The sequence below is a fragment of the Triturus cristatus genome, chromosome 4_1, assembly GCF_964204655.1.
Source record: "Triturus cristatus chromosome 4_1, aTriCri1.1, whole genome shotgun sequence".
In the NCBI taxonomy this organism is placed as follows: domain Eukaryota; kingdom Metazoa; phylum Chordata; class Amphibia; order Caudata; family Salamandridae; genus Triturus; species Triturus cristatus.
The window spans coordinates 258,527,468-258,599,556 of NC_140585.1; the positions used below are offsets into that span (position 1 = coordinate 258,527,468).

A 72,089-nucleotide genomic window follows, 5' to 3' on the forward strand; every position below is an offset into this window, starting at 1 on the left:
CAGGGATAGAAGCCAGCTGAAGAGGAGCTGGCGGCTGCGGGAAGGCTTGCGGCATATTTACTGGAGGCTGTACATTTACAAGCTGTGGAGGTGCTGTGGCATTTTGCGCATATGGGGGTGGCGAACTTAACAAATGGGACATTAGGGAATCTTTCTCTTTCTCTTTTGTGTCATCTTGCACAAGGGGTGACAAAACAGGGTAACATTTATCAACCCCTAGTTTGCGCTGTCTGTGCAACTGTTCCCTCATTTGTTCCTCCTCATTATCTTTAAATTGCACAGCTGCTTGCATCACTGACATACCTCTCTCTCTCTTATTTCTTTTCGCTAGCTTAATTTCCTTCTGTTTGGCTTCCTTTCGCCATAGGCGGAAAGAATCAAACCTCGCCGGCCGGGCTTTCTTTTTAAACAATTTTACTTCCAAATTCTCTAAGATATCTGTATCGAAACTACCATTTTGGGGCCATTTTAAAACACCGTCCTTTTTGGTGTATCGGATCCATATTTCATTATATGCAATGGGGCCCACGCCATGTTTTACATAAAGCTCATACGTTGGAGTTCCAATTGGAGGAACCGGACATGAATCCTCTAACTGGAAATCCCTTCCACAACCCAAACAAAATAATCTTCCAAATACACTAGCACCAGGCATCTTTGCTCACTAGTCTAGTTCCCAACTTCAAAGGATTATCGATTACGATAGTCTCGTGAATACACGAGTCCTCTGGCTTTGGGGTTTGCAAACTCCAAATAAACCAAAATTATCCCGAAGGATACCAAACAAATTGGGAGACGCTCCACTTATACTTAACTGAATATCGATGATCAATGGCGTCACCAGAAGACTCTCTCGATTGTTTCGCTCTAACAAAATCGTCAAGGGTCCAAAACAGGGCGATTAATCAGGGCAGCAGTCCTTCGTAGCCGTCGGGACGTGGAGAACCTCGCAGAAAAGACCTTCGGACCACGTCGACATGCAGGGGTCGATGAAGTGGCGGCCTTCCTCCAGAATTTCCACACGAAGCTCCTCACGAACCTCTGGCTTGGACCGGTACCGCTAAAATCGCGCCGAGTTGGGCGCCAACTGAAGTACTGGGTATTTTAAGCCCAGCGGTGCAGGGGAACACACCCTATGACTTCGGGGTTCTTCCTGTTTCAGACCTACAGAAACACAGAGTCTTCTGGGTGAAGTCAAAGATCAGTTTATTGGCTGCAGACCAATTACAGGTATCCTAGAAGTACAACAGCGTGTATGTTCTCAGGAGACTGCTGAAAATCACAGAAACTGGCTTCTCCTTAAATACAAAATATCCTGCCTCAGGCATACATTCTTTAGTTTACGATATGGCCATTACATGTATACATTTCAAACGAAAAGGCAGAGTCATGATGACCATCCCACATTCCAGTTAAGCCAGCCCGTAATTATTTACACAGCAAAGCTCAGATCCCACATCAGATATCGATAGGCCCCAATAAACATGAGCATCTCCTGTTTTGGGAAACAAGCCATAAAGCAGGAACAGTCAGGTGTGAAAGAGATTAGCTGGAGGCTTGTGTAGGATGAAAAGACTTTATGGTGTGTCAAGCCCTGATGCTAATCACAGGTGGCCAGAGGACGGGGAACTCGTGAGACCAGTTTGACCTGGGGCGGCGGAGCCAAGCTGCCCAGGTCACAGAAAAGTCAAGGAAAGGCACATGTGCTCTGAAAGGCCCGTTTTCGCTTCATGCTATATAGCCTATGTGAGGGCAACCATAAGATGGCCACCGCTACAAAATGGAACCCACGTAGTGATGTGAAATAGCGTATGCACAGTGCATTCATAGCTAAAACGTTACAAAAAGCACTTGTACATACCGCATTAACCATTCGCGGTTCACTAATACCGGGATAGACAGGGGTAGGGCCCTGCCTCCTACGCGGTCCCAAATTCTAAAGTACGACAAAAGTGTATGAAGTTCAGGGCCGGACTGGGAAGCACAACCGGCCCTGGCAAAGTGCTCGGCCGCCCCCTCCCCCTCAAGGGGGGGCCGCCGAGCTCTTTGCCAGGGCCGGTTTTCGGCAGATTTGGTTACACGGCCGATTTTGCAGCTATGCTGCAAAAACGGCCCTGTAACAAAAACGGCCCCCAGGGCCCCAAAACTGGCCCCCACCCGTGCGGCGCACCGGGGGATTGCCCGGTGCCCGCTACGGCCAGTCCAGCCCTGATGAAGTTGCTGGTGTCAATGGACCATATCTTCCACCCAAGTGTGTAGTGAGGATGGATGGTGTGGCAGTATATATGTGAGCTGATTCATGTTCGCCGCATACCCTGATTGATAAGGAAACTTGGTATTGTGTGGGTCAAAAATATTTGCTGGCCATGTTATCTCAGCAAACTCTAAAATAATTTGTAATGAAAAAAAAGAATTGCTAGGTACGAGAGTGGAGTTGGTGGGGTATGGTGAAGCAAAACTACCTGTATTGCAACCCTTCTGAGTGTCAAAGGAAGGAAGGTTCTGAGTAGGGTATTCGTAGTGGAGAAAGGAAAGATTTTGTTGGGTTGACGAGAGAAACATGTGTTGGGAATAGTGTTGGGAGGAACATTATATGTTACTAAAAAAAAGAGAAACATGATATGTTATTAAAAAGGTATGAAGCATCCCCACTGTTGAGGTGGATAAATGAAAGTTTGCACCTCCTGAGGTCAAATATTTAGGTCATGTTATCTCATATGAAGGTATTAGACCAAAGGTTGAAATAATGAAAGAAATAGAAAAAGTTCTTCACCTGGAGGATAAAGATCAGTTGAGATCCTTCTTGGGACTGGCCAAATATTACGCCAAATTTATTAATCAAAATTTTCAGGTAAGGCGCAACCTTTAAGGATTTTGATGAAATGTTTGTGTGGACACAGGAATGTTTACAGGCTTTCCTAGACATAAAAAAAATGTATAATAGAGGCAGTGAAATTTAAATATTTTGATAGAAAGGATCACACTACTGTGGCTATGGATGTGAGTATGCACGGTTTGGGTGCTGTTTTGATGCAGTCCTGTGGTGGATGTGAAAGAGTGGTAGCATTTGCATTAAGAACATTGAAGAGAGATGAAATGAGCTACTCTACCATTGAGAAGTAGACATTAACTTGTTTGTGGGGCATACAACATTTTAGGAACTATGTGCTAGGGAATGAATTTAAGTAAATAATGGATCACAAGCTGTTGTTGGATGTATTTACTTCCAAAAGGAGCTAGAAAGGCATCACCATTATTGCAAAATGGCTATAACGACTGCAAAAGTTCTATTTTATGGTTCAAATCTTTTTATTACAGGTTTAGGAAATCAAACAAACAGAAAAGCTCTGTTTTGAAGTCAAGCATGTACCGGGGCATGCATTGTAAATGCAGATTGCTTATCAAAGTTACCCAGGCAGGGGGTAAAAGAAGATGAGGAGGATGAGTGGGTTATTGCTGATGTCTTGAGAAATGGTTTAAATGCAGTGCTGGAAAATGAATGGAAGAAAGCGGTGAGTAAGGAAATGGAGATGCAGAGGATAAAAGAGTGTTTGTCGAAGAAATAATACATCTAGCTTTAGAGTTCATAGCACAGCATCTCACCGACATGTTTAATCTTATTTTTGAGACCTGAGTGTTCCCTAAACTATGGAAAAAAGGCTTCCATTCTTCCTCTCCTAAAAAAAACCCAGGGGCAGATTTATGACGACTGGCGCATCCCTGCAAATCAGCAGGGATGCGCCAGGTAAGATGTGTCATGCAAGTTTACCCTTGCACCACCACAGATGCGCTGCATTTACTATGCGGCTCATCATGGCGCAAGGATAAACAGATGCGTGATGCATCTCCCATCGGAAGGGTGGCGCACTGCTGGATTCGTGTCGCAAGCGCGACGCAACTCCAGCAATGCTCGTGGCCTGCCCATAGATAACGTGGTGCGTCACACCTTAAGCCTGCTTCAAGCAGGCGCAAGGTTTTGACGCAGCGGCGTTGGAAAAGTGACTGAGTGGAATCTTGTAGATTTCACTCAGGCACTTTACCGAGGCTTTACTGCGCCGGAACGCCCACCCTGCGCCGGAACGCCTACATGAAACGTGACGCAGGTTTCATGTGGCGCAGGGCTTTACAACATGACGCATTTCCCTAGATGCGTCACATTGTAAATAGGGCGCAACGTGGCACGTGGTTTACGCCGCCGCTGAGTCACAGAAGTAATGCAACAGCGGCGCAAAAGTGGCGCAAGGGGCTCGTAAATCTGCCCCCCAGTATTGATACTCTGGATCCCAGTAATTATCGCCCGATTTCCCGCCTTCCCTTGCCGACAAAAATCCTCAAAAAACTGATTAATCAAAAACTGTCCATCTTTATTAATAATAACCATCTCCTTGATTCGCCTCAGTATGGCTTCAAAAGCAAGCACAGTACTAGGCCTGGGTGTTAAATTCCACTTTTCCCACTCCGTGTTCCACGTAGCATGCGAAGTTCTGAAAAACACCGCCCCGCATAGCGGAGAAGAGTATTTTCCTTGCTCGCGCTAGCCAATATTAGGTTGGCAAGTGAGGAAAATCTTACTCCAGACCACCTCCCGGTGAGATTTCTTAACGAGTGTGGTCGCGGATGGCTGCTACCGCTCGCATTGAGAAACCTTCCATTCCCCTTGAGGAAGCTGCCGCTTGAGTAGAACATCTACTTGTGTGCCAGAAAGAAGCAGCACCCTCTTGTACTGCGCATGGTGCCGTTGATGCGGGAGAAACGCCCGGCGCTAAAAATCAGAGTGAATGGTGCGACTTAATTCACTCCACTGCTTGCGGTATTCCGCATAGCATGGCAGAGCTTTTTGGTCACTTCGCGGAGTTCCGCTATGCGGATCTCCGGGAACTCTGCCGAGGCATACAGAGTACTGAGCTGGCCTTGATCACCACTACTGAAGAGGTCAGATGCACTGCGGACCAAGGAGGGAATGCTGCGTTAATTCTTTTAGACTTCTCTGCAGCATTTGACACTGTGGATCACAGTTTATTGACATTTAGGCATAGGTGGTCCAGCTCTTTTCCTTCTGAAATCTTTCTTAACTGAGCAAGACCAATTTATGTAACTGGGCAACTATAAGTCTCACTCCTTCCAACTATCTTGAAGTGTTCCACAGGGCTCCTTCCTCAGCCCCTCTCTTTTCAATCTATATGTCACTCCCTTGGCATGTCTTATTAAATCCTATGGCTTTGGCATAGTGTCCTATGCTGATGACACTTAGATCATTGTCTCTGTGATCAACAATATTCAAAACACAGCTGCCCGGTTTCAAAACTGTATGCAACAGATTAGTAAGAGGATGATAGAGAATTGCCTGAAACTCAGGCAAGACTTAGGTATTGCTTTTCGGATCTAACATCTTCTTTTGGTCACCTGATTGGTGGCCTCAGATACTTGGCCTGCTTCCAAATCCTGTAACAAAAGCAAAGAACTTGGGAGTAATCTTCGATGCAGCTTTATCCATTAAATATCAGGTGAATGCTATTACCTCATCCACTTTCTATACATTACAAATCCTCAGGAAAATCTTTCCATTTATATCTCGCGATCTAAAAAAAAACGTTGTCTCTGCTCTTTTCCTTTCTAAACTAGACTATTGTAATGCCCCCTCTGTGAGTCTACAGAAAGGATTGCTTGGCAAGCTACAGGTTCTTCAGAACGCAGTAACCGACTTCTGCTGGGGATTCCCAGGCAACATTCTGCCAAACAAGCTCTTATTTCCCTTCATTTGCTCCCATTAAGAAAAGGATTGACTTTAAAGCCTTCTGTATTGCCTTTAGGGGCCTTAAACAAATCTGGCCTCGAATATGTAATGCACCGGTTCCACTAGTGTTCCACCAAGAAATCTCCTGTGCTGGAGGGATGTGTAGAAAAGAAATGAAGAAAAGTTGATGAAGAGAGATTGATGAAGAGGGTGCAGGAGAAACAAATGACGTATGCAGAGATGGAGTACAACAATTTCAAAAAGAAAAAATGTGAGTTTGCAAGAGGGGATTTTGTATGCACGTGATTGTTTGTTGGTGTGAAAAAGGAATGTCAAAATGATCAGAGCCAAGACGACTATGGAAGGTAAGAGAGCATATTGACATAGGAGGGTGGCAAGAGATGAAACACGAGGAATGTAGTCAAATACGGAGAGGTGGAATTAAAAAAGGTGGAGGAGTGAGGATGAGAGTTCAACTACCTTGAGGAGTTCTGCCTTGGCACATGGAAATGGGGAGGTAGTACACAGAAGTGAACATTGTAAAAGAAATCCTAGGAAGTTTTAGGACTATGTGTTGTAAATGAATATTGATACATATAATGATAATTTAACACAGCTATGTAACAATGTGTAGTTTTTCTTCAGCATGTTTATATTTGTATTAGTGTACCTTTGTTTGGTTATATAGTGTATTGTAGTTATGTAAAAAAAGAGAAAGAAAAATGTACAAGGGGTAGATGTGTTGTATTGTGCAAGTCATGGAGAAGGGGAGGGCTAGCATAGACCGTGCCGCCATTATGGCGGTCACACTAGTCCCTGGCCAGGAGAAGGGGGGGGGAGGCCGCGTCAGCAAATGACGCGGCGCTCCCTCCCCCGCATCGACCAATGGGAGAGGCTGCCTCTTTGAACCGGAAGCACTTCGGTGCTTCCAGCTCGAAAACGTCCAGCCACGTCCAGTTGAGGGAAGCGGAGTCCAAGAGGCGGAATTTCGTCGCGACCGGGGAGCATCTCTCTCTTTTGTTTTTTCGTCCCCTTGCAGGTCCAGAGTCATCGCGTCGCGTTGCCGGAACGGGAGTGAGCACTTTGGCACCGTAACTCCCTGCACCCTGCCGGCATTCAACGCGGGAGCGGGGGACGCGTTTTTCAAGCCTCCACAACCTCGGAAGATTTTGGCGAGGAGAACCGATGAGTTCTGCGGTCCACCCGGAGTCAGCGAGGTCTGGAAAGCATTGCTCAGGATCGCTATCTGCCCTGCTCTGAGTGCGGTAAGCCAACAGTGAAGGCGGGGGAGCTGACAACCTTAGCGGGCGCAGCGAGGCACTGTAGATCGGGCCAGTACTTTCAATGCACTGTTTTCTCAGTCTAAAGTGTAGGCAGTGGTATTTCCTTCAGTAAGATTGGGAAATCATTTTTTGCGGTTTCCATTTTGGACTCTTACTCTGAAGATTAGGTATTCAATCCTTGGTCTTTCAATGTCAATGTTTGCTCAGTCTAAAGTGTAGGCAAATGGTATTTCCTTCAGTACGGTTGGGGAATATTTAGGAGTGCTGTGCCCAGGGTGAGTGTTGCTGGGGGTCTGCAGCCCAGTAATTGGGAGAGCGCTACGAGCTAAAGCGCAAGCACTTCCCCTGCAGCACGTGAGCGATTTATCAGACTGAAGCGTGAGTACCTCAAGGCCGGGGCGCAGGGGCTAACAGAGATTAGAAGTTGTTGGGTAACAAACAGGTAGGACTTTGTGCAGCGAAACCAGCTTTATTTGTTGTTTCCACAGCCACAGCACGCATTCCGGGGAGGACAAGGCTGTGCCTGGCTAAAAAGGTCGCTGGTGGTCACTGGAGGAAATTGCTTGGGCAGCACCGGCTAGCCAGCATCTTATCGCTTCTGGGAGCCACAGAGGGTTTGAGCGAGCGGTTCACCTAAGCCTACTGGGTTAGCCAGTAGGTCGTGGCTCTGGTTGCGTGGGTTGGCTGGGGGCTGATGCTTCTTGAAGGTAAGCAGTGACACGTTTATCTATCTGGGGCTACGGTTTACGCGTGCAGGCAGGTCCCATATAATTTCGCCATGGCCCCTCCGGTTCAGCGGAACGAGAAGCGGTCACGCACAGATGTTTTGCTGGAGGCTTTAATGCAGCAAGTCCAGGTTATGGGGCAGACCCTCAACAGGTTACAGGATAAGGTGGAGGCTCCAGAGGTGCCAGAAGGGAGGGATAGGCATCCTATTGTCCCACCAAGAACCTACTCCCCGCCACCGCCAAAGAGGAACAGGCGCAAGCCTTGTGGGAGAGGGGCAGGGGTGGCACCGAGAAGTGCGCCTGCACCTACGCCAAGCCCTCAGGACGAGGGGGGCTCAGGTGATGCAGTTCCACCTGCAAACACGCCGGGCACCCCGGGCAAAGGGAGCCCAAGTGGTGCAGTGCCAGTGGGGCCCACTGAGGGACGGGCTGTTGTCCCTGCCCTCTCCCTCGGGGATGGGACAGGGGGAGCCACACCGGCTCAGCCTGACATAGCCGCCAACCTGGCGGTAGTACTCCTTTGGCTGGAGATGGTGGGGAACTGGTCTCACGCCGCAGGGGCGGCATCCGGGGGGGGGGGCGATGCCATTGAAAGGGCGAAGAAATTGATGGCTGAGCTAGGAAAGGGGAGGCCAAGTGAGGTACCAGCAATACCGGCAGGGGGTGCAACACCAGTTGCCACAGCATCGGTCCCCGGTGGAGAAGGTGTCCTGGTATCAGTCAGCGACGCGAAAAACACAGAGACGGGCAAGACGGCTGATGCAGCAGCACCAGCAGGTAAAAGGGCGACACTGCCTCCACTAGGCTTGGGAGAGAACAGTTGGGGCGGCATTTGTCCAAAGAGACTAAGGAAAAGATTTGAAAGGGGGAATATGTTAGCATGTTTTCCCTCTTGATAGACAAGGCAGAAAGGGAAGAGGCTAAGAAGAACAAGGAATGGACACATCACAAAGAATGGTCAAACATAATCCTGAAATACAGAGTAGAGGAGAACCTGGCCAATTGGATACAGGGCTTCACTATATTCATGGCCGTCATGTTAGAGCGCTTCCCAGAGGTTGGATCTGAGATGGCATGTTATCAGAATAGGATCACCGTCGCCCATGCTACACAGGGAGGTGATGGGTGGAAAGAATATGATAAAGAGTTTAGGAGGGCAAAAGCACAGGATCCAACTCTAAGATGGAACCAGACCGACATGTTTATTCATTTAAGACATTTGGTACAGGGATCAGCGGATAACGTTCGGTTCCAGCCCTTTAAAGCAGGCCCCACCGGTAACACGGGGGGAGTCACGGGGAAGACAGGTAACACTGGTAAAAAAGGAGTCTGTTTTGATTTTACCAAAAGAACTTGCAGTAGAGCACCAGGCACATGTAGGTTCAAGCATTCCTGTGGTTACTGTGGTAACGCATCCCACCCCGAGTCCAGGTGTCATAAAAAATCCAGGGTCAAAGGGGGCAAGAAGCAAGAATAGCGATGTACTTTTAGGAAAGGCTAGATCCCCAGTTAACGTTAGCGCCATGATACCTTGGTTAGAATCATAAAATTGCCCTGAAGCTGCCAGGACGATCAGGGAGGGGTTTGTTGAAGGTTTCAGGATACCAGCCCAGGGCTACAATGGGGTGGCACACTACCAGAACCAGCTTTCAGTTAGGTCCAATGTAGACATAGCAACAGCAAAAATCCTCAAGGAAGTAAGCCTGGGTAGGGTGGCGGGGCCTTTTGATGACTTCCCAATGAAGGATTTTGTTTGTTCACCTCTAGCGGAAGTACCTAAGAAAGCGGCAGGCGAATTCAGACTGATACACAATCTTTCTGCACCAAGGGCAGTTCAGTGAATGATGCCATCTCTGACACACTTTGTAGTGTGAAATATGCATCATTTGACCAAGCGGTTGACATGCTCAGGTCGCTAGGTCAGGGAGCTTTTCCAGCAAAAGCCGATATTGGGTCCGGGTTTAGATTGCTACCGGTCCACCCTGCAGATTTTCACTTGCTAGGTTTCCAATTTAAGGGAAAGTACTACGTAGACAAATGTATGCCAATGGGTTGCTCAGTGTCCTGTGCCTACTTTGAGAAGTTTTACAACAAACAATTGATGGACGGAATGCTGACAATGCAGACATTCTCCCCCAGTCAAGAGATCTGGGTTAAATCCATCGTTCTTTTGCCCACTACTTTGAGAAGTTTAGCTCCTTTTTAGAGTGGGCATTCAGGAGGGAGTCGGGCATCACTGGGTGCTACATTACCTGGATGATTTTCTTTTTCTGGGGCACCAGACTCTGGGGAATACGGGGCAGCATTGTCAAAGTTCTGCACCTTGATGCAAGAGTCCGGTGTGCCCCTGGCACCCAGTAAGACAGTGGGACCAAGCACAGCGATTGAATTCCTGGGGATTGAACTAGACTCTGTCCAAGGGGTCTAGAGATTGCCAGCTGAAAAAGTCGAAGATTTCGGGGTGGCATTGCAACACTGCCTCAACAAAGATAAGGTTACGCTGCCCCAGTTCTAGCAGGTGGTAGGGCAATTGAATTTCGCACTACGCATAATCCCAATGGCGCGGCCATTTTCCCACACCATCGCACATGCCATGTCAGGCCTCAGGGAGAAGCATCATCACACCAGGCTGTCCGGCGAAGTCAGGCAAGACATGTTGATTTGGAAAGCATTCTTGCGTGATTTTAATGGGAGAGTGGTGTGGCCCAGCCCACCTAGGTCCAGCCCGGAGCTGGGCCTAATGACTGACGCTGCAGGTAGCGAGGAATTCGGGGCCATCCTGGGGTGCGAGTGGGTAGCTCAGCGATGGCCAGATTGGTGGAGGAAATCTGGGCTCACCACTAACATAAGCTTCTTAGAGCCTTTTCCAATTCTAGTGGCGCTGACTGTATGGGTGGAGGGACTAAAAAAACAGTCCGTAATATTCTGGTCCGACAACATGGCAGTAGTAGAATGCATAAATAGCCAAACGGCTAAATGCGGCATGATGCTGCGTTTGTTGAAGGAGATTGCGTTGCAATGCATGAAATTGAATGTCCTTTGTAAAGCTAAACACGTGCCAGGTATTCTGAATCACACGGCTGATGCATTGTCTCGTTTAAAATGCAGGCATTCAGGTCACACATCCCAGAGGCAGCAGTGCACCCAATACCTTTCCCAGAACAGCTTTTGCAGCTTGGTGCCCCGAGTATCGAACCTCGTGGCAGCGAGCCTAGCGCCCAGAACCAGAAGTGCTTACAAAGGGGCATTTGGGTCTTTTTGTTTGTTCTTGGGGAAACAGTGGGAGCACAAGAGGCATGACCATGAGTCAGTAGTTGAATATATTGCTTTCAAGAGGGAACAAGGGCGCACGGTATCAGGGGCAAGAAGACATATCTCAGCCATATCATTTTTTGCAAAGATAAATGGAAGAGGGGATCCCACAAGGAACTTCGTGGTACGCCAGGCACTGAAAGGATGGCAACGCTTGCAGGGAGGGCAGCCTGATGTCAGGAGACCCATAGGATTAAAAACACTAGGGAAAATAGTGGGGGCACTGCCGCAGGTGTGCACTTCCCCAGGCGAAATGGTCCTGTTTCAAGCAGCATTCTGCCTTGCATTTTACAGCGCATTTAGGGTAGGCGAGCTAGTCGCAAAGAATAAGAAAGATTGGCTGGGGGGCCTGCAGATAGGACACGTTAACATAAAGAAGGATTCAGTGCTGATTTCCATCCTATGGTCAAAAACTGATCAAGATGGTAGGGGAGAGAGCATAGTGTTACACAGGGCAGGGGACACTTCATGCTGCCCTGTCTACAGGCTTGAGGCCTTTATGGCCCAACGGGCACAAACCACGTGAGGGCCTCTCTTGATACATGGGGACATGTTACCACTCACGGTGTTCCCGTTCAGGAGAGTCATGCTTCTGGCATTGAAAAATGCAGGGCTAGACACTGCCGACTTCGGGAATCATTCTTTCAGGATAGGGGCAGCCACTGAAGCAGCAGCAAGAGAGCTGGGGGACGAGCGTCTCAAGAGGATCGGTAGGTGGTCCTCTAACTGTTACAAGAGATATGTGCAGCTGCACATGCTCTAGCACGGTGTGACTGTCCGTTTTTAAGTGCACAATGGGGTTTTTCCCTTCTTCCTGTGACTCAGAGAGAGGGGTACATTTTCACTATCAGACAGTGCTAGGTGCCAGCGTGGCAAGGCATTTACATTGGTTATCTTCTTTCCACGTCATTCGCAGATTCTTCATTCTGTGATTCAGGGGGGAAGCCTGCACTCGTTCGCACTCACAAACCATAGGAGCAAACAGAAGAGTGTCGGACGACGAGCTTCGGGCAAGCAACAGAAAGGGTGGCGCAAGTTCACTCTTCGCACCAGGAAGATCAACATGTTTGGGTGATAGGGCACTCATATGTTCGCCGTTTGAAGAATTTCTTTTCAGGGCATGTCAGGACTAGGGCCCATCAACTAGGGATAAGGTTATCATTTATCGGACAGGGTGGCTTGTGCGTAGGTCAATTCAGGGAGTTGGTGAACCGCGCTTTGAAAGCAAGTACGGGACCACCGGCGATCTGGATAATGCACCTGGGGGGTAATGACTTGGTCCGATTAGGCAGGAGAGTACTAGTGGAAGATCTGCTCACAGAAGTGGGGTGGCTAGCGAAGCAGTGTCCTCAGTTTATAATAGCATGGTCGCACATGATCCCCAGGTTCCAGTGGAGGGGGGGGCGCGTCAGTTAGAGCGTTGAATTATGCGGTAAAGCGGATCAACAACAAATTTGATAAGTTATTCAGGACCCCTAGATTAAGGTCCATAGGACTCAGATACATCAGGGGGAACAGTTTTTGCTGCAGGACGGGGTGCACCTCTCACATAAAGGGAATCAGGCTTTCATGGAGGACATCCTAGCTTGGGTGGAGAGTACGAGGCGCAGTACATGACCTTCCTAGGGAGTGAGGGGGAGGCCAGGTAGGCGGGCAACTATGCTGGCCTGTGGCGGTAAGGTCATGATTAGTAAGCATAGTCTTCGGTCCTTAGCGGTCAGCACCATGTAACTCCAGGGGTAGTGACAGCTGGTAAGGAGGCTGTCGGGGTGCGGGGGCTGGGGGAATCATCCTTCTCAGTGGGCCTGGGGCCACCCCCGCACGCGCATGCGCATCAAGGCGCCATTATGCAGAAGTCTGCAGCCCCCCGTACTGGAGTTTAAGGCACAGGGCGTAGGGGGGCACGGGGGAAAGTATCCATCCGATAAGCTGTACCCCCTGCGCAACCTTATTCCAGGGGTTGTATTTGGTAGTACACTATGACCGGGGGAGCTGCCAGTCATTGACTTTGCCGTAGGCTCTAGATGGGACACGCAGAAAGTAAATACATGCATTGATAGAATTAGGGTAGGAGTGTCTTGTGTATTAGACTGTGTTAAGGTTAGCCCTGGAATAACTGTCCTTCAAATGTATCTGTACTTTCTGCGTAAAGTTCTGTATATAATGTTTTACGAATTGTTTGTTAATTATTAATAAATACGGCCGGGGGGTTGCACCCCCTAATCCAAAAATATATCATTTTGTTGTGCTTTCCAATACTGTTATGCTGGGGAGAGGGAGGTGCCACCTATAACCCCAGAGTCTGTAGTTGGAGTAGGGGACATAGGTAAGTACCAGACCATATGGAGAAGACGAGGGCTAGCATAGACCGTGCCGTCATTATGGCGGTCACACTAGTCCCCGACCAGGAGAAGGGGGGGTGGGGGGGTGGGGAGGCCGCGTCAGCAAATGATGCTGCGCTCCCTCCCCCGCATCGACCAATGGGAGTGGCGGCCTCTTTGAACCGGACGCACTTCGGTGCTTCCGGCTCGAAATCGTCCAGCCTGCGCCCAGGTAGACCGGTCTGATCTGGTCAGCCTGGGCGCCTTCCTTAAAAGGGGGCTGTGGGGAGCAGAACAGTCTCTTGTTCTTGCTCCCCACAGGAACATTCACCGGGCTGGCTGCGGGCCTGTAATATATTTTTCTTTCCCACCCACCATCCCCTAAGGCAGTGTTATTGGAAGGTTTGTTTCTTTGGTTTGTGTGTTATGGATAACTATCTTTTGTTTCCCTTTTTCCAATTTATTTGCAGGGAACAAAGTGATTGTTTGTAATTAATTCTGAATTAACGTATAAATAAAAGCATGAGGTTGAATTTCTCTTTCAGTTAGATATTGTTGTATTTAGTGGTGTCTCTGGTCAGGCGGTAAGGTCATGATTGGTAGCATAATCTTTGGTCCTTAACGGTCAGCACCATGTAACTCCAGGGGTAGTGACAGCTGGTAAGTAGGCTGATGGGGTGCGGGGGCCGGGGGAGTCATCCTTCCCAGTGGGACTGGGGCCACCCCGCATGCGCATCAAGGCACCATTATGCAGAAGTCTGCAGCCCCCCGTAATGGAGTATAAGGCACAGGGCGTAGGGGAGGCCCGGGGGAAAGTATCCATCCGATAAGCTGTACCCCCTGCACAACCTTATTCCAGGGGTTGTATTTGGTAGTACACTGCGACCGGGGGAGCTGCCAGTCATTGACTTTGCCGTAGGCTCTAGATGGGACACGCAGAAAGTAAATACATGCATTGATAGAATTAGGGTAGGAGTGTCTTGTGTATTAGACTGTGTCAAGGTTAGCCCTGGAATAACTGTCTATCAAATGTATCTGTACTTTCTGCGTAAAGTTCTGTATATAATGTTTTACAAATTGTTTGTTAATTTTTAATAAATACGGCTAGGGGGTTACCCCCCTAATCCAAAAATATATCATTTTGGTGTGGTTTCCAATACTGTTATGCTGGGGGGAGGGAGGTGCCATCCATAACCCCAGAGTCTGTAGTTGGAGTAGGGGACATAGGTAAGTACCAAATCATATGAGCACTTTCATGACAGAATGTAGGCTGTAGGAGCATGTAGAAGGTTAGGAAGATCTCCTCTGGGAGTGTGGATGTGGAGCTTGCAGGGTTGGTCATGTTGCAGTGTACTAATAAACTAGCAGTTTCACAAACTTCATGGCGGGAAGTGCTTTTTATTAGTAACATGCCATTCAGAGTTCCCTGAGACTCTGTAACATGCAAAAATACCAAAAGGAAATGACGTCCAGTCATAGTGATCATCGTCATGCCTGTACTAGAAGGCCGTTCCCTCTTCAGGGCAGCCAGCATTTCGCCCCGGTGACCCATAAAAAGTCCCAGGGGCCCAAATGGCCAGGTTCTGTGCAGGTGCATGCAGAGGACTGGGCACTACATCAGAAGAGGAGGAGTCTTGATCTCACCCTACCCTGGGAATATCTAAGGTGAGTGGTGGGGTCTGAGTTAGGATAGGTAGGTAATGGGGCAGACTGGGTGGGTGAAGTGTGTTTTTTCTGCAATTTCAGGTGGAGTCGGACAACATGCAAATTCCAAGTTACTTTTTATGCGAGTGGAACTCAAACTTTAATCTAGAAGGTAACACAGTTCCCAAGTCAGTATTCATTAGTATTCCTGCACATGAAATGGAATTCACACCGGAGCCCAGAAGGCGGGTTGGCGATGCTCCCTCCGGCCATTCACGCTGCCTGACTTGCTGTTATATGGTGAGGCTCCTCGAAAGAACGTGCAATAAGCAGAATTCCAAGAAATGGAACATTATTCTCTGAACTACATTTAAATGCACATGGATAATTCTATCCGAACACTGTAGCTAATCTATTAATAAATTGGTGGAAAGAATATTTGTGCGCACATTGCTGCTTTTCATTATTGTTTGCCCATTATTGTCTGAAATGATTAATTTATGCAGATAATACCAACCACATTGACTACTTTCAGCAAAAAGAATGCTTGTTTCATTTATTACCACAAAAACAAGAAACAGAGGAAATGAAAGAGCAAATGAGGGGTAGAGAGGCTGCGGTACCAAAATACAAATAAGGCTTTCTAGCTAAAAAGACAAGGAAGTATAGAGCAAGAGAGGAATAAATAGAAAGAATGAAGGGGGAAGAAAGAGAGAAAGAGGAAAATTTGAGAGAGAAAAAAGATAATTTGAAAGAGAAGCATATAGAGTGCAAGGGATAGAAAAATGGTGGAGTGATAGCGAAGGAAATATTACAGAACAATAATATAAAACGAGAGTTATAAAGAAAGGCTGATAAAGTGTGAGAAAGGAAGAGAGAATATAGATACACTGTGTACTTATAGTTAGGACCTAGTTAACATAGGAAGAACATTTTTTGATTTGCTAATACCTTTGGCGCTGTTTCACGAATCCTCACGAAACTTTCCCCAAAATGTTTTCATCTCAGCTCCTTCCTTGAAAGTTTCAGGGTGATTCATCAAGTGGGGACTAAAAAAACAGGGAGGTCCCAAAATGCAATTTCCCCATGCGATTTCCATAGAGATGTTTCAACAACACTACCACACAAACAGCTGAACGGGATTAAACCAAATTTGGCAGAATGCTAGATCTTTACCTAGAAAGCATGCTTTTGGTGGTTTGGTGTAAATCTGATTAGTAGTTTCTGAGAAATTAAGGATCAAAATGTATGTATATCTGGACAGTTAGGTTTGTGAGACTCTTGCTGGAGTTCCAACGCATGCAACATCAAATAATCAAGCACTCTGATTGGCCAAGAGGGCCTCTTTCTTCGTTGGGTAATCTCTCTGCAACAGGAGTGAGAAGCTCCTGTGAGTCCTGCAGACGTTCGCGCTCTGATTTGCTGGACGCAACAGGAGGAGAAATATTGCTGCCGCCATTTTAGGAAACCGGGACTCAAAACTTATGTCCTAAACATTAAATAAAATTAAGGCATATGAGGACAGAACAAGGGTACCCTTACTCCCTGGACCTTGTGTGGGGTCTCAAAGGGACCACTTTTCAAGCCAAAGTTGAAAAACAAATGTTGGGATTGCAGCAACCCGTCTGGCCTCTTGTGGGAGCCAGCAGGACTCCGGCATGGCTGTGAGAGTCCCACAGGAGTGCAGAGAATGCATGGACTCCTATGAAAGCTCCAGAGGATATGAAATATTTTTGTTTTTTAAGAAGGCGTGAGTGTCTGTTGTTAGTTAACTTATATGGGTGGTTGGCCTTGCTGCTTGGTTCCACGCCAGGGAGGACCTGGATTGGCAGTTCGGGCTGGATTGTTCCCATGAGGCAAAGGGTCAAGACTGATTTGCAAATGGCTGGGTTCAAACTGGAATGGCATGGTGAGCAAAAAAACGATGAATTTAGGCCCAGATCTCTGTACTGGGGTGAATGTATGACATTGTTCTGCATTCTGTCCATCAACTGTTGTTTTTGCATTTAACACCCCGAGTGGGTCGGGTATGCTCAGACGTGAGTCCCGTGCTCTCCATGCCACTGGAGTCAAGCTATCCTGGCTGAAGAGGGGTGAAACCCTGAAACCGGTTCCAGTCCAGGGAGGACCTGGCTTGGCAGTTCGGGCTGAACTGTTCCCATGAGGCACAGGGTCAAGACTGATTTGCATATGGCTGGGTTCAAACTGGAATGGCATGGTGAGCAAAAAAATGATGGATTTAGGCCCAGGTCTCTGTACTGGGGTGAATGTATGACCTTGTTCTGCATTCTGTCCATCAACTGTTGTTTTTGCACTTGTGGGCCTGCAGCACTGGTTGTGCCACCCACATGAGTAGCCCTGAAAAAGGTGTCTTAGGCCTGCCACCGCAGTGCCTGCAGGCAGTTTGTTAACTGTCATGTCGACTTGGCAAGTGCACCCACTTGCCAGGCCCTAACCTTCCATTTTCTTCCATATTAGACACCCCTATAGAAGGCCCTGGGTACATCTCCCTGGGCAGGGTGCACTGTATGTGAAAGGTAGGACAGGTACTGAGGTGTGTAAGATGTCCTGATAGTGAATTACAGCCAATTTTGTTTTTCACTGTTGCAAGGCTACCTGTTCACATAGGCCAGAATGAGGAGTTTGTTTATAATATCTTATAAACATAACCGCCCCTGGAAACAAGGTCGGAAAACAAAATTTAGTATGCCTGAGCTCAGAATGTTAAGATGCATCTTTTAGTAAGGGTGAGTGTAACATTCTGTGTTTGAAAATACCACTTTTAGAAAGTATGTATTTTCTTGTTCAACCTTCCAATGTGCCTCTGCTGAGATGTGGATTGTCTGTCTGGGTTTTGGAGTGTCAGGGGCTGTGGGGGGAGCAGTGGCTTCAGAGAGCCTGATGAGGCTGGGCTGAATAGACCTGGGCTGCATTTATAGTAGGGGGAGGAGATTTCCTTTCACCTGAATGGGCCTGGTCTGCCTTCCACAATGCTGTCTCCACCTCCTGCCAGGAAGCTGCACCAGAGAGGACAGAACTGGTTTTGGCTGGGTACAGGGCTTCTCTGCCACCAGAGAACATAGGATTTTGTAACATAAATATTGGCGCCCCAGAATTTTAGATCATTCCTGGAATTCAAGAGGACCCTTTGCCAAGGAGAAGAGCTGGAGAAACTGAGGAGAAGTTTGTGTGTCTGGGGTTGGCCTGCAGTTGTTGTTTCTGCCAAGGAATGGAGAACGACTTTGCTGAGTGCTGTGTCCCCTGCTTGAAGAAGATCTCCAAGGGCCTGTGTGTGCTGGCATCCTGTTCTGAAGTCTCAGGGACACAAAGACTTCACCCCTAGCTCCCCTGAACTCTGCTGTTGTGAGTTCTGACCTACATGGAGCTGCCTGTGCCAGTTTTGAGCCTCTAGAGGTCGTTGCTGCTGTTTGGGAGCTGGAAGAAATTAGAAATGTGAAGAACTGCAAAAATTAAAGCATTGCTCTTCTTGCGGCTGTTTTCTCGCCGCATCTCCACAGGGCGAGAAGAAATTCCACGCATCGCCGTGCCACTGTAAAAATCGGCGCATCGAGGGATCACGGCTGAAGAGGACTGATGCAGCGCTGCTCAACGCCGCCACATCGATCGCCGACACATCCCGAGGATCCACGCATCGTACCGGTGCGGCACGGTTTCTGAACGCATCACCTGTGAACCGGAACTGGCACGAAGAATCGACGCATCACTCCCCATACAGACCGGAACCGACGCAACTCGTCCTCTGCAGACCTCAGAACTGTTGCATCGCCTTCCTCAGGTCTCAGGAGTGTCGCATCTCTTTGTTTTCCGAATTTGTGGCTGTTTGGCTTGGGAACATTTGACGCATTTACAGGTACTTTGGTGAAAAGTAACACATCCATAGTTTTCTATGGTACAAGTTCTTGGAACAATTTTGAAAGTCATATTTTTAACTGTGTTTGTTGGATTTTTGTCGTTTTAGTCTTGTTAAGTTTAGATAAAGAAACTTTATTTATCTAAACTGGTGTGGTGTCCTTTTGTGGTGTTTTCACTGTGGTACTTTGAGTGTTGATACTAATACTTTTACACATTGCCTTTGGGATAAGCATGTCTGCCCGTGCCAAGCTACCAAGGGGGTGAGCAGGGGTTATCTAAAGTGTGTATCCCCCATACCCTGACTAGAAGCAAGGGTCCCTATTTGGACAAGGGTACCTTCCTCTGCCAACTAGAGACCCCCATTTCTAACAATGGTGATAAAATATTACCTTAAATTTTTTTTTTTAAACGAGAAATTCACAGCAAACAAAACAAAAGTCAACGTGACGTTATAGTTACGTGTAAATGTCACTATAAACATAACATTTTAACCTGAAAATAACACTGAAATTCAATAGTTATAGTTGTATTGTACTGTATTGCAGAATCTTTATAGCACTTACTAACCCTATGTGAGGCACTAAAGTTAGTTGAAGTTACTATAACTTTTGCCCTTGCCATGCACTGCTTATGACCTCACATATTATATCACCCATTACATGTTCTATGACATCATCGATAACAACATTGATGACCCTGTTAATACTTTCTGGACGTCGTGATAGCTTCATCATTGATCTTTCATTTTCAATAATTCTTTGTCTCTAAATAAGATTAAACTGGTTCCAGGGGCATAATGCAGGTCTCTGCAGCCCCTGTGGAGCAAGGGTGGGCCAAACCTTTATGGGGTCCAAACTCCTAAGGGGGGGGGGGGGCAGTCATCTCAACTCCTAAGGAGTGGGGGTAGTCATCTCAAGGCCAATGAATATCTGTGCGATATCTTAGACTCAGGGGCCCTTCATCACATTCTGCAGGGGGAGCATCATTTTGCATCACTCCACTGGACAGTGATTACCGATGCTCCTCTTTTGAGGGATTGAGCGTCCCCTGTCTCCTGGACCTGGCAGCCACTCAACTCGTTCAGCCTTCCTTCTTCCTTATTCTGCTGACAGTCTTGCAGAGGAACTTCACAACTTCCTCCTTCAGCAGCTGTTAGAGTTGAACGGTTTGCAAAGTTCGGCAGAGCCTTGGGTAGAACTGCACCCTGCAGGCTTGGAGGCAGTGGGCCCTCTGGTGTTTGCAGTCACACGTCCATCTTCTCTCATCATGTCTATACTCCATTAAGGGAAGTAGCTCTGAAATGCTTTGCATATTTTACGGGAATTGGAGTCAACTATATGGGTGTTTTATTTATTTTTCTTCGTACCCCAGGGTATTGGAAATGACGATTATAAGCCATGGTTTAGAGCGTCGGGTGCGCCCTGGTCTGGCCAGCAACACTGGGACAGCTTTAAGGGCACCAATATAAATATTTCGAATTCTGCACCATGTATACATTAAGTTATGTTAATATCTGTAAATGGTATGAAAGTCAAATCCTATGGGAATGCTTAAAGATAAAGAATCATCTGCTTTGTAGTCTACGGAATTATACAAAATATTTATAGACATAAATGTAGCCTCAAAGGAAGTTATGTGTACACAAAAGAAGCGCCCAATATGCATAAACACACATTCTTCATTCCATAGGCAGAAACCTGCAAGTTGCCACACAATCTAAATATGTTTATCATAGCGCAAGGAGAAGAAAATGTTTGAATGCAGCATGGCAGGAATGCAAGGAGCGTATATTTCTTTCTAAAACGTGAATGCATGTGTAGTCCAGTTTGTTACACAGGCGCAAAAATATATAAATAGTCACGGGAACACTGTCCCTGAAGATTCCAATGGGTGGGTATCAGGAGGAACTTCCTTGTATGTAATGATTTGAACTTGTTAGAATGAGAATTTGCTACTTTTATGATAATTGTTCTCTCTGTATTTGGGGTAATTTCTTTTATGTATTTAGCTTCTTAGCTCTTTTAACCACATCATTTGCAATGCCTATTTTTATCTTGTCTCTTGTATTATCTGTATTTATTTGGCTGTTCATACTTTTTAAGGTATTTGATTGCCGAAATAAATTTTATTTACATACTATAATGCAATAATGCATAACCAAGCAATATATATATGATGTAAGACAAAATAACGCACCTGAACACCCCATTGTAATTCAACCTTCATTAAGGTAACTACATCACATTTTATTTCATAGTGATTACAGACTCTAAACATCAGTGAAATACTCCATTTAAAGGATATTGAAGTATGTTTCTTGTTGAGTTTGTTTAAGAGAGAGTATGGCCTTATAAAATTAAAATAAATAACTTGTGAATGTTGAAAATGACATGCCATTCACCTGCTTGGCAGATGGCTGTGAATGGTGGTAGTCTACTCCCAAAACGGATCCTTGGCAGCTAACACTGCTTAAAGGTGAGCACCAGCCTCCTCAACATTGATCACCAGGGGGTTACAGAAGGACTCCAGTGTTGGGCCTTCTCTTCCAGACCCAGCCTGGTGGAATGATCTACAGAGAAGCGGGAGGCACGGGAGATGGTAGATTGTGCATTGTGGCACCCAACCACATGCCCTGCTTTGGATGAGTCTATGATTTCCTGTACAACTTCCTCCAGAGGCACTGGGACTGGCTGCTTGGTAACCGATGGTCCTTTCTGAGGCAAGACATGGGTCTTTCTTGGCACAGAGCCAGTTTGCCCAGTCCACTTGTGCACAGAAGTACTTGACATGAAGTAGATGAGTTCCCATTGCCAGATCCCAGTGATGCAATCTGTATAATCTGCTGCCGTAGATTTAGCAGTAAGAGAGTGAGGATCCATCATTCCTCAGGTGAATTGAATGAGTGCCAAAACTTGGTCCAGGAGAGCGGTGCTGGTTGAGAAACCATGGTCTGTGGATGTGGACGGGTGCCACTTTTGGTGCAGAGCTGGCAGCAGGCACAGAGAACCTCTGGATTGAATTTGGGCTTACACAGCAATCCCTGTCCCGAGCTTCTCAGCATTCAGTTTATTTTAAAGCAGCAGCTATTGACAGACTGGGGAACTGTTTGCACCAGGTGGGGCCGGAAATGAATGAGGGTGCGGTGAGGAGAGGTTCGTTGGATCTCAAGTGGTGGCATATGTCTTGTATGCCATTGTCCAAAGGATGAATCAATAATAGTTTTGCTCAGACGCAGACACAGGCTTCGCTGGATGAGGTAGAAGGGACTGGTACAGCAACTACCAATGTTGACATCAGTATCAATAATGACAGTTTAGATGTCCTTGATTAGGAAAAAGCCGATCTGCCCTGATGTACACAACCCAGCTCCTAGTGAAGTTTTAGTGAGGTACATTATGGGGTCGATACCGATCCTGTAAAAAGGCTGTACGAATCGGAGCGTTTACCCCGTACGACTCATACCCGGTAAACTTTCCGTACAACCTAGGAAGTACGATTCGTACAGAAAGCCTATTTCCGTACGTTTTGTAAAAAAGCCCGTACGGGTCAAAAAAACCTACGATTCTGATCCGGAACAGCTTGTACGCGACGTCCGGACGTATTCAGGCAGCGGTTTCTGGCCCAGCAAGTACGATTCGTCCCTACATCACTCCGTACGGGTCTTTTTTTACGGGAGTCAAACACAGCCGGAAAAGCAGAGTCCGACGCGAACCGCTACGCAACGGAGCCCCGGTATGCGACGTACATGCCATGAACCCCGTTGTACGTGTCATCCCGGTCCACTTGGTCTACGACCTGGTGCACCGCTCCTGACGCACACGCCGCAGAAGGTGAGAACAACACCCAGGGGCCGGGGTGGGGGTGAGGGGCAGGAAACAAACCCCATACTCAAAGCCAAACCTATAATATGGAGGCCATACATTACCACCAGGGTCTGGTCACTTGGGTGGGCGTGGCCAGCAACCCCTGCGTACCGCAACAACGGAAGTGGACGTGTACGGTGCGTTTCACACGTACCCCTACGACACCATTAGAACAGTGATACGGACCGTACACACTCAATGAATGTGTGGGTACGGTGCGTATCACACGTACCCCTACGGCACAGTAGAACTGTGATACGGACCGTACACACGCAATGAATGCGTGGGTACGGTGCGTGTCACACGTACCCCTACGGCACCATTAGAACAGTGATATGGACCGTACACACGCAATGAATGCGTGGGTAAGGTGCGTACCACATGTACCCCTACGGCACAGTAGAACTGGGATATGGACCGTACACACGCAATGAATGCGTGGGTACGGTGAGTGTCACACGTACCCCTACGGCACCATTAGAACAGTGATACAGATCGTACAAACGCAATGAATTCGTGGGTACGGTGCGTACCACACGTACCCCTAGGGCACAGTAGAACTGTGATACAGACCGTACACATTCAATGAATGCGTGGGTACGGTGCGTGTCACACGTACCCCTACGGCACCATTAGAACAGTGATACGGACCGGACACACACAATGAATACGTGGGTACGGGGCATACCACACGTACCCCTACGGTACAGTAGAACTGTGATATGGACTGTACACATGCAATGAATGCGTGGGTACGGTGCGTGTCACACGTACCCCTATGGCACCATTAGAATAGTGATACGGACCGTACACACGCAATGAATGCGTGGGTACGGTGCGTACCACACGTACCCCTACGGCACAGTAGAACTGTGATACGGACCGTACACACACAATGAATGCGTGGGTACGGTGCGTGTCACACGTACCCCGTTACGGCAACAGTACATTTGGGATACGAGGCGTACACACGCCAGGAATGTGGGCTTAGAGGACTGGCCCAGCATGTTACCTCCATATTGGTGTGTGTGTAGGTCCAGGCCTGCAGTGTACTGCTCCAAGGGGCTGCGTGGGTGGGTGCAGAGGACTCCCAGCAGTGTCCAGACCTATGAGGGGTGGGTGCATATGACTACCAGCAGTGGCCTGCAATATGAGGGGTGGCTGCATATGACTACCAGCAGTGTCCAGACATATGAGGGGTGGGTGCATATGATTACCAGCAGTGTCCAGACATATGAGGGGTGGCTGCATATGACTACCAGCAGTGTCCAGACATATGAGGGGTGGGTGCATATGACTCCCAGCAGTGGCCTGCAATATGAGGGGTGGGTGCAAAAGACTCCCAGCAGTGTCCAGAGATATGAGGGGTGGGTGCATATGACTCCCAGCAGTGTCCAGACATATGAGGGGTGGGTGCATATGACTACCAGCAGTGGCCTGCAATATGAGGGGTGGGTGCAGAGGACTCCCAGCAGTGTCCAGACATATGAGGGGTCGGTGCATATGACTACCAGCAGTGGCCTCCATTATGAGGGGTGGGTGCATATGACTCCCAGCAGTGTCCAGACATATGAGGGGTGGCTGCATATGACTCCCAGCAGTGTCCAGACATTTGAGGGGTGGGTGCATATGACTACCAGCAGTGGCCTGCAATATGAGGGGTGGGTGCATATGACTCCCAGCAGTGGACTGAGATATGGGGGTGGGTGCATATGACTCCCAGCAGTGGACAGAGATATGGGGGTGGGTGCATATGACTCCCAGCAGTGGACAGAGATATGAGGGGTGGGTGCATATGACTACCAGCAGTGGCCTGTAATATGAGGGGTGGGTGCAGAGGACTCCCAGCAGTGTCCAGACATATGAGGGGTGGGTGCATATGACTACCAGCAGTGGCCTGCAATATGAGGGGTGGGTGCATATGACTCCCAGCAGTGTCCAGACATATGCGGGGTGGGTGCATATGACTACCAGCAGTGGCCTGCAATATGAGGGGTGGCTGCATATGACTAACAGCAGTGTCCAGACATATGAGGGGTGGGTGCATATGACTACCAGCAGTGGACTGAGATATGAGGGGTGGGTGCATATGACTACCAGCAGTGGCCTGCAATATGAGGGGTGGGTGCATATGACTCTCAGCAGTGTCCAGACATATGAGGGGTGGGTGCATATGACTACCAGCAGTGGACTGAGATATGAGGGTGTGGGTGCATATGACTCCCAGCAGTGGACAGAGATATGAGGGGTGGGTGCATATGACTACCAGCAGTGGCCTAACATATGAGGGGGTGGGTGCAGAGAACTCCCAGCAGTGGACAGAGATATGGGGGGGTGTACATCATCTTCAGATGACCACACCTACATAGTGGTATGGATGCATCCCTAACTTTGGACTATGATGATAGTGCAATGACAACACATCACTGACAGCAGTGTCCCACTCCCAGGAGGATGGATGTCTTTCACGCACTGCATGACACACCACATGTGGGTGTGAGGACATATAACACATGCATACCCACCCATGGCGGATGCAGCACAATACACACCCTGATTTCATGCCAACAGACTGTATAGTCATGTAACTGCATACAAAACTAAGATAGCCAAAGGGAACACACACTGTCACACACATCCCAGGACGATAGGAATGTTCAGGTGCTGGTCCAGCCACCAAGATGTTGTCTCTCATGGAAGGAATAGGGTTCAATTCCACCAGATACAATGCCCACAATTGTCAGTCAGTTGCCCAAATACCCTGCATAACAAGTACCTTTTGTGTGGTAGACCGTGATTACACACATGCATAGTGCTGAAAAGGGCCAATTTGTCCCTGAAGGCATTCCTACATACCCAAAACACAAGTACAGTGACTAGCAAGGATGGCACAGACTATTCAGCAGGAGACATCGGTGAGCAGGCATGGCCATTGTTGAAGGGATCCGTCACCCACAAAGGAAATGTGGACACAGGTCAGCACAACAATTGTGCAACTGTTTGCAGGGAAGATGCCAGGTGCTACAGAGGAAGGAACACTCCTTGGGACAATGTCTCCAAACTAAATGAACACACACTACCAATGATTCTTTGCAGAGACATTGTGATGGCACACAGATACCATGGTCCACCTCATGACCATCATACAAAAACATTTCTCAGAACCCTAACACATTACCAGAACACCAACTCCAGGAGCCTCATCAACAATATCAAGTACCTGAAATGCAATAGTGTTGAAAGTAAAAGAAAAGGCTTTATTCAGCACCAAAAAAAAAAAAAAAAAAAATTAAAAAGAGACTATGTACAAAGACCAATGGCCAGTCCATTTCTCAAGTCCAAGGGTGGACGTAGGGGACCGCGTCCACCCCTACCTTGCCTTCACAAAGGAACCTCAAGTTTTGTCGACTGGGGGGGCATCATCTGTGGCAGGACCAGGCACCGCAGGGACATGAGGGGGATGGGTAGGTGTGGTGGATGCAGGGGTGGATGTCTCCACCACAGGGGGTGGGGCAGCGCCAAAGGTGGAGGTGAGCTCGGTGCTGCACACTGCTGCTAGGGCCTCCATCCTAACCCCTGCTCCTGAAGATACCCCAGGGCCATCGGAGGGTGTGGTGGGCAAGGGATGGGGTGCAGCGCTCTTGGGGGAGGGGGTGGACAAGGTGGGGGACCCAGCTCACCCATATAGGTCTCCTTGGGTGAGAGTTTGGCAGGGGAGCTAATGGGAGTGGTTTTGGAGGAACAGGGTTGTGAGGACTGCGGACTGCGACTGTGGCTGCGTGTATGTCGTCTACCCCCATCCCCCTGAGTGTGCATGCCAGGAGGTGTGTGCTGTGCCTTACTTGGGGGTGTGCTGGATGTGTCTGGTGGGGTGCGCGCCCGTGACTGTCTGGGTGTGCGTTGGGCAGGCATGGGAGATGGCTGTGTGGATGGGTCCAGGGTAGGGGGGGACGGAGCGCTGCAGGAGAGAAACTGCTGCCGTCAGGGAAGAGTCCATGGACCGCAGAAACCTGCGTTGGTCAGACATCGTTGCTGACATGCCCTCCATGAACGACAACATCTGTGTGAGCAGTTTAGTGTGTCCATGGAGGACATTCAGCACCGATGCCTGCCCAACCTGCAACTGCCGCAGTATGTCCACAGACTCTTCACTGAGGGCAGCAGGGGTGACAGGGGCAGGGGGTGCGGTGCCTGGGCCGAAGGAGACATGGTGGGACTCTGCACGGACAGAAGGGACGGGAGCAACTGGGAGGGCGGAGATGGTAATGGAGGAGGCGGGGACAGATTGGGGATGCTGCTAGTTGGTGTTGCAGCCTCCATCTCCTCAGGGAGGTCAGCCTCGGACCCGTCGGCGTCATAGCTGCTCTCGCCTCCAGACAGGTCCTCCGACTGACTCCCCTCGCCCTCCGTGCCACTGGCTCCTTCTGACTCCCCAGCACTGGTGGCACTGTCGCTGGGTCCCTCCTCCAGGTCCATGTAGGTGTCTCCCTCGGTTGCGGATGATGATGCTGTGGGCAAGGAGAAGAAACCGAAATGCATCAGTCACCTGTATACATCTGACACATGAGCACAAGAACAATTGGTCACAGTGCATATCAGGCAATGCATCATGAGTAACAGCTAGATAACTCCGCACATATGTAAGCCCTGTACTGCCCAGTTGGTAGACCCACTATGCCACTTGGACACCAGGAAAAAAAGAACACAAAAGGCCACAACTTGAATGAGAAATACACTAAGAAGCTAGTGTCTATGAACCGGTGAGCACAGCAATACAATGAAGTCATGCCACCTCTTGTTTACCCTGAAAGAAACAGTAGTGGTGCACCCAACGTAAACTGACACACCTCAATCCTCAAGGTGTCACCACACTCAGAGACCTATAAGTACTTTGGGACACAAAACGGAAAAATGTTGCTACCTTGGGACTCACAATACTTTACACAATCTACATGTTTTTAATGTGCCAATTCGCCATTTCGTGAAAACAACACTCATGTGCCTGCATGAAATATGTCGCACAAGGCAGTGCACACAAAAGTACATTTACACTGTCATTGAAGAAGCTGGCACCTTTTCTAAGAAGCCACTGTTAGAAATTAATGGTGTTGCAGGAAGTACATATACATGGGCCCACGGAGGTCTTGATGTCTTGAGACTCGTCAGTTTGTATCACCAACAATAAAGGAGTCTCACAAAATCAAGAGCACTGTGGGAACATGTATATGGAGAATCTGCAACACCATTTAATTCTAACAGTGGCTTCTTAGAAAATGTGCCAGTGTGTTCCATGAAAGTGGAAATGTTGTTTGGTGTGCACTTCCTTGCAAGACTTTTTTCATGCAGGCACATCAGTGTTCTCAACACAAATCATCAAATTTCCACATTTAAAACATGAAGAACTGTTGACAAGTGCTGTGAGTGCCAAGGTACAATTTTTTATGAGTAACAACTTGAATTATGTCAGTTGTCACATGGCCATCCGTCACTTGATTACACAGTTGGCTACACATATGACCTACTGCCTGTCATCTTGAGTGGCACACATGTCCACACCCAGGACAATGCATAAGCGAATGGGCCTGCAATTGGGTTGAAAAAAAGCCTAGCTGTACTGTGGGGACACCCTCATGGCAAGCCAGAATGTACACACAGATGTCAGCACACAAAGTCCACACAGCGTTGCATCTGAACCACACAGAGTGGCAAAAAATGTATGAGCAGGAATCATGTTTTTAAAAAACTGACACACGAACATTAAGCACTGGCCAGCATCACAGGAGCACTGCACGGTGATTCTTTGTACAGCCAAGTCTCACACACAAGTCAGACCTGGCAATGAAAAATCAGGGTTACACATGTATGCCTCTCCCGCACACCCCACCCCATGCCTGAGTCAATGTGATTGATACAGATCAAGCAGTGACACCTCTTATTCAGGGTTACAATAACTGTGCTGGAAAAATAGCTTCATTTACACAACATCACCTCGTGGGGCTGGCAACAAATATTTGTGACAAACAACCATCAACAGATTGTTGTGAATAGCCACACAAGCACTGCCCAGTGTGAGTATGCACAAGCAAAATGGTGTATCCCTGTCCAGTGGACACATGTAGCACACATTTGCAAAATACTAACTAGGCCAGGGAACAATGCCACAGAGGCAGACCTATGCTGAACCCACAGAGAATGTGCACAGTGTTGGATGACACACATGATTAGGAGGCCAGGGTGTCTCAGGGGACTGTAGTGGGCACACTGCTCCGTGGTCCAGGAATGAGCTGACTGTACCATGTTCAACCGTCATGGCAATATGCATATCTCCCACTCATGCACATCATGTCTGAGGCCACAACATTGGTCATGCATGCTGCAAGGGTGTTCAGTTGAAAGCTCACACTCCTATGTTGAGAATCATCATCAGTGACAACAAATATGGACCCCAACATAGTGAACAGGTCATGGCACAGGCAAGGTACCAACACAAGTCACAGACCACCCTCCCACATGATGCAGAAAGCAATGTGCACTTAGATTTACTGGCACCCTATATTAGGGGTGGGCGGAATTTGCGAAATCCACTCTCGCAAATTATCGTGAAAATGTTTAAAATTATCGCAAACAAGCGGAAATATCGCGAAGATGCAGAAGTTTTTTTCCCGCATGTTCGCGAGATCTTCTGCATGGTTGCGGGTCGCCAACTTACCCATCTGGTTGCTCGCGGGCGCGGCCATCTTGTTTTGAGTTGTCTCGCGGTGCATGATCGCGAGAAGAAAGACGTGATCACGCGACGCATGACGTCACTGCAGGTGCGAACTGTCGCGAGACAGCGCAAATGGCTAAAAACAATACATCTCATGGAGAACGTGACCGGATCAAGAAAACTTGTCGGCGAACATAGAGATTCAGGTAAGGCGATCGCGCGCGCGCGAGAATGTATTATTTTACAGCGCGAGCAAGAAACAAATTATCGCCAAGCTGCGGAAAGCGGAAATTTTGACATTTTCGCGCTCTCCGCGGAACGCGAAAATGTCAAATTATCGCAATTTCCGCGAACGGAACGAAATTTTAGCCCAGGCCTACCCTAGATGACCATGTGCAAATGTGATTATACACAGACCAGGGGACACATGTCAAGGAGGGGAAGGGATGAAAAAGAGCACCAAGTGACATTGGGGAACCGAAAAGGCACTGCACATATTAACTCTGGGAGTGTATCCAGGCTACAGAGCACTTCCAAAAGCTGGCGACACATAACACGACAAACAGCCATGTACCTACCCCCTCCTTGCTGCAGTCTCTCCTGTCACTGCCTATCGAGCTCAGGGAATACCACCGCCAGGACACGTCTCATGTGGGGGGGGGTCAGGCGTCGGCGGCGGCCGTGGTGGCGAGGACTGTTGAGCCCCAGCTGGACCTGGGCGATCTGCCGGGTCAAGCACCGGATGTCCTGCCACCTCTTGCGGACCTGTGGCAGCTGCCGACTACACTCCCCCTCAGATCTCACTGCCTGACGATGTTTTTCCAGATCACCACCTTCTCGTAGGCAGTTACCTGTCAGGATGACAAAGTGACACAACATCAATACACCTGCTCCATGTCCCAGAGACACACATTTGAACATCATTGAAATGTTTAACAGGGCATAGGATGCAGACAGGAATTACATCATACACAATATGAAATTGGCCTGTGTGCAAGCCCCAATGCACTACATGGCATTGAAAGTCAACAGGTTGGCATGAGGGTGCGACACACTCACTGATCATGCCACACACTGTGCAGCACATGCAACAGCAGGCTGAAGGCTAGCACGTGCCAAGCAGTCACATGTCCCACTCCACTGACGCACCATCAGCATACTAGACAGACACACCCAAGCACAGATCACTCACCTGTCATTGACAACAGCGGATACAACCCTCACTCTGCACATGTGCCACTTGCCAGTGGGGTGTCACAGGTGTCATGCTAGCTCTGCAAGTCAGACACACAGCACGGCTTACTTGTCACATCAGATGGGTTTATCTGTTGCCTCCTCCATGCAGCTGTGGTGCAACACTTCACATAGACACTCACCCACATGACAAGGAACATTCACACACATCAATGTCCGTGAGGTCGTACACATCATTTGGACACTCTCACCACAGGTCCACTCAACTCATACACATCTGTAGGTACAGTCACCTGTCACACCGGGGGGACCACTGAATCACCTCAGGACAATAGGAAAAAAAGCCACCGAGGATTTGCCAGGCTGAAAGTGTCATGCACTATGCAGTGAAAGTCACAGTAAGCACAATGCAAGTGAGGAGTGCACACAGGAACTACATCATGCTCTGCATGAGAGACTTCAACATGTCCCCCCCTGGGACCCACTCTAAACAACATTGTCCACCTGGATACAATATTGACAGTCACACAACAGGTGCATAGGCAAAGGTAGTGGACTCAGTACTCACCTGCTCCCCTGGTCTCCCATACAGCTTGGTGTACTGTGGGAGGAGGACGTCCAGCAAGGCCTCATTCTCCTCCTGGGTGAATGGCTGGGCCCTCTCCACAGTACGTGACATGGTCCAGAGGAAACAGAGACAGCAGCAGTGTGGTCGACTGGAAAGTTGTGCAGGCAAGTGCCCTCTCATGGGTTCTGGCTGCCTTATATCTGTCTTGCTGAGGGGCATTCAATTAGAGGAGTACATAGTGATTGGTCAGACTCATTCGCATCCTACGTTTACTCCAATACCTTTAAACATACACCAATGACAGCATTCGCATCGTTCAAATTTTGATCATCATGTCAAGTCGACAACCACTTTGCAACATTGTATTTTGTGGCCAACTGACTCTTCCAGGACACATGATAGACACTTTTCAACTGAAAACTCTGTCTCCATGACAACCATCATGCATTTAGGGCCTAATACTGGTCCCTTATGTGTCCCCTATGTAATTTTGAAATCCACACACAGGTACGGTGCGTTTCACACGTACCCCTACGGCACAAGTACAATGGTGAAACGAAGCGTACACACGCGATGATAGCTGGTGTATGGTGCGTTTCACACGTACCCCTACGGCACAAGTACAATGGTGAAACGAAGCATACACACGCGATGATAGCGGGTGTACGGTGCGTTTCACACGTACCCCTACGGCACAAGTACAATGGTGAAACGAAGCGTACACACGCAATGATAGCGGGTGTACGGTGCGTTTCACACATACCCCTACGGCACAAGTACAATGGTGAAACGAAGCGTACACACGCGATGATAGCGGGTGTACGGTGCGTTTCACATGTACGGGTACGCACTAGTTCACACGTACGGGTACGGAATAGTAGTACAGTGCGTTTGACACCTACGGGTATGCACTAGTTCACACGTACGGGTATGCACTAGTAGTACAGTGCGTTTGACACCTATTGGTACGCACTAGTTCACACGTACGGGTATGCACTAGTAGTACAGTGTGTTTGACACCTACGGGTACACACTAGTTCACACGTACGGGTACGCACTAGCAGTACAGTGCGTTTGACACCTACGGGTACGCATTTCACACGCTTACAATGGTAATACAGGTGCACACATGCCAGGAATGGAGGGCTACGAGTCGCACAAGGATGTCCATCAAGTACTTGTCATTGCATACTGTCATGTGCAGGCCCTAGGTGTGGCAGCCAGTGATATTGCACAGCTCATCTCATCTAGTTGCACAATTGATGTGTGATGACCTGTGGACACATGTCATGTGTGATGGGGCACTATGTGGCACACATCACCTTGCCACTTGCCACATGTGTGTCTGTAGTCCAACTGTGTCATGCACAGCAGCAGTGGGATGGCACAGTCATCACCACCCGCACCTGTCTGCTGATGCCAGGGACAGGGACACTCTATCAACTGACATGTCACGATCTGCGTGCCCCTTTGTGACTATGTCAGGTGTGTGTCATGTGTTCCCATAAGCTTGATGTCAGTGTTCCGTCAACTGCATCTGCTGTTGGTGCATCCAACATGGGTCTGTGTGGAGATGGGCATGGAACACATCTACGCACACCATGCCACATGTGGATTCCCACCGCTGTAGGGTCTGTGTGCATCGGACATCATATTTTCCCAGTCATACATGTCTGCGTTGTCTCAATGGCTGTGTCTTTCTCTTGTCACGTGTACCCCTTCATCGCAATGTGTTTGATATGTACATTTGACATTCCATGTGACCTGTGCGTGTGCCTTGCAGTCAGCTGTGTGGATGAGATGACATCCTTCCAATGCAGCTATATTAGTGTGTGTCACTCTGGTGATATCTGTGGCTCTTCACTCAGACTGGCCACCAACTCATTTCAGGGCATGTCATGTAGACTTGACAATCAACAGGTGTATCTGGCTTTTTGTAGGAATGCCAGCAAACTGGCATATGTTTCCTGTATGTAATGCACACACCCGACTCCATAGTTACCTGATGTGTATTAGCAGTGTAGCATGTGCTATGTTCATTGACATTGATATAGGCAGACTTTCAATCTTCATTCTTACAAACAATGTCTTGCAGGGCACAGCCTGTCCCAAGAACAATGCCAGACTTGGTTGCCATGAGGGAACGTGCCTGCATCCGCCGTTACAGATTCACTCGCAAGTTGATTGAGGACTTGACAGACAAGCTGGCACCACACCTGCAACCGCGACACAGGTATCCTACTGCACTGACCCCCAAGATGAAGGTGATGGTAGCCCTACTTTTTTTTGCCACAGGTACGTTTCAATTCACCATAGCTGATGTTGGTGGCATGTCACAGACAATGTTCAGCCCTGTCCTGCGTGATGTTTTAGCAGCCATGTTGGAGCACCTTGATGAATTCATCCAATTTCCTACTCCTGAGTAGTTGACAGATGTCAAGGGTGATTTCTATGCTCTGGGAGGGATGCCCCATGTCATTGGGTCCATTTATGGTACACATGTGGCTTTGGTACCAACACAGGCACAGGAACAAGCCTATCGCAATAGAAAACATTACCACTCGATAAATGCCCTTGTGGTGTGTCTTGCTAACATGCTGATTTGCCATGTCTGTGCACGCTTTCCAGGATCAGCACACAATGCCTACATCATGAGGCGTAGCAGGGTGCCACAAATGATGCTGTGGCTGCACAACGAACGAGCATGGCTTGTTGGTGGGTATACTCTGTTTGTCCTGTGTGTTGCAGTATCTTTGGCTCTTACGGCATCTCCTGACCCACTTTTTGACATGATGTTTCCATGTAGGGAACTCTGGCTATCCCAACGTGCTATGGCTGCTGACACCTCTCCGCAGCCCAAGAACTGCTGCAGATCACCGGTACAACAATGCACACGGGCAGACCAGGCGAGTGATTGAGAGGACGTTTGGACTCCTGAAGAGCCAATTCCGGTGCCTGGACAAGACAGGTAGGTCCCTCCCTTATGCCCCGGAGAGGGTCTGCCGAATCTTCCTTGTGTGCTGCATGCTGCACAACATGGCAGTTGAGAAGGCAGTGCAACTCATCCTGGATCCGGATGAGCAGGAACATCCACCCGTGGAGAATCAAGGGCTTGCTCACGAGGCTAGTGATGAGGAGGAGGAAGATGATGATATCCGGAGTCAGCTCATTCACAACTTCTTCTCATAATGGTGAGTCACTGGGTATGAGTGTTGAAGCTTGTAGCATTGAGTGGCATGTGTTGCAATGTGTGTGTCCAGCTGACTGAATGCAAAGTGACTTTGATGTGTATTCTGATGTGTCACTCTAGTGATGATGTCATGCCACACAGTTTTGCGGAGAGACTTCCTTTGAAATTTACATGTGTCCAACATTGTTCATGTTTTGTAAATGTCCATGTGTGCGGCGAGATTTGTTTTAGGTGACTTCTTGTGTGTCTGTCATTCCCAGGTTTTTGTGCATGTTGTCTGCTCGTGTCATCGTTCTCCTTCTGCCATTCCTCATGAGGATTGCAACGTGTGCTGAATCAGCGTTACATGCATGGACATGTGAAAATGTCAGTTTGGGTAAGGATTGCAGCAAGGCTTTTTGGTGGTGGTACAGGTTGGGAATGTGTGGGCCTGCTTCTGTGCATGTTGTGGTACCATGCATACATGTCTTCTCATCATGGAGCATATAACATGTAGCATCACTCCCATGACATGATAGTCACCCTTCTTGACAGTCATCTGTAGTGGAGTGTGGCGTCTGATGAAGGCATCAATGTGTGTAAACCTTGCCTCTGAAACATTGCGGATGCTACGGGTGGACATAGTGTGGGACATCACAACCACAGGCTCTATGGGGAATTGCAGCCTCTCCGGGTGCAGCAGGATGTGTTTGGCTCAACCCCTTAACTTGTGTGCCAGTTCATTGGGATTGACATCATCCGTGTCGTGAAGGGGGGGTCCAGCGTATGTCCCACATGTTCTGTCAACTGACCTGTGAGTCTGTTCACATGGATGCATTTCCCTTTGTTTGTGTATGTGGAATAAAGGTGTTCACCACAATCCAAAGTGCCTCATCTCTGTCACTGCAGCTCTCTTGCCAGTTTGCATGCGTCATCTATGGGATACTTGTCAAATATTGAGCATATGTGTATGTGTACTTCGGCAACATGCATGCAGTTCTTCATGCTAATAATATCTATTGTGCATGAAATCCCTGGTTGTGTATGTATTTGTGCGGGACGTGAACACATGCTGATGGTGTGTCTCCTGTGCGCAGCTCTGCATTTTGTTGCCTGACCCTGTGGCCGTCATTTTTGGTGATTGGTCATACATTTTCTCTTAGTGACCCATGAGTAACCTGACACTCCTTCCTTTACATACACCTGTTGCCCTGTGCCTTTCTGACCTCCTTGTCTTTGTGTGCTTTTTTTTGCCTAGTTTCTCACCCCTTCTGCCTGCTGCTGCCTCACCTGCGGCACCACCCCGACGAGTGCCCTGATTCTGCAACCCACATGCCTCAAAAATGCTCCTCCCTTCCCCCTACACCCATTCTTAATGCAGCCAGCAGCTTGTCTGTGCCACTGTTGTGCCAACGCCGTGCCAAAGGCAGGACCATCTGCGCCTGCAATGTGCACAGTGCACGAGCCTCTGGTCTTTGCATGACCCACATCACACAACAGGCTCATGCTGCAGCCAACTTCCAAGCAATGTCCTCCAGACAATCATCCGCCTGCTATCAGGCAACCCCTAAGCGCACACACGACACCTTCGCATGCTGAGTGTGCAACTCCAACTGCCTACACAGCGCTGCCCAGCCTACCAGACCCTGTCAGAACAACCAGGTCATATGCCTCCTACTCCACACCCGCTCTGTCCACCAGCACGCCATTGGACTCTGTTACCTCCTCAACACAACAGCCCCACACATCACCTTTATGACAGTAACCTGGACATAAGCATCCTCAGTACACAACTTCTTCATTGCCATCTCAGACGGATAAAAGATCACCCGCAGGGACGACACCAACAATCACGGAGGATGAATTGCAATTTATTCACAAGTACACCCTCAGAGTCACAAATCAGAGTTTGCAGCAACTCCTTGGCAACCCTCAGAGTAACACTCATCTACAGATCTCCAGGCCTACATCCACAATTGCGCTAAGCCATAAACACGTACATCTGCACGCAAGCCCTCACCTCCACAGGCTACATGTGGCTGGGGTAACTTCTGGATGGAGGAGAACCACACCACCATCCATCATTGGTCCATCAACATTTTAATCGACGTCTCCGACAAGCAACACACTGCCCCATACCCCGCTAACGATCCCCCAAAGATGCTTGATGTAAGTCACCACAGACAAGCTGTGTGGGACACTCAAAACAACACCAACACAACACCCTGAAACCTCACGCACTGGATCAGCAACTGATCCAACAATCTTGCCACATTGACGGACTTTCCTGTGAAGCACAACAACAGTTAAGGCACCTGGGACAAGGCAGACCTACTGGACTCCTACAGACCTAGCCGGACTCTTGTGCAAACCTTGCAACACAAAGAGCCATCATTTACCTTACATGCCTGGAAAAGACCACACTCAGACATCACCATATCATCAGCAAGGACAAGTGGAGATCCTTCAGATAGTGCCGAGACACCAAAACACACGACATCAAGGAGCTCATCAGCATTGTGAGTGAACTGACAGCAGATCTCCATCCAAGACACCCCACCCTTGCAAGGCAGATCACATCCCTTGCAACTTTGTACCACTGCTAGCTCATCGCCATACACAACAGCCTTGGCACACAGAGGCAGACATCACTATTATCCGCAGGACAAACCCCCCTCAGGTTCTGGACTCCCGTCAGCAGCAAGTACACCACCTGGCTCATGTGCACCATCCACTCTGGCTCTCCATCAGGCCCCTTCCCACACAACATCTCAACCACATCATTCCCCATCCTTGAAGCCCACATCCAGCGTGTCATGAATGTCTCCTTTGAGTTAGCCACATTCCATGGGTGCTGGAGGCATGCAGAGACCCAAGCCCTTCTTAAACAACAGACGGCAGTACCGCAGGATCTCCTGGTACATCACCCTGCTTCCCTACCCAGCAAATGTCATCCGGAAGACACTCAACAAGCAACTGACAAATTTCCTCCACGCAACCAGCTCCAGGCAACCAGCACCAGACCATATTCCACAGTAATCACACCACTGCAACCGGCATCATTGCCACCACCAACGACAACTTTGCCCTGCTCAACAATGGTGAGCCCACCCCCCTTGACCTCTCAACGGCATTGTATAACATGTGCTAACACACTGTCAGCTCACACATCTCCAACACTGGTATCCAGAGGAGGGCCCAGGATTAAATCAGAGAGTAGCTCACCAGAAAGGCCCAGGGAGTCAGCCTCCACCCTGCATCATGTAGTACACTGGGGTCATGTGGCACATGCCCCAGGGCTCTTCTCTCAGCGTGACGATCTTCAATGTCTCCATGACCCCCCTCTCCACCATCACATGCGCACACGACCTCATCATCATCTCGTATGCCATTGACACCCAGCTGCTCCTCAAACTCACCAAAGAGCCAGCCATTGCCAGATCCAAACTTCAAGAAAGCATGAGATCCGTTGACAAATGGCTGAACATCAGCCACCTGAGGCTGGACTTGGACAGGACTGAGGTCATCATCTGAGGATTGTCCCCTTACGGCTGGGTCAACTCCTTGTGTCCCACTGGTCTGGGCACTGCACCAGCACCCAGTGGCCACGCACGCAAGCTGGTGTTCTTCATGGACCCATCGCTCACAATTACCATGCAACTCACCACCATCTGTACCTCATGCTGCAACACCCTCTGCATGCTGCAAATGATCCACAGATAGATCCACTACAAGGCAAGACAGACCGTCCCCCAGGTCCACGACACCAGCCGGCTCAACTACAGCACCGGCCTCTACGTAGAACAACAGCAAAACTGCAGGAGAACTTGTCCACATCCAGGGTGCATCTGCACACCTCATCTTCAACATCCCCAGCCCCATCACCGTCCACCTGAGATAGTTAGAATGGCTCACTGTCTGCTGCAGGATCACCTTCAGACTCCTCAACCACACTCAGGAGGCAGTCCACAACCTCAGACCCAAAACAAACCTTGGACGTCTGTCATCCAACACCCCGTTGGCCCAACTTCATGCAGCCCACCTTGCCCTGGCCACCATTCATCACATCTACATAAAAACTGCATGCAGGAGATTGTTCTCCCACCTCGCCAAACAGACCTGGGACTCCCTCCCCGGGCACATCAACATGACCCATGACCTCTACACCTTCATGATACTCTTCCAAATTGGTCTGTCTGAGCAGTATTGCAAGCACCCCCTCAGCAGCTTGAGGCCATCACGGGTGAGTATTGGGCTCCATGTCTGTATTTGGTGATTTATTGAGACACATGTGTGCCTCGACCGGACTCAGATCCAAGTGTATGGATGGGTGGAGTTAGTTCCACACTCAGGCATACTTTGACATATCCCCACATGTATGTTGTGGACTCATGCTAAATGACTGCAACATAAAATTTCACGTATTAAGTATTTAATTATAGCTCTGGGGCGTGATTTGTGCACTGAAAAAGGTGCAATGCAGGGACCATAGAATCCAACGTTCACAGGGGGAGATGGGATCCTTGCCATTGGAAGTCATCAGAGTCCAGACCACAGTGTTTGGCATCATTAGTCAGACTGTGACCAGCAGGTCCATGTGGCAGATGATGTCAGTCAATGAGGTGATGCTGTCGCACATGAAGGCCAGGTGCCAGGCCAGGTGACCTGGGAGATGTGGATGTGCCACTGCCTCTCACGGTCTTTTCCGTGGACGACCCACCTTCCTCGGGGGACCCTCAGATGCAGGCCTTGACGATGCTTGGGACGCTCCGTCGGACGAATCCTCCTCCTCCTCCCTCCCTGTGGCTGGTGGTGGTCTTTGCCTGGTGGCACAGGGAGGGTTGCCCATGTTGTCGGCGATCCAACGGAGTGAATGGCTTATGTCCCTTTGCACCGCCAGGAGCTCAACCAGTCTTGCCTCCATCCGTCCTTGGTGTTCTTGTTGACTGGCGTGTTGCTGGGCCTGCTGGTTCTTGATCTCTGCGAGGGTCACCACTACCTGGCTGATCTCCCTGGTGTCACGCCGGTATGCCTCCATGATGTTGTGTATGTGTGACATACCGGTCCCTTCAGCTGGTTGGTCAGGTTCTCGCCTCCGCCTGCCTCCACTCCCACCACCCCTGCCCACACGAGCCTGGCCTGCCGTTGTGGGCACATCGGGTCTACAGGACCCCTGAGGGATGGCAGTGGCGGTGTTGTCTGCCTCCTCCTGGGTGCCCGGCGCTCCTTGTCCCTCCTGGTCAGACTGGCTCAGTTGTTCACTGCGGGCAGGGCTCCTCGCTGTCTCCTGGGATGTGGCAGGAATGGGGGTGGTGGTTGGCACAGATGGTCCTGAACCAGGTTCTGCAGGGGCTTGGACACCAGAGGGTCCAGGTCGGTCGGGGTCATCCGCGGAGTGTTGAGAGGCGTCGCTGGCGGTGGGATCAGGTTCCTCCCGGGCCAGGGATCGTGAATCTTCACCCCCATTGTTGGGGGTAGATTCATCATGTTGCCCTGTGTGTGAGAGACAGACAATGTTAATGCTGTTTCATGCATGTATCATACACATTCAAGTTGGTACTGTTCCTCTGGGTAGTTGTATGTGCCTAACATTCTCCTCAATGTTCACTTGTGGATGGGTATGTTGCGGGGGACAGATTGATATGTTTTCCTGAGTCTTTGACATGTAGATTTTTGGCTTGGATGCTTCGTCGGCTATGTATTGGTGTTGTTGTGTTACATGTCCATTGTGACAGTGGGTAAATCCATTGCCTGTCCCGGGGGTGTCTGCTTGTGTAAGGATTGTGTGTGACAGGGCCTGCTGGTGGGTGTACTGTGATTTGGCACTGGGGCTCCCAGGTGATGTAGCTGTCCCCCCATGGAGCATGCTGCCATGACAGTGAGTGTGAGTTCCTGTCCTAGATATCTGACCTTGTTGTCTTGGTGTTTGTGTTTGCACTGGTCACAGGAGGGCCTTGTGCTGCCTACACCCGGGCCGAGTGTGAGCTATCTTGTCAGTACTGTCCCAATCCCTGTGCATTGCGCATGGTGCATGGGTATGTACCTGGGCCATATGGGATGAGGGCAATTGTGTCTGATTTGGAGCTCAACAATGTGTTTTGTGCCACCCACCCTCCCAGCATACCGGACATCCATTCTTGGGTTGCTGCTTCGTGTAGCATGGAACATAGCATGGCCTTGCTTTCTCAATGGAGCATACACATGTTAGTGGCATTAGCTTTATTTTTGACTGTGGTTCTGGCCGGTGAGGGCTTGGGGGTAGTTGCGTGCATTTGGTGTCGTTGGGGTGTGGATGCCATTACCCCCATGTTACCTAAGTTGTTTGTGTACTCACCAGGTTCTGGAAGTCCTTGCAGTCCATGTACTCCCACCGGCGGAAGCAGGGCCATCACCTTCTCCTCCCAGGGATGGAAATGTACTGGTCTGCGGGGCCCACCACCTCCAGTGATGTTGCTCTGGGCATAGTCATCATTCATTTTGTGCTTGACCGCCCTCCGCAGATCGTACCACCTGGCTTGGCATTCATTCCTGGTCCTTCTGATGGGTGCAACAGCATTCACCCTACCGACGATCCTCTGCCACAGGCGTGTTTTTTCAGCTATGCTGGTCTGTCTGACCAATGTTCCAAACAGCTGTGGCTCGACTCTGATGATTTCATTGACAAGGATGTCCAGCTCCTCCCTTGTGAACTTTGGATTCTTGTCTGTGGGCATGGTGTGGGGTGAGGGTGTGGATGGTTCTGGGTGTGTGGGTCTGAATGTGACGGTGTGGGTCTGAATGTGAAGAGGGGGTATGTGTGAAGGAGGTTGTGTGAAGGTGTATATGTTAAGGTGGATGGGTGCAGTTGTTGGTGTGTGCTCTCTAGCTGCAGTTGTTGGTGTGTGCCCTCTAGCTGCAGTTAGTCTGTTGCAAAGGCTCATGGTTTGTGTGTGCGGGCCCTTTTTATTGGTCCATTTGTGGGTGGGCCTCAGTTTTAATTTTTGGTGAGTGTGTTAAAAGTGGTGGTTGTGAGTTTGCCCCTCTGTTTGCCTGTTTGGATGTGTCCAGGTCAGTCATTTTCCTTGTGCTGTTTAACAGTGTCTGTGGTTCAGTACGGTACAGGGGTACGAGTCGTACAGGCACACACCCCCATGCGTTGTGTATGTACGGTGCGTACACCGCCATTGCTATGTACGGTGCGTACACCGCCATTGCGTATGTACGGTGCATACACCGGCATTTTCGTATGCACGGTGCGTACACCGACATTGCGTATGTACGGTGCGTACACTGACATTGCGTATGTACGGTGCGTACACCGACATTGCGTATGTATGGTGCGTACACCGACATTGCATATGCACGGTGCGTACTACAACATTGGTGCGTACAACAACATTGCGTATGTACGGTGCGTAATACAACATTGGTGCGTACAACCACATTGCATATGTACGGTGGTTACACCAACATTGCATATGTACAAGTCATTCCCCGTGTACGGGACGTTTTCCGTACGGATCGTAAACCAGAAAGCCGGTCCGGATTGTACTTGTACGCTCGGACTGTATTTTTACGATTTGTACGGAAAAGTGTCCGGGTCCGTCTCGTACAATTTTTCCCGCTACAATTCGTACGGATCAGGCCGATCCGTATGTACTTTTTCCCGTACGAATCGTACTTCACGGGTCGGACGTGACTTGTGCGATTCGTATGGAAAAAATACAGATACGAGTCGTACGGAAAAAAAAATACAGGATCGGAATCGACCCCTATGTGTTAATTTCTCTTTCTAGGTCTAGGGGGACCCGCCATCGTTCACATATACAGTATATCTGTGTTCATATCTAACCTATGTCGCTTAGAGGCTATTCACCTTCTCGGTCAATGGTTACAGCTAGGGGCGTGGCCTATGTAGGCTAGGGAAATTAGGAGGAAGTTGGGATGTGCTAAATCAGTGCATTATTAAAATGACACAGCACAGTTATGTCTCAGGCGTGTGAGGAGCCTGGATTACCCAGTGTCCCTGGGACATTTGTCGAACGTCAGTATGAAAATCTGCTGATATACAATCCCTTTAGTGTGCTCAGTGGCAGTGAATGAACACCGTTCCTCGGGCCCTGATGATATTGCCAAAACATCAGAGACAATTAATCTTGTTTGGCCAGTCAGAGAAATTGGGTCTTAACATGAGAAACTGAATTTAATAATGCTCTAAGTGACTCAAACCAAGAAAGGTAATCGGTGAATTTAGACACATTTTTATACCTTTAATGACAACAAGTCAATTATTTTAGACAGTAAGGACCCCCCACAACAAGAGGAGTAGGACGGAAATCAGCTGACCTGACTAGTGCACCCCTGCTCAGAGGACAATGCCCCCCAGTGACATCAGCTGCACTCAGAGGAACAAAGCTGTGATGGTTAGCCTAGGGGCACTGAGGTGTCGCCTCCCACTAAGAGTAGGTGGGGAGAGTATTCACCAAGGTACTCTGTGATAAACGCACATCACTGATATGGGATGTAGGCTTAATACAAGCCGGTATTGGTCTCTAATAATAAGGAACACAGCAGCTACAAAGTAACTATCCAGGTGACTAGAAGGGTCAATTTCTGATATAATAATATGATACAATAATACATGAGTGGAGGGTGAGCCCTCTAATTATTGCCTCTAGGCTCCCATATCAGGACATCATATCATTATTAAACCTGAATGCCCAATGTTCTAGGGGGCAGATTTATGACGACTGGCGCATCCCTGCATATCAGCAGGGATGCGCCAGTTATTATGCGCCACAGCTGCGGCACCATGGATGCGCCGCATTTATAATGCGGCGCACCATGGGGCAAAAACGGCACAGATGCGTGACGCATCTGTGCCGAAAAGTGGCGCATTGCTGGAGTTGCGTCGCAAGCGCGACGCAGCTCCAGCAATAATCTGGGAGGCCCTATCTGTACAATGCTGCGTCAATCCTTACGCCTGCTTCAAGCAGGCGCAGGGTTTTGACGCAGCATGGGCCTAAAAGTGACTGAGTGAAATCTTGTAGATTTCACTCAGCCACTTTTAGGAGGCGTTCCTGCGCCGGAACGCCCCCACCTGCCCTGGAACGCCTACATGTGGCGCAGGGCTTTACAACGTGACGCATCTGGGAGATGCGTCACGTTTGTAAATACCCCGCACCATGGCGCAGGATTTGCGCCGCTGCTGCGTCACAAAAGTGACGCAACGGCGGCGTAAATGAGGCGCAAGTGCAACATAAATCTGCCCCTAGGTTCTTGGGTCAATTGGTGGGAGTCATGGTGGACCTGAAAACCAGGTTCATGAAGTATTTGTGCTGGGAAGAGACATGATAAGTCATATCACCATCATTGTCACTTGGCCCCACTTCGATACATCATCGCTGTTTTTTGTTAGATTAGACTAGGGGCATAGCTTCGGGGGGGGGAGAGGTTTGATATGTTACACCCTCCTAATAAATGTATTTTCTGAAAACTAGTTAGGTACAGGTGCTTTCAGTCGCGCATAAGGTGTCTGTCGAATTTCACCTGTGATTTCTGCATGCACACACTGTGTCTCATCTCTGTTTAAAAGGCCTACAAAATGTTGATTATTTTACTAAATATTGTGTTTCTCTCACTTAGTACCAATCCGTATTCCTCTCCCTTTTCGCTGTCCCTTGGGCCTCTCATGCTCCGTGCTTGTCGCATAATGTATTTAACATTATATGTCAGCCTGATCATCAGGAAATCTGAAGCCACCACCCCCCAATCTTACAGACCAAGCTATGTCCCTGGATTGGACACAAACATTTCCTTCTTTATTTGATTTAATTAAAGTCACATTAGCCTTCAGGGTACTTCCCAAATGCCCCAAATTAATGAGGTGCGTCTGCCTCCCTAACATGAGCTGTATTTGTAGGCTGCAGTGAATACAAGATTGATGGCTTTCATGCAGGACAGCCTTTATCACTCTTTTCTTCAAGCCTACAAAGCTTGACACTAGTTTAAAATCTTTATTTCGGTTGTAAAACCATAAAAGATACACACATATGCCTCCTTGACAGTAGAACTCAGGATACAGTTAACAACAGATAAAAGTATTCGATACACCAAGTTCTAGAAGTCAAGTATATCATATTATAGATTGTAGACACAAGAAGAATCACTAAAAAAAAACATCATTTACTATGTGTTATCGTATTAAAAATAGATAAAAATAGATAAAATTAGAGTAAAGTGCAAGTACATTAGTAGCTAACAATCTTTACCATTATTACTCTAAAACATTCATTAGAGGCCCTTTTGCCCTTATCCATTAAAATGAAAATGATAGAATGTGTCAAATAGACTTTTAAAAAGAAAGTTAAGAACAGAATCCTGAAAATGTGAACGCCCCGAGGTCATAGGATTTTTACTGCAATTAGGCCATAACGCTAGGAAAAGTAGACAGTAGCCTTCGCATAGTAGCCCAGAACTGGCCAAGAAATATTGCGACTGCGCATACAAAAAGTGGTCTTGTATCTGATCTTAGGTTACGTAGGGCTTCGAGGTGGCTAGTGGTCCCCATCTGTCTACATAAGGGCACCAACCAATTCCATCTTAATCAAGCATATGCGGGACATACAAAGAAAACGTGGCCTACAGTTTCATTTGGGTTTGAGCAGGACGGGCAGCCCTTAGGCTGGCTGTTATTGTTTAGCCAAGCATTAATAGGTGAACAGCCATACCTGAACTGCATATACAGTTTCCTGTCCCCAGGCTCCTTAATGATATCAAAATATTTCTCAAGATGTTTAGAGAATTTTATGTCTAAAAAAACACATTGGTAAGGCTACCATGGTGAATCTTCGAGTAGGTGATCTGATCTACCCATAACCATTATTGATGTTTTATTAGGTCCTTTGAGTACAATGGTGGGGACTAGCAGACTCATTTGGGAGACCAGTTGCTGCCCGGATGGTATTAAAATGTTTTATCCACCCAATTTTTTTGTTTCTGTCTAAGGAAGAGACTTCATTAAAAGCAGCAGCATAAGGGGCCAGGTCGGGAGTAGTAACCAGCCTATGCCAGAAAAGCAAGGGGCTCAAACTCGCTTGCTCGTGTATTGACCTAACTTCCAGGTCCAAATTCAACGGAAGGAGGGGGGTACTTTGAGTTAGGGATACAAAACTCCTAAGAAACTTATTTTCCACTAATGTTAATTTTCTTGCATCCGCTAAACCCCACAATTCTGCCCCATAGAGCGCACTGCTCACAACCTTTGAACTAAAAGTTTAAGGGCTGGGGCTACGGTCTTGGTATATGATAAGCAAATCTCGTGCTGCAAGACCCCTTATAGCTGTGAGAATTTTAGGGACGCCTTGTTCAGAGGATTATTCCAGGTCATACTGTCAGCCAGCGTTATGCCAAAGTACTCAAAGGAACTAACCCTCTCTAATGGGACATTGTCTAAAACCAGGTTTCGTTGAAACGTTTTACGAGGATTCAATATCATCAACTTGGTTTTAGTGGTGTTAATGACCAGACCCCTCACATCACAGAAGGCCTTAAATTGGTCCAGAAGCTTTTGGAGGCCCATAGGAGTTTTGGATACCAAAGAGTATCATTTGCGAACAGCAAAGTAGCTATTTTCTGGTTTGCCAATGAGGAGGCATCGGCCGGAGTAGGACATAAACGGTCGACAATCTGATTAACATAAGGGGAAAAGAGAGTAGGGGCCAGGGCACACCCTTGGCGTACCCCATGTCGGATCTTGATTGGGTCAGTAAGTTGCCCCTGATTACCCATGCACATGCACAAAGTTATCGTCGTGCAACCTTACCAAAGGTTCTAAGATTTCGAGGGGCATTCCCATATTCATGAGGGTTTGCCAAAGTAGATCCCTGGGGACTAGGTCGAAAGTGGTTTTGAGATCTATAAAGACAAGATATAAACTACCTTTGCCCAACACAACCACCTTGCAATATAGCAAGACAAGGCGAAATGCCCGGTCAATGGTACTAGTCTTCCGTCGAAAGCCCACCTGCAACGTAGAGAGGATGTTCTTCTCATCCATCCAGGTTTGGATTTTAGATAAGAGCGAGCGGCAGAAGACCTGTTGGGCGCAATCTATCAAACTAATTGGACAGTAGTTGGCGGGCTTAGACCTGTCCCCTTTTTTAAAAATTGGGTTCACTTCAGCCGCCTTCCACGAGTCCGGAATGCTTCCTCCTCCGGCAATATCATTAGCCAAGTTCATGAAATACGTTGACCAGTTCGCCCTGTCAGCGTGAAAGAGGTCGCCTGGGATGCCTTCTGGGCCTGAAGTTTTTGCAGGTAAAATGGCATCTAAGGAACTCACGATCTCTTTTCTAGTAAATACAATGGTACACGGTTGAGCATCCAAGTTGGAGGGCATCTGAAAACTATCGGTAATATTACCTGTGGAATATAGCTCACTAAAATGATTGTACCATTCTATTGCCGGAATATTATTAGCCAGGGGAGGTGAGCGCTCAAAGTTTGTTTTAGCCACTAACAACCAGAAATGTCGAGGATCAGGGTGTCCAATGGCCTCCTCTAGCTCTTCCCGTCTCCCTTCGTCCCATTGTTTTTTGGCTTTACCCTGTACCTGTTTGTAAACCCTTCTGGAATCACATGTGCTTGTATTGTCCCTATTTTTAATTGCTACGGTCAATCTCGCTCTCGCTGACCTACATTCTTTATTATACCATGGGTTTGCTCCAAGGTGGCTACCACAAGAAGGGCTAAACTTTTTAATGGAGATATCGAAAAAGAGGCCAGTTGCTAAAAAAAATATTCTATGAAGGACACTACAGGTATTCTGTGTAAGTGGATCGCTGCTTGCTGTTTCTAATGTCACTAAGTGCTCGACTAGAGCTTCATTAATCTTTTGCATTTTGGATTTGTCTGCTAAAACCGTGGGCCATTTTAGCCGACGCTTATCATTTATGGCACTTAACTTCCTTGTGCATAATGGGACATTGGAATCCTGCCACTTGCTCCCCCATAGGTGACTAATAGATAAATGTAGGGAGTTATGGTCACTGTCACAGGCCTGGTGTATGATCATGTCCTGTACTCGGGGCCACAAGGTCAAATCCACTAATATGTAGTCAATCCGACTTGACCCATTTTTTCCTGAAAAGGTCATTCCACCACTTCTGTCGGAATTAGTTCGACCATTGGTGGCCCTAAGCCTGTATTCTAGGGATATTGCGTTCAATTGAAGGGCAGCATGTGACCATTTTTTAATTGGAGGTAATTCCAACGAAGGTACCCTCCAAGCTTCATCCTCCTCGGACACATCAATGGACTCAACCCAGTCAAGAGGTTCGAATGTAACATTAAAATTGCAACCGATTATTAGCGGGTAGCTGACATTCCTGTCTCCCAGTAAATTATCCAAAACAAGAAGAGTCGGAGAACTACCACCTCTAGTGCTCCTAGCATATACATTATACATATCGACAGTTTGTCCTTTCCCAGTGGCAAGCCTGATCCCCAAAATATCTGGATTGTTAGTAGCTCTTTTGCTTAACAATTCAGGGTATGATTTACCAAAATGAGTAACCCCCCTGACGCCCGTCCCACTTTGGCAGGTACTGCTGGTCTAAAAAAGGACTTAAACCCAGGGATATATATGGGAGTCTGACACCAGGTTTCCTGAAATAAACACATTTCCTGGCGAGAGACCAGATCCAGCCAATATGGACAGTTACGCTTTTTACTTATACCTGCCAGGTTCCATGACAGGATATTCATCATATCCACATTAACTATTTCTACGAGGACCTGGGGAGGGGGTTAAGCTTCCAACATGGGCACATCTTGGCTATCAATCCTTATGGCTGATTCACTAACCTGGATGCAAATATTCGCTGCCAATGATGAGTTAGAATTTTCAGGCTCTGCTAAAAAACAACACCTACGCTTTTGCTCAGCCGGACAAACCTCAGAATGTCGATAGAAAGGGACTGCAGGGGTCATGTGAACTGTACTAAAGATATTCTTTACTGTACTAGGAGAAGTAGGAATCGATCTGCAAGAGTGTTGAAGTAGGGGAAGCCGGGGTTACCTTGCTCACATTTGCATCTTGACAGGGGGGGACAGTCTATCTCAGCCTAATCTTTGTTGATGCCCTGGGATGGGATCTTGCTTCCAGGGCAATTAAATCATGCACTAGATGATTTGTAGTTAAAGTTAATTCAATTGCATCCACTGAGCTGTGGGCCAAGATGCACCTTTTAGCATGGATAATGTCCTCCCTTATTATGGATCTGCACCTCCAGGTCTGTCTCAGCCAATGTATAGCTTTATTTTTTAGGACTTCCCCACTCTCATATCTAATACAATTGGGGTCAACTTTAGGAACGTTAGTCAGGAAGATTGGAATTGGTAAAGAAATATCTTGCTTGCGGTAGAATACCTGGGATGCATAGGATGCCTCAGAAGCTTTATGATATATAGGTGCCCTCCTAAGGGTCTGCGGAACTAGCCTTGGCAGTGGGCCAGGTCCTACCTTGTCCCGGCCGCATTTTCCCTATCTTGCACTTTAAAAGGCCTATATTGCCCTGGTGGGGCACTAGTGGTTACCTTAGTACTCTGAAAACGGTGACGCTCTATGTCCGTAAGCAGTGTGTTTCGGTCATTTTGATTCCCATATATAACTTTCTGCCTCGCTATAGAACCAGCCTGGGTGGGAAAAGCATTTGGTGGGCCTGCTGGCATTGGACGTAATCCATTGCTATCTTCTATTCGTTGGTAGAGTTTAAAGACCAGTGAGGTTAAAGCCTCAATACTGGACTTTAGGGATGCTATTTGAGTCAAAAGGTCAGAATTTGAAGATGTAATGCCACTACTAGCTTCCCCTACTTCCTGCACGGTGTCTGGGCTTAAGATAATAGGCAGTGAAGGTGCGTGAATGGGAGCGGTGTTGTGCATGACTATAGGAGAGTCCTCAGCAACAGCAGCAAAACAATTGCTCAGTGGGATCTCTTCTGGTCCTCGTTTTTATGTTGGACAAGACAAACTATCCATATCCATCCCACTAGATATAACTGTATTGTGCTCAGCTGCAACTGTGGGCAATTTAGTTTTCTTAGAAGCAAGTTTGAATAATTTTGGGATGTTTCCATACCCAAAGACTGGGGACCTTATTGGATTATTGGAGAGAAGGGGTTTAATATGAGGATTTCCAGCTGTCGAGGGGATAGGGGCTGGAGCGGGTGATGTCAACAATTCCTCACAATCTGTGACAATGTTCTCTATACGGTCTAAGATTTCCTCGCCAGCCCCCCCTTCACTCTCTACACCTTTTATAGTTGCCAGGGGCCGTTTTATGAGACTTTTTTTACTTGCACCTCCTTGCCCTGCTTCAATCCCTTTCCGTTGCCCCACTACTACAACTAATGATCAACTGTGTGAATTCCCTGCACAATAGGCAGCTAGGACTACAGCGTAACACAACACTATACTGGAGCACCAGAGTCTGTAGGCACAAGGTCAAGAAAAAGTCAATGTCCCACTGAATTTGCCGGAAATGCAATATTAGGGAGTGTTCAAAGAGCCCCAATGATGGTATAAACAGTACCTTTTATGAATTAAGTTGAGTGAGATGCTCGACAGCTCTGGGGTCACGTTGTCGGGGGGTGGCCAGCCCAGCCTCTTACGGGTGAAGACGGGCAAGGACGGGCCCGCCCTTGGCCCGGGCTTGTCCCGCGCTGCGTGAGACTGGAGCCCTTTTCAGCGCATGATGAAGGTCGCGCTCCTCCCTCCTGGGAGAGCAGGAATCCTGGGACTTAGAGTCCCCAGCTGGTGGCGAGTTTTGGCGGCAGAAACCGTAGCGTTGCAGCGTCCCGCGCTGTGGGAGAATGGAGCGCTTTTCAGCACAGCATGAAGGTCGCGCTCCTCCCTCCTGGGAGAGCAGGACTCCTGGGACTTGGAGTCCCCAGCTGGTGGCGAGTTTTTGCGGCAGAAGCTGTAGCGTTGCAGCGTCCTGCGCTGCGGGAGACTGGAGTGCTTTTCAGCGCAGGATGAAGGTCGTGCTCCTCCCTCCAGGGAGAGCAGGAATCCTGGGACTTGGAGTTCCCACCTGGTGGCGAGTTTTGGCGGCAGAAACTGTAGCTTGACACATTCTTAGCATACACAGATCATAAACACTTGAAGCGGGTAAAGTTTAAGACCTCTATGCTGATGCTTACTATGTGAGACAGGATGGTGCTCCCAAACATTCTTGATACCTGAGCCTACTCTAGGTGGATAAATGCCCCCTCACATCTATTCATTCAATCTTTGAAGCTTACGAGGATTGCCTGGACCAAAATGCAACTTTTTTCATGAGGAATGTAGTCTGGACCCATACAATTCATTGCTTTATTCATATTTTTCTTGGATCTCCATCCCTGTTCATCTCAGGCTGCCAACTCTGGTTGTAGGCAGATCAGTACTTCAATGTGTGTTGACCTTATATCTGAATCACTTGCGGCACCTCAGCCGGCACAAATGGCTTCCAGCATTATGTTGCAACAGTACAAAGATGGCTGCACTTACAATATGAGTCTGAGACGCTCCAGTAGTAGTACTCACTTCTTTCTGAGGTGATCAGTGCTCCCGGTGTTGTAATCTGTCTGCTGAGTGGATATATATGTTGTGGAATGCCCGTACTCAAGGCAATAGAAGAGGTCTATTTTTAACGGAGTATCAATGCTTATTACTCATGCAGAAGAAACCTATGTGTAAAAAAACCATCTAATCGTAATTATTAATGTACAGAATGTTTTACAAATGTATAAATAATTATCTAGTAAAACTATTGAGATTCATATTTATTCATAATGTAATATCGTATAATATCGTATAATTCACGAATTATAATGTCTGACAAAGTTGCATTGACCTCTGAAAGGAAAATTATTATTAAATCACATGGCACACACATACAGCAAAGAAAGTACAAGCAGTGAGAGAATGCACTGGAAATGTACAAAATATTATTTTAATTCATCCCCTCAACATAACAGGAATGTACTGCATGACCGCAGGGAAGCTTGTGCTCGTTTGCAAGAGGCTGCTAACATACTTAAAAAAAATACAGAATATTCCAGATCATACTACAGTCCAGCATCCTGCAATTTCTAATTTATAAAAGACTCACAGCCAGAATAAGAAATCAACCAGAGTAACACCTGCTGCTCCAAAGCGATTTGTGGGTGTAAATAACCCTGAAACATAACCTTAACACACACAAATGACACTTTCCTTTTATATAAGCATGGTAACAATGAGAGAAGGGTAATTGTATATACTACTGCCAATAACCTACTAAAACTAACCCAGAGCAATAGTTGGATGATGGGCGGCACATTCAAATCATGCCCACCACCATTCACACAAATCTCCACACTCCATGGAGAATATCAAGATACCAACAATAACTTAGTCTAAGCACTTTTACTAAATAAGCAATGTACAACCAAGAACTCTTAAATGAACTAAAATCCAAAGCAAACAATTACAATCTAGAAAAAATATTCAACTCTGAGCAGACAATTATATCAACAATTTTAAATATATATTCAAAAACATTGGTTGAAGGACGATATTACCACTTTAAACAACGCATCTGAAGACACCTAATAAACAGCAATAAGTATAGAATTCTCCCCAAATGCTGAATGTGTGCATAAAATTTAAAAAGTAGGAAAATATTACAACCTATTAATAGAATTACCTTCCTGTGAAGGATATGAACACATATTGAACCCCCTAATGGCAGTTTGCACCTTTCATATCACAGGCACCAACCCAAGTATTATTATATACCATGGAGGAACATTTATGAAAACATCATGGCACAATAGGTAAAAACCACAATGCCGTAGAAGAGTAGCGCAATTATTTACAAGCAACTTTAGGATGAATCCTCCCCACTCTGTACATTTGTTAGATATTTTAAAAAAGGTATAAAGCTATCAAGCACTAAGAATAGAACAATTGATAATCCAACTAAAACCTAATGTGTCAAAACAAACCAACTAAATACACAACATTTTACATAAAGTAGGACCTGATTTAGATCCTGGCAGATGGGTCACTCCATCACAATGGTGATAGGTATCCCGTCCCCCGAAATATAAATGACAAAGGATACCATAGGATTGATGTTTCGGTGTACGGCATTTAAATCACCGCTGTGACAGAGTAACTCATCTGCCAAGACCTCAATCAGGCCCAAAGTCCAACTCTTTGCTAACAATCAAGGCCTACCATACCTAGATTCCATAGAAAGAACTTTACTTTCAGTAACAAATGCAAAAACAACCCTAACCAATCCTAGAAACAACTAAACAATACATTTATAGATTGATATTATTTAAAAAATGTACTATTCAATCTTAAATAAAAAATAAACAAACATAATTATTTAATAAGATTGTTCTTTAATACAACCACTTGAATAAACATTAAATATCAGAAATATAAATACTAAAAACCAAAACACATAATACAAAACACAATTTAAAATATACACAGCAAAAAACATTAACAATAAGTAACATATAATACAGTACAATTCAATAAAATATTCCACCCTTTAAAATAAAAAAAATAAAACATTACATACAGTGTAGATTGTGTGTTTTGGTGGCCTGATCCTTAGTATTATTAGTTTTCGAGCTTCCTTCTATGCATCTAGCTCTGGTGCTACAAATAACGTGTCAGCGGCTTCCAGTCTTTTTTGTCCACAGCGATCTTCAGCCTGTCGTTTTCTGTCTACTGGCTTCCACGGATATCAGCTCTTCAAATAGCGCTTGCTTCCCCTGCTCCCTGTGAATTATAGTAACATGCCTGCCGCTGGCGTTTGTTCCGAATCCGTTTACTCAGTGAATTGTTCCTGATATCGCCAATGTTCTTTCTTTTCTCTCCACAGGAGACAATCCCCCCTTGGATCTTTATCCTTTCTTTGCAAATCGGATCACAGGTTGTTCAACTTTGAACAGATTATTGAAGTGGTCAGGATTGTTAAACCTACTGCTGAGTGCATTTTAGACTTGCACTTGTATGAATAACGCCTTTTCTAAGTCAGAAAAAATAGTTTTGCACTCTTGAAAGTAGTTCCATGAAGATTTGTGTGTGAGTAAATCTATAGGCTGGGGTTGGGCGGTGAGTGGCAGTTATGCTACAAACAGGAATGTGAGTTTATGAACACCCACAATGTACAACAGCCTGTTCTCGACCCTGTTCCTTACACGGAAAAGGTTGGAGATGTTCTGCTGTAACAGGCAGGAGGAAATCCCTTACACAGTGACTAGCACAATGCAAGACTCCACAACATTGTTGGAGCTGAGGGCAAATATGTCAAGGGTAAAAAAAAAAATCCTATGCATGAAAAAAAGAAAATAAAGCTAATTACATTATGTTATGTATGTCATGTTGATTTGCATTATTCACGCACAGCAGGTGTGTGTTGTGTGGTCCCCAAGGTGCTTATATGGAGAGCCAGGTCGTCATCTTCTTGCGGAACTGAAGAAGTCAGGAGGCAGCTCTGATGTGTTGAGGGAGGACGTTCCATGTTTTGGGCGTGATGTAGAAAAATGAGCTAGCATAGCACATTTACATTTATGCCAACCGATTTCGGGAAATTTTTAAATCCCAAATGGAAACACATACAATATGTAGAATAATAAGTTTACAATACATTCTTCATAAGTGTGATGCTTGTCTGGTCAGAAATATGTATTCAATTTTTAGGTGTTAACTACTAGACAGGATAGGTGCTGTCTGTCATGCGACGTACTGTTAGCTTACAGTGGGCAGACAGCTCACTGGTTGGCTTCATTGTCACTCTCACATGCTTTCTTTTTGTTCACTAGCTTCTGTTGGCCTTCCTTTCTCTTCTTGTGTTTAGCCTTTCCTTATAGCATGAATGCATTATTGTGTCTTGCCCTGCTCGTTTCTTGGGACGCCACTTTTCATTTTTTTTTGTTTAAGCACTCTGAGAGTGTGTGTGTTTTCCAGCTATTGCCCGTGTCCTTCTATTCCCCTCACTGCAGTTCTTTCTCTTACCTGTGTGCTTCGCCCCAGCTTCTCCCCAGCCCTCCGCCTCCATGATGCAGTCACTCGTGTGTGCTCTTCCTGCTTGTGTTGCTTTCTAACCTGTGTGCTTCTTCTTCCTACAGGCTCAATGTTGCTCTCTCTCTCTTGCCTGTTTGCTTTCCTAGCCAGCCCTCCATGCTCCAGGTTGCTTTCCCCCTCAGACGTTTGCTCCCCACTCCCCCACCAACACCGTATTGGTTCTGAACCCCTGTGTTACTTCAGCCCCCAGCATCCAGTAATACTTCTGCGCACCCCCACCTATGTTGCTTCCCCGCCACCTACTTTGGCCCCCATGTTGCTTCTGCACGCCCTGCCTATATGGGTCCTTCCAACTGCCTTCCCCCCAAAAATACTCTTTTGCATGCTGTTGTTTTTTTTAATTGCCAATCTGAGTTGTTATGTTATGTCACTATTTTTATAGAGTGCTTGATTACCCATAGGGCATCCTGGTGCTAGCTGAGTGTTATCCCATCCATGTGATCTGTTATTGTGTTGAGAACAGCCAAGTTTTCAAGGGCTTTCTGAAGGCCAATAGGTTTGGCATGGTTTTAACGTACAGAGGAAGTGCATTCCACACCTTGGAAGATTCCTAGCACAAAGCCCCTGCCTCCCCAGGAAATGCACTGGAATCTGGGCACTGTCACCAAATTGGCCATGGCTGACCAGAGTTGGATTGGCAAATAAGAAAAAAAAGCAGCTGCAGCATTTTATCAGTATGCAATATGTGGTGCGATGCTGTACAGCAGAGCTAATCACCACTGACAAAGCAAACAGATGAGACCTACTGGCTTTGCTAATGCTTATTATAAATGTCTTTGCAAAAACCTACAAACCTCAAAGGGTCTGGTCATAATGCTGGTGGTAATTTCATTGTAGTTGAAAATTCCCTTTTTGTGTCCAGATCAAATTTTATAAGTTAGTTGGTTTTACCTTAATCAGAATCATCTAGTATGATAAAAGTGGAGGACCGTTCCACCAGTCGAAAGCAGGAGGAACATGTGCCCACTAATATACACGTTAGTGGGAGAAAACTACTGTATGTCTGGACTTGCCTACCTTTAATTATCTCTATCTCTCTCTAACTCACCCCTCTCTCTGCCCATCCCTCAGCTCTCTCAACATTTCCTTCTCCCTCTCTTCCTCCCTCTAAAATCTAATCTATCTCTGTCTTTTTCTCTGGTGAACTAACAACCACTCAAAAGGGGGGACCCCTGAAATCCGATAAATGCAGGTAGAGCAGGGGAAATGAGAAAGACCAAAAAAGAGAGAGCTACCTGCCAGAGTAATTCAACAAGGCCCTAAATAGGGTCCAGAAATAAAAAGACACACACCGTGGATAACCAAGACAAACTTCAGGGGAACAGCAATGTCTTTGAATCACACTCAATTTTATTAATTTCTTTCGTGTGATCGAACTTATTATTCAAATTGATAAATAAACATTTCAGAATTCACAAAAAAGTAGCTTAGTCCCACACATCTCATTCATAAACTGCAATCATACTGACATACATACCACATAGACATCATCAAACTAACAAAAACATGTAAAGTATAAGTTTATTTCCAACATAGGTAAAAACACACATTAGAATCGTAAAACTGCCACAGGATGATTAAATAGCAGTTTGGTGGTTGCCATCCACCGGGGATGGGTAGTGACGTTTCAGCTACCCAGAAATCTAAGAAGCGCCAACGCGCGTTTCGGTGTCAAGCCCCAGCCGGGGCTACACCTTCATCAGGGCGAGAATAAAAAGGTAGTGTGTCCCACAGATTTCTGGGTAGCTGAAACGTCACTACCCATCCCCGGTGGATGGCATCCACCAAACTGCTATTTAATCATCCTGTGGCAGTTTTACGATTCTAATGTGTGTTTTTACCTATGTTGGAAAAAAACTTATACTTTACATGTTTTTGTTAATTTGATGATGTCTATGTGGTATGTATGTCAGTATGATTGCAGTTTATGAATGAGATGTGTGGGACTAAGCTACTTTTTTGTGAATTCTGAAATGTTTATTTATCAATTTGAATAATAAGTTCGATCACACGAAAGAAATTAATAAAATTGAGTGTGATTCAAAGACATTGCTATTCCCCTGAAGTTTGTCTTGGTTATCCACGGTGTGTGTCTTTTTATTTCTGGACCCTATTTAGGGCCTTGTTGAATTACTCTGGCAGGTAGCGCTCTCTTTTTTGTTTTTTCTCTGGTAAACTCACCATTCTCCCTTTGCCTTAGATCTCATCCTACCTCTTTACTTCATTGCTATCTCTACTTCCTTTCTCCCTCTACTTCACTCCTTTCTTGCTATACTTTTCTTTTTGCCGCTCTCTGTTTCGCCTGTTTCCTCCACCCGCTCATTTCTCTTACTCAGTAGAGCTAGAGGTCATCATCTAGCCGAAGAAGTCTGTGCACAGAAAGAAGGGAGTACAGCCAAAAGCAATGCGTCGAGGCCCTCACTGGTGATTTGCTGCACTCTATAAATGTTTAATTGATTAATTGATAAGGCAGCGCATCATAAGACAAACGGTTGCTGGCAAAGAAAGCAAAGATGGCAGAGGGGGAGAACCATCTCGTGCAGATCAAAATGGTCTCCATTGATGTTAACTTATTAATGGCCGATTTACGCAAAGTGGCAAGTGGGGCTCCGCTGAGCTATAATTGCTATAATTGCCAATATCCTAAATTACCATGACAGAGACTCTATCCTACAGGCCGCTAGAGAAACACTGAACCTGTGCTACAAAAATAATAAAATTGCCACATATCCTGACTACACCAGGCTGGTCCAGCAGCAAAGTAAAACCTTCATGGAAGTCAAACAGAAGCTCTGCGATATGCACCTACAGTGCATGTTGCTGTACCCTGCCAACCTGAGGGTGATTGCCCAACAAAAAGGCCAATTTTTTCGATTCTCCGGAGGAGCCCTAGGAATGGCTGGAGATCCGAGGAGAAGCTCTTCCCCACCGGGAGCGATGAGGTAGACAGAGGACCTGGGGATCCCGGCCGGCCCGATAACCTCGAAATCCATAGCCCCTAGGCCAGAACACGGACAGAGACTCACCAAATAACCAGACAATCACGGTGGGTGTGCATGGCACTATGCACCTAGAGTCTCAGTGGACTTAGATGCACTCTCCCTACCGGCTATCGGTCTTTGCTCCGATCGGCAGGGGGTCCCCAAGACATTCAGTCCCATGACAGATGTGGTTCCTGACGCTCTCCTGGGCCCATACCCGATCACAGAGGACGCAGAATAATAAAAGAAACATGTAGAAACGTTGAATTATGATTTGGTGTCCCCCCATGTGTGACACTACAGAATACAACATTACTGAGACGTAGGGTTACTGTTGGGGTGCTGCTGGGGAGCAGGGAAAGAGGGATATGCATATGCATACAAGAACATGGACCAAAGGGAAATTGCGCTTTAGACACCCGGCATGATGGATGGGAGGGGGGGCCTTGGGTTAGGTGGCTCATCTGAGCACTTCGTATTTTTCTTTGTTCACAGCTCAGCTGCACGGGGTGTCTTGCTGAGCTACCACAAAATGCTGAAACTCTGGGCTCCACATGATGCTGTTCTTTCTAGAAAGTTTGGAGCCCCTGTTGGGCTGCAAGGGGAGCTGTGCACGTCGTGGCACGAGCATGGGGAGGGCATACTCGACTGCACTGTTGCACGTCATTTGTCCATTGGTGGGGTGAACCTAGTTCAGTTTACATTAAATTTTATCAGTTATGGTATGCAGCATATGTTGAATGTGGGAGGTGTACGTGGGCAGGGACCTGGGAGCAGGAAAATGAGATATCACTGGGACAATGAGGGTTAAATTCATTATCTGGGATGTGAGAAGACTGAGCACATGTACAAAATGCCACAGAGTACTCTTGTTCCTGCGGAGGCATCATGTCTCGGTGGCGGGCTTGCAGGGAACACACCTAGATGACCTGGGAGCCAATAGGTTAGCGTAAAAATGGAGAGGACCGATTTTTCACTCATCATACTGTACATATGCACAGGGTGTGCTGATATGGGTGTCCCCGGGCATACCAATCGTCTTACAGTATTTTAAAGCTGACATAAACAGCAGATGCATCCTACTCAGGGCAAAATTGGACAGACGTGATATGGTTATCCTGAACATCTACACATCAAATGGGACTTTTACCAGTCCATACAAGACACACTAATTTCAGACCTGGAAGCCCCTTTTCTCTGGAAGGGGGACTTCAATTGCTTCCTAGACCCTGATCTAGACAGGCACCCCCCTCGACAGGGCACCAAGCCGCGGATGTCTGCGGGACTCCGGGAGGTGATGGGAAACCTAGCAATGCGGGACATATGGAGAGACAGACACCCGCATACCTGCCACTCTTCCACCCATGGCACACACAGAAGGCTTGACAGGGTCTTAGTCTCTGAGACTGAGGCTGACTTTAATGTTAATGTGACCCAATTGTCCTGTTTCCTTTCTGATCACTCCTTAATTAGCTTAGCTGCACGGTCCGTTGGGGCCCCCTGCCCACCTTCCTAGAATGTGGCGCATGCCGTCAGATATCTTAGAAGATCCGATCGGAAAGGGGACTATATCCCATGTCTTGACTGATTATATGAAAATAAACTGGGAGAGGGCTAGCACCACCAGAGCCACAGAATGGGAGGCTTTAAAAGCTTTGGTACAAGGGGCCTGCATGGAGCTGATATGTGGAGTTCGCAGGCAATTGAAATGGGATCTCGAGGCAGAGGAGTTGGTCTCAGACCGGGCTGATCTGACTGCCATGGCCCGAGAGTGGGATATCTGCAAGTGTAAATTAGACAAATTCACGCTCCAACAGTATCAACAGTGCTTGCATAGAGAGGGGGACAGGTGGGGACAGGTATTGGCGTGGATCCTCCACAGAAAGCAGACCCCACAACAATTATTGCTCTCCATACACCGATGGGTGAGATAATATATACCAGATCTGCTATCCTGCAGGTGCTCCAAAGACACCTACAACATGTATATGCTGCGGGCCCAGCAGTAAGGGAGGGCCGATATGCTCTATACATGCGGGCCCTGACCCTGACGAACCTCCCTGCCCAGGCGTCTGATGAGCTTGAAGCGCAGCTGACCATTGAGGAAATATGAGAAGCATTACTAATGCTCCTGGGGCTAAGGCTCCAGGGGGAATGGGTTCCCACCTGAATTTTACTGTGCATATTTGGCCAGTGTGATAAAGGCCTTTGGTCATGGAATGTTACCCTCCACCATGAGGCAGGGCGAAATCTGTCTGATGTTAAAACCAGACAGCTGTGATCCTACCTCTTATCGCCCACTTACCATGATCAATACGGATGTTAAAATCCTATGCAAACTCCTTGCCACTCGCCTCGCCCAGTGTATGACACACCTTATACATGAAGATCAATGTAGCTTCATACCTGGATGCCACACTGGCATGAATCTATGCCAGCTATCCCACATTATGCAGGAAGTGAAACACTGGGATTCAGAGCTTGCTCTTGTGTCACTAGACCTAGCAAGGCACTTTGACACAGTTGACTGGGGTTACCTGCTTGAGGTCCTTAAGACCGTAGGGTTCAGGCCCCAGTTTTGCCGTTGGGTTAAGATATTGTACACAGAACCGCGTGGACTGTGAGTGGGTAGAGCCCACTCAGAGGAGTGGACACTGGGACGGGGCAGGCAACAGGGCTGCCCGCTCTCCACCCTCCTATTTGCACTGGCCATTGAGCTTCTAGCAATATGGGAGGAGATGGGTTGGTGGAGTATCCAGGTTGGAGAGACAACCCGTATGATCTCTGCCCCTGCTCACCCCCTTAGTAGCTTGGCACGAGAAGGCAGGCTTATCTCAGAGACAGTGTGTAAAGCATTTGTGAACACATACAGTAATATAGTGAAAACCACTACAGATGGACACCACACAGGTTTAGAAAAAATAAGTATTCTTTATATAGACTTAACATTAGACCAACGACAAATATCCACAATAAAATATCCCAAAAGAAGACTTTAAAATGGTAGAAATAGTTTAGTTCACTTTAGATTGTAAATGCAACACTTTTACTCTCAAAGTACCTGGGATGCGTAACGCAAAACAAACAAAAGGGTCGCAGGGAAGGTGATGCGCCGTTCCATACACTCAGGGGAGTGGATGGGTTGGTTCCTTCCTGCTGCGCAGAGAAGTTGAGGCTCGCTTCCTTACTGTGTGGGGAGTTGACGTGCTGGTTTCTTACTGCTGCGCAGAGAAGTTGAGGCTCTCTTCCTTACTGTGTGGGGAGTTGACGTGCCGGTTTCTTACTGCGATCCAATGCGATGACACTCCGGTGCGATGCGACAAAATGGCATCTTGGTTAAGGTGCGACAACGTAGATGCGATTCGTGCATGCCCGACGGCCGTGCGGCGGTTCGGTGAACTTCTGAGCCACGACAGACCCTGCAACACGCTTCTCCGGTGAAGCACCAGCGACCTCTGCGGCGGCGGCATGCTTCTCCGGTGATGCGATGCACCCCGGTGACATCCGCAGCGACACGCTTCTTCTTTTTTGAGTCACGCTTCCAGCTCCCAGCAACACGCAGTCTCTTAGAAGGCCCAGCACAACAGCAGGCACTTCAATTCCCAGCAAGGGAATTCAGGGGGGAGCTGATGGTGAAGTCTTGTATCCCTGAGACTTCAGGCAGGAGGCAAGCTCAATCTTCAAGCCCTTGGAGATTTTCTTCAAGATGATGAAAGCACAATCAGTCCTTTTCTTCTTTATTTGGCAATGAAGCAACCACTGCAGGCTAACCCCCAAACCGCACACAGCACAGGCGTAGTCTCCTCCTTCAGTTTCCTGGTTCTTCTCCTCAGCAAAGGTTTGTCTTGATTCCCAGAAGTGATCTAAAGTTCTGGGGTCTGGGCCCCAATATTTATACCAGTAAATCCTTTGTCCTCTAAAGGCAGAGGATCCTGTGCCCAGCCAAAACCAGTTCTGTGCAGCTTCCTGGCAGGAGTTGGAGACAGCATTGTCTGAGAGCAGACCTGGCCCAGGTAGCTGAAAGAAAATCTTCTCCCACACTCTCTATTCTATGAGGGCTCAGGTCAGTGAAAGGAAATCTCTGCCCCCCCCCCCACTCTCTATTTAATGCAGGTCCTATTCAGCCCAGCCCTGACCTATCAGACTGCTGGAGCCAAAGCTCTCTCCAGCTTCCTGTCACTCACAACCCAGACATGGAATACACAAACCGAGCAGAGGCATGCTGGATGGTTTGGAAAGAAAATACCTACTTTCTAAAAATGGTATTTTCAAACACAGAATGTAAAAATCACCCTCACTAAAAGATGTATTTTAACATTCTTATTTCAGGCATATTAAACTCGAATCTCTACCTTGTTCCCTGGGTCAGTTACGATTATTAGATGTTATAATCAAACTGCCCATTGTGGCCTATGGGAGCAGGTAGCCTTACAATAGTGAAAAACGAAAATGGTTGTAATTCACTATCAGGACATGCCACACACATCAGGGCATGTCCTACCTTTCACATACAATGCACCCTGCCCTTGGGTCTTCCTTAGGGGTGGCTAACATGTAGAAAAGGGAAGGTTTGGGGACTGGCAAGTGTGTGCACTTGCCAAGTCGACAGGGCAGTCTCAGACTGCACATAGGCTCTGCGATAGCAGGCCTGAGCCATAGTTTACAAGCTGCTCCGGTGGGTGGCACAATCAGTGCTGCAAGCCCACCAGCAGCATTTGATATACAGGCCCTGGGCACACGCGGTACACTCTACTAGGGTCTGACAAGTAAACCAAATAAGCCAATCATGGAGTCACTAACCCATTACAATATTTTACAATAGGGAGCACTTGCACTTTGGCACTGATTGGCAGAGGCAAAGTGCCCAAAGCATCTAGGCCAGCAAAACATGTAGCAAAAACACGGAAGGCAACAGCGAAAAATGGAAGGGAGACCCACGCCAATGGTACCAGGTCTAACAATCTCCCTAAATGCAGACAATGTTCTCTTCTATGTAGCAACTCTCAGGGAAGCCCTGCCTATGGTCTTGCAGCTTATGGAGCAGTTTGGTGAGGTCTCTGGTCTGCACCTTAACCATCATAAATCTCTGATTTTCCCTCCACCTGGCATGGCCACACTCCCCCTTGAAAGTCTTCCAGACTTGGGAGTTAGGTGGGAGCGAGTGCACTTACGGTACCTTGGAGTGCATGTGGCACTTGACAATGCACAGCTACTAGCCCTAAATGTGGACAGGGTCATAAACGCTCTGTGGCCTTCTGGAATACATTGCCACTCTCATTAATGGGCAGGGTTGCAGTGGCTAAAATGGTGATGCTGTCGAGCTGCCTATACGTGCTCTACAACTCACTTGGACTGATACCCACTTGGATCCTTAAGCAGCTAAATGCTATCCTTGTTTCTTTGCTATGGGTGGGACGACGTAGTAGAGTGGTACTGAGCACACTGACTTGCAGGTATGAGGAGGGGGATTTGGAGCCTCCACGTTTTGACTTATACTAGTATGCTGCACAGTTTTGACACACGTCCCATTGGCTAGAAGACGGGGAGAACTGGGAAAAACATCTGTTGGCCGGTCGAGCCCACTCGGAAATGCTCCCGATAGCAATGATACAGGGCAGGGAGACTGACGAAGAACTGCCATATGTAGTCCATCATACAGCGAATATATGGCAATGTGGAAAAGGCGCTAAGATGTGCACCCTTCCACAGGGAACTTCCCATATGGATATTAGCCCCTATACGAGCTATGAGCACACACAGGTCCTTCTGGGTATTGAAAGACTGGGGCTGTGATGTCCTGGTGGACCTCTACCCAAACAAAAAAATGTTATCATATGAACAAGCCTGTGACGGTTTTGCACTTGGACAGGATCACTACCTGCACTACATGGGGATACTCAAGATTGCTAGAATAAGATGGCCCGAGTACCTCAGCAACCTACGACTGACCCACACACTGGACATATTACTCGCATGTGGATCCGGATGTAGGTTCATATCACTCCTATACAAAGCCATGAGGTTAGACTCATTTGGTCACCCACTCGGGCAGGAGCAGCATGGGAGGGGGATCTGAACATACAAACAGAAGACAAGACCTGGACGGCCATTAGCACGCTTATGTACACAGTTTCCTGCAATGTGCGGTTCAAACTGATCCACTACAACTACTTACACTGCACCTACCTCACACCTCAGAAACTGAAACGTATATCTCAGAACCATGCAGATACATGTCCCAAGTATGATGCTGAATGGGTGGACTTCCTACATTTGGTTTGGGCATGCTGCAGCGATTCTGGCCCCGCGTCGTGGTGAAGGTGCGCAAAAGCACAGGCCTTCTCTTATTGGAGTAGCCACTTCAGTGCCTGCTGGGCCATGTACGAAAACCCAAGAAGCAAAAAATGGCATGTAAATTGCTGCAGCTTATGCTGGTCCTAGCCAGGTGTAGAATTGCAATTACCTGGATGGTACAGAGAGGCACAGACATGTTAGCATGGCTTAGGGATGCGCAAGAGTGGGCTTTAGCCAAAAAGGTTCATATGAAATTAAATCGTAGAGATGACAAGTTGCAGGCAGACCTAGTGGAGTGGTGTGAACTGTGCTACTCTGCTCTCGACTCCGATGCTCATGAGAATGACCAACTAGAGCCTAAATCAGGCGATGATGACCCGGGTGGACTGGATAATGAGCCCGGAGAACAGTAATCGTATATGGAATACATATGTGACTTAGTTTACCTACATCCATCTATTGTGATCCTTTCATCTTTCCTCATTGTCCTTTGTATCTCTACAATCGTAAGAACGTGGCCAGATGGGTACCTGCCGATGTGCACAAGATAATAGAATTTCTACTGCTGCTGCACTGTTTGTTTGTTTTCTGAAACAGGAAAAAAATAAAAAGAAAGTTAAAAATAATATATATTGCTGTTACAAGAAAAACAAATCTACAGCCAAGTGCAAAAAGAAATGTTTTCATCAGTGCTTATTTAAGTGTTCTTACTCAATCTGTTCCATGTGTGTCCCTGTTTCTTACAGTCTGAGTTACAATTCAATATCGATTGGCATAAGGAGAGCCTGAAGTATAGTAAAATGAGTAATACATTGAAATTTGTTAGGAGAAGTGGGTCCAAAAATCTGTTTTTCCTAGGTTCCAGTAATCCTTAAGATTAAACTGCATGTAAAAAACCCATAAAGCATCGAAGGCTGTCAATCACAATTACACGGCTCTAGTTATCAAGGACCAAGAAAGCAATAGTGATCTATATATAAATTCACAAACTGCTGTTGACAACAGAGACCCACAATGCCTATTTATTGGCATGTTGTTATCTTGTTCAAACAGGTTGATGATACCTAATGCTAGCACTATGACATCCTATAACAAGCATTGGCATAGCCAATAGGTCTCGCTTTTGGGACCTTATAAGTATTTAGTTTTGCAGCACAATATCCTTGGTGCAGCAACATCAGCTGTTGCATGGCTAAACCTTGTACCTTATAAGTGTTTAGACATGCAACAGTTGATGTTGTTGCACCAAGGATATTGTGCTGCATAACTAAATACTTATAAGGTCCCAAAAGCGAGACCTACTGACTATGCCAATGCTTGTTAGTTCATGTTTTTCTGGGCTACGCCTGGCTCAGAAAGAGCTTCCGGTTGTTGCTGCTTAGATTGGACTGCTCTGAACCTGGATTCGGGCACTGGGGACTGCTTAGATATCAATGGTTGAGGGAAATAAAGCAGAGAAAACAGTAAGTGCGTTAGAATAGGGCTGCCCTCCCCCACGGAGGCATTGCTGATAATGTGAGTATTATTGCTAAATGTGTTTCCATTCTCTGCTTTGCTGGGCAAGCACATGCAAGTAAATAATTGAGTTTATTTATCAGTGCAGAATGTAAAGAGGGAAACACGGATCATGGTAATAAATATTTACAGAGAAATTCCAATACTCGTTTTCAATAAGCCCTAATCAGGCGATTGTAAATCTTGAAAACGCCCCTTGTTGTGTGAGAGGATGTGTACAGTAGTCACTAATAGCCGCTGTGGTTATTAGAGGTAATGGCTGTCTGGTTATCTGAAATTGGGCATTCTGCGTCACGGAGATAAGATAAGTATTGAGGCTCGAGGCCTAATGTCCAGCGATAGCTTTCACAAGGCACCAGAAAAATGAACTTTATCTAGTCTAGTAAGGGCTCCGTGTAATCGCGCGCGCTAAAATAAAAATTTTAAAAAAGCACGCTACGGCCTGCTGCAGTATAGAGAGGCGTGGTGGGAGAGTGGAGGCCAGCAGAGTGACGCGATCTGTGGTGGGGGAGGGGGAGGGAATTTAAGCGCAAGCAAGCAAGGCAGAGAGAGGCACGCAAGGCTTAATGAGCCTTGACAGAAACCCACATGGTGGCTGCGCGCGTGAACGCAAGCTTGAGGCCAGCAAAAGCCTCTGGTAGCACTTTCAAAAAGCCACTCACTAAAGTTCTCGCAGATCAGTGCATGCGCTGGCTCAGTGAGTCCTAAAAAGGAGACCCTAACAAGCGTGTACGGTGCCTTTCATATCACTATCTTAAGTCATGAACTTTGACAAAATGCAGACAGAATTTAGGGTCAGTTTTACTTTGTCACAGAGATAAATGCTGTTCTGAATATTATTAATTAGTGAAAATAGTATGGCTAAGTGAAAGGCACCATACATTTTAATGAGGGTTGTGCCAAATTTGCTTTTGTGTAATTACGCTACATTTTGGCAAAATCAGGCAAAATGAAAATGCATTATTAATAGACCTGTCTTCATTAGTGTGGTTGTCCAGCAAACTTTTTGCCCTCATCCCTCCTGTTTTCTGAATCGGTTTTTGCTGCCTTTAAGACTCAGTGCAGTTTACCACTGCTGACCACTGCAAAAGTGCTTGTGCACTCTCCTAAAACATGGTACAATTGGCTTACACTTGATTGGCATGTTTAATTTACTTTTAAGTCCTTAGTAAATTATAATACATGTACCCAGGGCCTGTAAAATAAATGCCACTAGAGGGTGTGTAGCCGTCATTGTGCCACCCACTAAAGTAGTCTTCTAAAACATGTCCCAGACCTGCCCCTGCAGCCTCTAGAGAAGTGTTAAGCTGCCATGTCGACCTGGCAAAATAAAACCTTTGGCAAGGCCTACAACTTCCTTTTTAATACATTTAATCCGCCTGTAAGGTGGGCCCTTCACAGCCCATAGGGCAAGGTGCAGTGAATTTAAACAATTGCATATGTGTTTTAGGTTTAACATGTCCTGGCAGTGAAAAACTCCTAAATTCGTTTTTGCTACTGCAAGGCATATCTCTTGCATTGGATAACATTGGGTTTCCTTATTACATTTAATAAACCCTAACATTTGATTGGGAAAAGACAAGAATGTCAAGTTTAGAGTCAAATGAATTGTAATTTAAAGCACTGTTTAGTGTTCAAGTTGGATTTTAAGTCACAATTCTGAAAATGCTACTTTTAGAAAATTGGTATTTTGTTGCACTAGCCATTTGGTGCCCGCAGTCGGTGTCCTTGGTCGCATGACTGTCAATAGTTTGGCAGTTCCTCCCAGACAATGAGACAAAGAAGGACTTGGTATTAGCAGGATTGGCCATCCTGCCAGATGGTTGGGGAGGAGCTGGTCCCTGCCTCACTTACATTTCAAAGGACACACATACACAGGGACTTGACGCCAGCCCTTTGTCGACATAGACTACTTGGATCCTCGACAGGGGAAGGGAGAACTTTCCAGAACCAGATGTGGGGGTAGCCAGGATATAAGTCCCACTTCTAAGGCCGGCACCGGGCATAAATACCAAGAGGGACCTCCAGAACCATCTACTCAGTACACTCCTAGACCTGGGGACATTATAAGAGGAAGGACCGCCTTGTTTCCCAGAGGTCTGCCTTGTACTTTTGACGACTGCCCTGCTGCTTACGGCCTGCCTTGCTGCCTGATCCCAGGACTATCAGAGTCCCCCCCTGACTCCGAAGGTCAGGTGGCTAACCTCCTGTTCTGAGTGCAGGGACACAAGTAGCTCCATGGGCCTCCATGCAACTGCCCAGCTGACTTCCTGCACTGGATCTACCTCGACCTGCAAATGGACCTGCCTGAGCCCTGCTGGCCTCTGCTACAGTGAGTTCCTGATTCCCAGGAGGTGCTTCCCCAGGTCCTGAACTCTTGGCTGACATCAGAGTGTACTCCTCTGGAAGAAAAGAAGAAACCCTGATGTTTTGGACTCTTCACAACTGCAAAAGTCTGCCGCTTATGGTAATCGCCATTTCGAAGTTCCAGTGGAACAGACTCTTTGCACTACTGCGCCCACCGATGATGGCTGGCAGCGCATGATCTGCACCTTGTGTTGCCGCAACGACAGCCTTCAGTGACCACCAATGCAATGCTCCAGCTATGACCATCCGAGGTGCCATATTGGATCTTTGAGCTACGGCAACAACTGTTAGCAATGCCTGGACTGCCCTTTGCTCTTCAGCGACAGCCATCCACAACACTGTCCCTGCTCCATGCAGCCTCCTCCGCAGCGAACTGGACTGCTTGTGCCGGACTTTGAGAAAGTAACTTTTTTAGAGGGTCTAAGCTGGTCCCTGTATCAAGCCCATATTCCTGAACTTGCAACTGTCCCCCAATCTAGCACGGCTAGATGACCACGAGTGGCGCTTTGTGCCTTTTGGTGCCATGTTCTTTCTAATGACGGACATTTCGTCGCCTGCACTGCAGTAACAGGAAGAGGTGTGGCGCTGCGGCCAGGGCGACTGACACCGGACGCTGGGGCTCACAGTTCGATCCCCAGCACCGGTGGCAGGTCAGCCTAGCACCATGTGACTCTGGGCAATAGCTTGCTTAATCTTCCCGACGGCCCCCAGCGGCGGAATGCCTCTGGGTAGCTGTGCGCTTTACAAAAAATGGATTTACATTTTGGATTTTTACAGTAACACCAAAAGCACTTCCTGTGAATGGCGTGAGAGAGTCAGATGATGTCACGCATGACGACGTCACATCATCACGGGAGTGTCATTCACAGATTAAGGGTGTCCTGCCCAGTCAGAATTCAGTGCGCGTGTGCTGCCTTTCCCCATAGGGTGTTTCCCTTTCTTCGGGGAGGTAAAGTTCCCTTTAGGAGCTTTAAAGCTGCTTTGGGGTCGGAACCCAGTGTAGTTCCCCCATTCAGTGGCCCTGCAGTGAGGCCGGTCTGCACAGTCACACAGCCCTCCCTCCAGATCTGCTTGCTGCGATCACTGTGCCTGATTCCCTCCCTAAAGGCCCACACATGGCTTGGTCATCCAACGTGCCCATCGCGAGGGGCTGTCTGCAACAACCAAAAGCAACAACTACGTGTAAGTGAGAAAATACATTATCACGCTTATTTGAGCAATTAGCGCAACAGAAGTAAGTTTGTGCCGTGCTCCCCTTTCATTTTACTTTGCTTTAAATACAATCATTTTGCAGTATTTATTTTCGTGATGGTGCCTTATGTAAATGAATTCTGTAAGATGATTGCATAGGAAGCAAAGTAAAAAGAAAGGCGAGCACGAACAGACAGCAGCTCACCAGCATTGTAAATATCTCTGGCTCTTGACTGTGTCTCGTTTTTAAGCAGTCCTCAATGCGCCTAAGTGAATACTTGTGTTTGGGTGTATTAGATGCTCGTATTCTCTGACTTCAGCACAGCAGCCTGGGTTATGTGGAGGGAGAATTCTGTTCCAGATATCTGTGCCCTGCTTTCATCAATACACGCTCATCACAACACTGTGCTGAGTTTGAGACCCTAACCCACACTCTACACGTTTTGTCTGAAGTTTTACTGTGTGTGACATTGGCAGCTATGAAGCAGAAACAGCCTTTTATAGCTTCAGTGCTGAATGCACGCTGTCTGGGAAAGGAGCATCTCTGATAGCGCTTCCAACTCTGTCACTGAACAAAGCACTAGCGGAGCAGATTTTGGGAGCATGTGATGAAACCTGTGTAATGATGGAAATGCTTAGCATGCCTGAAGATTGTTTAAAATAGGCGCTGGGTGTGTTTGTTTTATTCTGATATCATCCTGGTGCCTAACCTGCCATGCCCCTGAGACGCATGTAATTGATAAAACCTTGTTTTAAATGAAAAAGTGCTATATTTTACCAAATTGAAATGCGCATTACTAAGCACTTCTACAGGCCTCTGGGATAACATCTACCGTACCCTCACTATGGATGATGCACGAGGGTGCTTGTAAATGTGTCCTCGCCACTGATACACAGTTTCTTTAGCATCATCCCTGCCAATACATGCCTCCTCTTTTTACAGCACTTCATTGCTTAATAGCTAAGTTTGCACTTTAAAAACACACATACATACACTGATGCCATTTAATCTCTGTAATACCTTTATTTATAGCCAAAACAGCTGCTGGTTTACTTACTGTCACAATGCATTTGTCAGAGACGTATATACTGCAAGTTCACAGAGAAGCGTGCATATGTTTCTGCTTACAATTTATAGCAATTAGTGTGGTTTCACATTAATATTTAAATACTGCATTGAAGTGCAGTCAATATAGATGCTGGCGACGGCAAGCCAAGCTTTAGGACTTTATATATGGTGGCTTGAAGCACAATGTTTACTCTACCCCTTAAGAAAGAATCTAGCTGTGAATGATAAGGTTCAATACTAGGTGTTCATATAACAGGAATATGGGTTATGTTGGCTTCATGTAAGCAAGCATATGGCCCTGTTCAGGAAGAAAACAGGGTTGACATTTGCCGCTGAATGCACTTCTACCTGCTTTTCCTATTCATAAACATTGTCTGTATTGCCCTAGGAAAGCTGCGACAGGGATAAGTTTCCAGGCGTACTACTGGGAATGTACCAAACAGAAAGAAGGCGAGTAAGAGGACACACTGGGTTTGGCCTCCATTACATATAAGTAGTTCCAACAAAAAGAAACCCAGTACATTTATGTATGAAAATAACTCTCCACTGAAGAAGGTTACCCCTTGGTGGCATGCTTCATCATTGGGTCCATCCCAATCCACTGTGGATCGGGTGTGCTGCGACCTACGACCTATGTGGGAGCACTTATTGATGTTCTATACAATGATAAAGAAGTTGTTCTAAAAAGGGTAAGGGAGTGGGGATGATGGTATGTGGTTTATAAATACCTGGCTAGCAGGTGTCCCTTAATTTATTTGAACATCTAGTAGGTATGATTAAAAAAATGGGGGGAGTTTTAGGAAATTGGATTGTTATAGATCAATTCGCCTACATGGTTGACATGTTTTGAGCCGTACCCCTAATTGGCTCTTCATCAGGACCTGGGGAAGCTAGTTCCCCCAATACCACGCCTGGTAAATCACACTGGAAGCACATTAAAGCATGCAGAAAAAATTGAAAGGTTCTATACAGTTACCACCAATTCAGCATTCATAGTTTGATAATCTGTAGGAATATAAAAACAAAGCTAGATGTACCAGCTGTTGCACTGTGTACATATTTTAGTTTTTTTATAATTTCTTTTATGTGTAAGTGAGCACATCTAAGTGAAAGAGAAACATTCCAAAAAACATGATTGGTGAGCATAATTAGTGCATTCAAAGGACAGTCACACTGTTCGTGGCACATGTACATATATATACATATATACATATCATGCCAGGTGTAATCACATCATAAGAAATCATAAAATCTGCATAAATATAAGCTGCAGCACTGTTGCATCATGGTACCGCCGAGGGAGAGGGTGGGCTGTTGTCACACTCTGTTTTGTTGTGAAAAAAGTTACAAAATCAGGCATTATATGAGGTAGGAAAAACTCTCTATACTCATATACACGCTTGGTGATAAGGAGTGTGTTCTGAAAAGCGAAGATTTTTTTAAGACAAGACTTTTTTTAGAAAGAAGACTTTTTTAGAGAGGTGAGCCCATTGTGGTGGCACTCATTATTGGAAAAAAGCTGTTGCTCGGGCTCACAACGTTACATAATTAAAACTTGGGGGGGGGGGCACAGTTACCCCTTCAAAGCGACTCCTCTGGTTTTTAACCTATCTGGATAATACTCCGCTGACCGCATATTGTTGGTGCGGTGACCTCCGGAGGTTTTCATAGACTGCAGCGTAGTGGACATCACATCCTCATGCACTTGAGAACCTAGACCGACAACCGTCCCAACAAGCATTTGCAATGCAATAGGTCTCGCATTTGCGAGAGTTTGAGCTGTTGGCATTGTAAATGACAATGCCTTTTATTTATGTTTTGGTTTATAAACGCAGAGACCTATAGCATGGCAATCACTGAAGAGCAGCAGGTTAATTATGCTCATGGCATGCAAATCTGGCAATGGTTTGTTTCTTCACAGGAGGGATACGTTGATTTAACTTCGCAAGGAGTGAGTAACTTCACACAGACATGCACAACAATGAGCACAAGTTTTAAACACATCGGGCTGCATCAAGGACAAGTAGAGCAGCAGAAGTTGCAATTAAGCAATTTGGCAATGCCCTGTACACACCCCAACCTCTTCCTATAAGACCATCCTTTCCACAGCTTGTGTTCCGGCGGCTTTGGCATGGGTGAATCTTCATATTAATACATTT

General features: G+C 47.2%; 1 long non-coding RNA gene across 1 annotated transcript; it reads right to left on the reverse strand.

Annotated features, from left to right (window-relative positions):
• Positions 1 to 25,994: 25,994 nt before the first annotated feature.
• Positions 25,995 to 50,360, reverse strand: LOC146854224 (uncharacterized). The gene is made up of 2 exons (XR_014980748.1): positions 49,970 to 50,360; positions 25,995 to 27,266 (listed from the first exon to the last, which is right to left on the reverse strand). It is a non-coding gene; the product is annotated as an uncharacterized LOC146854224 (long non-coding RNA).
• Positions 50,361 to 72,089: the final 21,729 nt, after the last annotated feature.